Consider the following 72,089-nt stretch of genomic DNA (forward strand, 5'->3'; position numbering starts at 1 on the left):
GGAGGAAAGCATTGGTGGATAGCGAGTATTCGATCTATGGATTATATTTTGATAGGCGCCACGCCTATATTTTGTCATGTCTATTGAGGCATCGATTTATTATTATTATTTTGTATGCGCCCATGCGCACGGTTATGTTATTTCTATTTGGACATTGTATTGGGCGTGCAAGACTCTTTGGGCACCATCCATTAGCTTTATTCCTATTTTTGTAAAAGCAAACTCAAAAGCTAAAAGCTTGATATATTTTTGTAAATTGGGCTATTATTGAGCATGAAGAAGAAATATACATAAAATACATGCTTTGTGAAGCGCTCACACAAGGCATGGGGGGAGATTGCACCGAATTGGTCTCTTGCTCTTGTCGTTCATGTTTTTTTTAACCTTGTAACTTGTACAAAAAGTAGAGTTCATTGTTCTTGGGGACGTTTCGGCACTCACTAAGTAAGTATACAGCGTCCGATCTGTGCACCAGTGGTATCAGAGCGGAGTTGAGATCAAGAGCTTCCAATCGCTACCCATCTCGTGCGAAGGCACAGCTCCTGGAACGATCGGGCTCTACGGTCAATCTCGTCGCGAACTGTCGATACAGGCAGACTTCTGGCGATCAAGAACCCCTGTTTCTGTCATTGGATCGCGAAGGACCGGGCTATACAGGCGGAGGACCACTCCATCTCCTTCATCAAGTCGTGGACAACCAGAAAGATAAGTCATCAAATCTATATTTTTAAGCTTTAACCTTTAAAGCTTAGAGACTATACAAGAAGCTTTAAGCTTCAGAATTCAATCGTGAGGTATCGAAAGACCTCCGAAAATCACGCGCGACGGTTCAAAACGGCCTCCCCTCCCCACGTTCTGCACCGTTTTTCTTCCATAAGCCCCCCCTAAGCTTAAACAATTAAGCTTAAGTCACCTAAAGCCTCCCAATCAACCAAGTTACTACTAACTCCAGGCCACACAACAGAGAAGTCAAGTTCTGCAAGTAATTTCTGATCAAGTTCTACAGTTGCCTGATTTTTAATAGACCATTCTTTCTAGTACTGGCCGAAGGTATTCTAGATATCTAGTTAAATTTAAGAGCCATGCTGTAGAGGAAGCACAATGGATGCACGCTAGAGACTTAAATGCTTTCCCCACTCTGTTAGCTCCACATTGAGCTAATAGCAATTGAGTTCAATTGCTATCCCACCCCGGGGGTATGATGCCAGGAGGCATATTCCACGGTGGATTCCATGCCACGGTAGATTCCGTGAGGTTTTCCTGTGGATTTCGTAAACTTTGATGACCGGGGCTCATACACAAAGTGGATTCTTTTTGCGAGAAGTTGATGGGGACGCCTGTCCTTTCCAGGCATTTCATTAATTTAGTGTGTACATGGGTGATTCCATAGCGGGTGATTCCGCAAAATGCATATTAAATTAATAAACGCTTATGAGTTTAGAGTGCGCACTCGTAATAAATTAAGGTTAGGATTTATTTCTAACCAGTTGATTTATTTATGTAGCTGAAGACTGCTAGGTATTCACTTTTGTCGGTTTAATTGTATTATTTTACTAACGATTGTGAATGCTTCAGTTGATGTGTAGAGATAGCAGTAGTGGCGGAGGAAAGCATTGGTGGATAGCGAGTATTCGATCTATGGATTATATTTTGATAGGCGCCACGCCTACATTTTGTCATGTCTATTGAGGCATCGATTATTTATTATTATTTTGTATGCGCCCATGCGCACGGTTATGTTATTTCTATTTGGACATTATATTGGGCGTGCCAGACTCTTTGGGCACCGTCCATTAGCTTTATTCCTATTTTTGTAAAAGCAAACTCAAAAGCTAAATGCTTGATATATTTTTGTAAATTTGGCTATTATTGAGCATGAAGAAGAAATATACATAAAATACATGCTTTGTGAAGCGCTCACACAAGGCATGGGGGGAGATTGCATCCAATTGGTCTCTTGCTCTTGTTGTTCATGTTTTTTTAAACCTTGTAACTTGTGCAAAAAGTAGAGTTCATTGTTCTTGGGGACCTTCCGGCATTCACTACGCGAGCATACAGCGTCCGATATGCGCATCAGTGGTATCAGATCGGAGCTAAGATCAAGAGCTTCCAATCGCTACCCATCTCGTGCGAAGGAGGAGCTCCTGGAACGATCGGACTCTACGGTCAATCTCGTCGCGAATCGTCGATACAGGCAGACTTCTAGCGATCAAGAACCCCTGTTTCTGTCATTGGATCGCAAAGGACCGGGCTATACAGGCGGAGGACCACGCCTTCATCTCCTTCATCAAGTCGTGGACAACCAGAAAGATAAGTCATCAAATCTATATTTTTAAGCTTTAACCTTTAAAGCTTAGAGACTATACAAGAAGCTTTAAGCTTCAGAATTCAATCGTGAGGTATCGAAAGACCTCCGAAAATCACGCGCGACGGTTCAAAACGGCCCCCCCTCCCCACGTTCTGCGCCGTTTTTCTTCCATAAGCCCCCCCTAAGCTTAAACAATTAAGCTAAGTCACCTAAAGCCTCCCAATCAACCAAGTTACTACTAACTCCAGGCCACACACCACAGAAGTCAAGTTCTGCAAGTAATTTTTGATCAAGTTCTACAGTTGCCTGATTTTCAATAGACCATTCTTTCTAGTACTGGCCGAAGGTATTCTAGATATCTAGTTAAATTTAAGAGCCATGCTGTAGAGGAAGCACAATGGATGCACGCTAGAGACTTAAATGCTTTCCCCACTCTGTTAGCTCCACATTGAGCTAATAGCAATTGAGTTCAATTGCTATCCCACCCCGGGGGTATGATGCCAGGAGGCATATTCCACGGTGAATTCCGTGCCACGGTAGATTCCGTGAGGTTTTCCTGTGAATTTCGTAAACTTTGATGACCGGGGCTCATACACAAAGTGGATTCTTTTTTGCGAGAAGTTGATGGGGACGCCTGTCCTTTCCAGGCATTTCATTAATTTAGTGTGTACATGGGTGATTCCATAGCAGGTGATTCCGCAAAATGCATATTAAATTAATAAACGCTTATGAGTTTAGAGTGCGCACTCGTAATAAATTAAGGTTAGGATTTATTTCTAACCAGTTGATTTATTTATGTAGCTGAAGACTGCTAGGTATTCACTTTTGTCGGTTTAATTGTATTATTTTACTAACGATTGTGAATGCTTCAGTTGATGTGTAGAGATAGCAGTAGTGGCGGAGGAAAGCATTGGTGGATAGCGAGTATTCGATCTATGGATTATATTTTGATAGGCGCCACGCCTACATTTTGTCATGTCTATTGAGGCATCGATTATTTATTATTATTTTGTATGCGCCCATGCGCACGGTTATGTTATTTCTATTTGGACATTATATTGGGCGTGCCAGACTCTTTGGGCATCGTCCATTAGCTTTATTCCTATTTTTGTAAAAGTAAACTCAAAAGCTAAATGCTTGATATATTTTTGTAAATTGGGCTATTATTGAGCATGAAGAAGAAATATACATAAAATACATGCTTTGTGAAGCGCTCACACAAGGCATGGGGGGAGATTGCATCCAATTGGTCTCTTGCTCTTGTTGTTCATGTTTTTTTTAACCTTGTAACTTGTGCAAAAAGTAGAGTTCATTGTTCTTGGGGACCTTCCGGCATTCACTACGCGAGCATACAGCGTCCGATCTGCGCATCAGTGGTATCAGAGCGGAGCTAAGATCAAGAGCTTCCAATCGCTACCCATCTCGTGCGAAGGAGGAGCTCCTGGAACGATCGGACTCTACGGTCAATCTCGTCGCGAATCGTCGATACAGGAAGACTTCTAGCGATCAAGAACCCCTGTTTCTGTCATTGGATCGCAAAGGACCGGGCTATACAGGCGGAGGACCACGCCTTCATCTCCTTCATCAAGTCGTGGACAACCAAAAAGATAAGTCATCAAATCTATATTTTTAAGCTTTAACCTTTAAAGCTTAGAGACTATACAAGAAGCTTTAAGCTTCAAAATTCAATCGTGAGGTATCGAAAGACCTCCGAAAATCATGCGCGACGGTTCAAAACGGCCTCCCCTCCCCACGTTCTGCGCCGTTTTTCTTCCATAAGCCCCCCCTAAGCTTAAACAATTAAGCTAAGTCACCTAAAGCCTCCCAATCAACCAAGTTACTACTAACTCCAGGCTACACAACAGAAAAGTCAAGTTCTGCAAGTAATTTCTGATCAAGTTCTACAGTTGCCTGATTTTTAATAGACCATTCTTTCTAGTATTGACCGAAGGTATTCTAGATATCTAGTTAAATTTAAGAGCCATGCTGTAGAGGAAGCACAATGGATGCATGCTAGAGACTTAAATGCTTTCCCCACTCTGTTAGCTCCACATTGAGCTAATAGCAATTGAGTTCAATTGCTATCCCACCCGGGGGGTATGATGCCAGGAGGCATATTCCACGGTGGATTCCGTGCCACGGTAGATTCCGTGAGGTTTTCCTGTGGATTTCGTAAACTTTGATGACCGGGGCTCATACACAAAGTGGATTCTTTTTGCGAGAAGTTGATGGGGACGCCTGTCCTTTCCAGGCATTTCATTAATTTAGTGTGTACATGGGTGTTTCCATAGCGGGTGATTCCGCAAAATGCATATTAAATTAATAAACGCTTATGAGTTTAGAGTGCGCACTCGTAATAAATTAAGGTTAGGATTTATTTCTAACCAGTTGATTTATTTATGTAGCTGAAGACTGCTAGGTATTCACTTTTGTCGGTTTAATTGTATTATTTTACTAACGATTGTGAATGCTTCAGTTGATGTGTAGAGATAGCAGTAGTGGCGGAGGAAAGCATTGGTGGATAGCGAGTATTCAATCTATGGATTATATTTTGATAAGCGCCATGCCTATAATTTGTCATGTCTATTGAGGCATCGATTATTTATTATTATTTTGTATGCGCCCATGCGCACGATTATGCTATTTCTATTTGGACATTGTATTGGGCATGCCAGACTCTTTGGGCACCGTCCATTAGCTTTATTCCTATTTTTGTAAAAGCAAACTCAGAAGGTAAAAGCTTGAGATATTTTTGTAAATTGGGCTATTATTGAGCATGAAGAAGAAATATACATAAAATACATGCTTTGTGAAGCGCTCACACAAGGCATGGGGGGAGATTGCACCCAATTGGTCTCTTGCTCTCGTCGTTTATGTTTTTTTTAACCTTGTAACTTGTGCAAAAAGTAGAGTTCATTGTTCTTGGGGACCTTCCGGCATTTACTACGCGAGTATACAACGTCCAATCTGCGCACTAGTGGTATCAAAGCGGAGCTGAGATTAAGAGCTTCCAATTGCTACCCATCTCGTGTGAAGGCGGAGCTCCTGGAACGATCGGGCTCTACAGTCAATCTCGTCGCGAACTGTCGATACAGGCAGACTTCTCGCGATCAAGAACCCCTGTTTCTATCATTGGATCGCGAAGGACCGGGCTATACAGGCGGAGGACCAGTCCTTCATCTCCTTCATCAAGTCGTGGACAACCAGAAAGATAAGTCATCAAATCTATATTTTTAAGCTTTAACCTTTAAAGCTTAGAGACTATACAAGAAGCTTTAAGCTTCAGAATTCAATCGTGAGGTATCGAAAGACCTCCAAAAATCACGCGCGACGGTTCAAAACGGTCCCCCCCTCCCCACGTTCTGCGCCGTTTTTCTTCCATAAGCCCCCCCTAAGCTTAAATAATTAAGCTAAGTCACCTAAAGCCTCCCAATCAACCAAGTTACTACTAACTCCAGGCCACACACCACAGAAGTCAAGTTCTGCAAGTAATTTCTGATCAAGTTCTACAGTTGCCTGATTTTAATAGACCATTCTTTCTAGTACTGGCCGAAGGTATTCTAGATATCTAGTTAAATTTAAGAACCATCCTGTAGAGGAAGCACAATGGATGCACGCTAGAGACTTAAATGCTTTCCCCACTCTGTTAGCTCCACATTGAGCTAATAGCAATTGAGTTCAATTGCTATCCCACCCCGAGGGTATGATGCCAGGAGGCATATTCCACGGAGGATTCCGTGCCACGGTGGATTCCGTGAAGTTTTACGGTGGATTCCGTAAACTTTGATGACCGGGGCTCATACAGCCACGCCTATATTTTGTCATGTCTATTGAGGCATCGATTATTTATTATTATTTTGTATGCACCCATGCGCACGGTTATGTTATTTCTATTTGGACATTGTATTGGGCATGCCAGACTCTTTGGGCACCGTCAATTAGCTTTATTCCTATTTTTGTAAAAGCAAACTCAAAAGCTAAATGCTTGATATATTTTTGTAAATTGGGCTATTATTGAGCATGAAGAAGAAATATACATAAAATACATGCTTTGTGAAGCGCTCGCACAAGGCATGGGGGGAGATTGCACCCAATTGGTCTTTTGCTCTTGTCGTTCATGTTTTTTTAAAGCTTGTAACTTGTGCAAAAAGTAGAGTTCATTGTTCTTGGGGACCTTCCGGCACTCACTACGCAAGCATACAGCGTCCGATCTGCGCACCATTATCTAGAAGTCACTAATAATCTACATGTTCGATTTTGCAAGTAAGAGGTGGCATCCTTCCCTTTGGAGCTTATTTCTTTGCTTATGTTCATCTTAGTCCTTTTGAAGCTTTGAGATAATCCTTGCTTCTTGGCTAGTTGTTGTCATTCCCATGTTCCTATACAATGCAACTAATTGGAAAAAATTAGTTACGTATGTTGTTACATTGTTAAGTTTTAATCCTTTATTGAAACATGCTCTCTCTCTCTCTCTCTCTCTCTGTCTCTCTCTCTCTCCCTCCCTCTCTCTCTCTTCCTTGTTTATCTATCAACATGATTTTCACTCAATATTGATAGGGCTATAGTCAATATGAAATAATAATAAGAATGCTAGCTAAGGACGATTAGGGTTAATCAAATACATGTTTACTTATTAGCATGTCTTTGCCAAGTTGTCAAGAGATCACTCTACCCCATATAGACATATTTGTCTTACTGTGTTAAAGTTAGATATAGTTTCACAAAGTATTGCTTATGTTACAACCTTGAAGGTAAACACTAAACTGCTCTTAACTTGTGAGAGATACATATTTATACCAATTGAACTCCTAGTATAAAGAAGACGAGTCACATGCTAGTTGCATCACTCATTTACTTTTTACATCCTACTTGGACTAAGTTGTTTCTTGTACCATGATAATATACATTTCTTTTATATATACTTATTCTTCATGTGTATGATTCAATCAAAGCAAATGAAATTCTTAATGTTGAAACACACACCACACATGCACACACACGTTTTGTATTTGAGAGGGATTAACATTCTACCTACATTTTGCACATTATATCTACGATTGTAGAAAATTTGATGTGACTTTGTTCTCACAAAGGGCATTAGCAAATGCACATTGATATTAAGCAACTCGGTGGGAATAACTTTGTTCAAAGAAATCTAGGGTTAGAAACAATTGGGATTTAAACTATGATAGTGGCCTAACATTCCTTGATGATATTAAACTTGAATATACAAGGGCCCTTCTTATTGCTTACCTAATAATCTAACAACACTCCTACATGATGTCCAAGATAAAGCAATAAAGGCTAAAGCAAGGTCAAATGGATAAGGGAATGTCAACTTGTTGGGGGTGGGACTTGGGGTGGATATTGGAGAGAGAAAGAGATAATAATTTTAGAATATGCTATTTCATGTTTTTTCAAGTTTGGGATGTAGTCTATGTTTGCCATGTAGGGTTGGAGCGAGGTTCGATATTTCTCTCAAATATAATGTATTATAGGGCAAAGGGGCCAATAAAGTGGTGCCTCCCAAAAGTAAAATGTGCCCCGCCCCGAATGAGTGACAATTTTACAAAAAAGATGCGGCTTTTTTAGATATTTAACATTATGGCATAGATCCTTTTAAATTATGTATGAGCTTAATGTGAGTCAAACAATCGAGCCATGTAAAATTTTTTGTATTTTGAATTTTGTAAAACCTTAAAACAATGCATCCTTGAGTGCCACTTTATTGGCTCCTTGCTGTCACTTTTTTTTGAACCCTTCATTTACAACTAAGACTACTTGGTAAAAACATCAAAATGTCCCATAGCTTTTTTTTGAGCTCCATACAATATAAATAGTTTAATCATTAAAAATATTTATAGAATTTATTTGAAAAAAAATTATAACAGAAAATTGTTAGATGACACTCCATTGGCCCCTTTACCACTCTAGTGTATAGAAATATAGATTGGCTATATTACCAAAAGAACTTAAATATATCTGTTCTGCGTTTATTTACTAAAAATTAATAAAATTCGAAGTTTTAATATTCTACTTTAGAGTATGATGTATTTTTTTTTGAAAATTTTGCGAGTGATTCTACAGGGGACCTCGTGAGACAATTACTAGAAGAGAGGATAATCTGTTGTTAGTTTGTTACAAACACAAGATAGTATATACCCACTCTTATAATTAATGACTTGCAGAAGCTTTCACGATCGAGTATGGCTCGGGATGGAGAAGAAGCCGCCATCGCCATGCGCGATTGGAGCTCGAAGGTGGAGGATTTGCTGGACAGCGGACACCGAGAGGGGGCCAGAAAACTGCTAGAGGACATCGTCTCTCACATGCAGCAGCAGAGCGAGGTCAAAGACCTCACCCTGGCCTCTGCCCTCTCAGACCTCGCTGCGCTCTACCGGCAGGACGGCCTCTCCATCAAAGCAGACTCCCTCGCCGCATCTGCCTTCCTCCTCAAAGACAGAGCCCAATCAGCAGTGAGGCAAGTCATCCTTCCTTGGTAGAGCATCAATAAATATATTGGAAAATTATACAAATAGGTAAATTATCAAGATTACATATTTAGTCAGGATATCTGCATCTTCAAGATGAATGTATATATAGGTAAATACATAAGATTACGCCTTTAGTCAGGATATCTGCATCTTTAGTATATCTGCTCTTCTCAGATTTGCTCTTCGTAGAGCATCAGTAAATAAATTGGAAAACTATACAAATAGATAAATAATCAAGTTTACCCTCTAGTCAGGATATCTGCATTCTTCTCATATTTGCTTTCGGTAGAGCATCAAGGAATATATTGGAAAAACATATAAACCAATCAAGATTACATCTTTAGTCAGGATATCTGCATCTTCAGGATGTTCTTCTTTTGACTGAACAGGATATCCGCATTTTCAGCCAGTCCCTCCCAAGTAGACCCAGCACACTTCAACCAAGAAGCATCTGCTGCTGAGGAGCGGCCCACTCCTGCAGATGATCCGTGTTCTTTAGGCTCTAATGGTGAAGAAGGTCTGTCTCTATCTTCCTTTTTACAAATTGGATGTGTTGACCATTCTGTGTCACAAGACTGATGCTTGGCCATGTTAAAATCCCTTAAGTACTTAATCATGCAAAGGGCAGCAGAATGATAACAACAAAGAAAGGCATAGGGAAGTTCCAATCAGTCCTTTTCAAAGACTGACAAATTCTGTGTGATCTCATCAGAAAGTGCTATACGTTAGTTTCTGCTGTCCCCTCCTTCTTCAGGCTCCATGTCATAAGTCTCTATCCATCATCTATATCTATGGCACATTAAGAGTTGTCTAGTGGGGTCTATAGCCCTTGGTTTCTATAACTGGGAATTTGACCCATGAGAGTGCTCTTGCTCTTGCAAAGAACCTGCGTTTCATACCCACATGAAACACATTGAGGTCCAGTGTAATTATGTTTGAGAGCACATCTTGGATGGCAAGTTGGAGTTGGTCTATTGTCCTAGGAAGGACAATGCTGCGCATATCTTCATGAAGGTCCTTCAATTGCCTTCAATGTTCCATCATATGCATCTCCTTGGTCTTGAGTCACTTCCAAGATTGTGAGAGGGGTGTTAACAATATGTGTGGTTTGTTGTCATCTCCTAGTTGTGAGTGGTGTTAGAGTTTGGGGGACATGGAGGACCTTTGATGTGCCTTCTGTGTGTGCATGTATTAGATGTTGTCATTTATTGCTGTTCTCAGCCCTGATTCAAGGGCACATTTCATCTCTTGGGCTTGCGACAACCTGGGTGGCATCATTCTTAGTTGGGCGGTCAGTTTGGAGTCTCAATGAGCCTATGCAGTAGCAGGTTGGTCAGTTTTATGATTGGCAGCAGGTTGATTAATTTCAGATGCAGAAAGTCGGCTTGTTTTGCAGCCCCTTGTCTATATTAGGCTGCCACTTCTATGCATCCTTGATCATCAGCAGACTTTTGCCTCAGGCTATCATTGTTGCTTGCATTCTCATCATCATCTATCATCAAGTCTGGCGCCCTCACCAACATGGCATCCACACATGCAGGGGCTGACTGTTCGCAACCTTGTATTGCGTGCAGATCAGAGTGTTTATTCAGCTTCATTTGCATTCTTCTTCCCTCATACTCTCTCGTCTCTGTGTTTCTTTGCTTCTGTTGCTCACTCTTGAGTCTCACACACTCTTGCCTCTGCTTCTCGAATCTCTCGCTCATGCTTGCAGTATTCGGCACTCAAATTCTTGCTATAGACTTGATGGAGATGATCTTGATTGTTGCTGAAGGCCGAGACATGTTGCTTATGATGATCTGATCCATGTTGATTCATGATGACGGTCCACGTTCATTCTGATGACTTGATGATGAATACATTCTATAAATAGGCTCATGTTTTTAAAACTATCGAAAACTTATTAATGTGTCAAACCATTTAATTAACAGCCTACTTTTAATGATTCACTTGATGTTTGCATGGTAGTGAAACAACCACCGCCAAGTGCATGCGATTTGCTGCAATGTGATTGTACACAAGTTGTTGCCATCATGACCTACTATCTGCCATGCCATCGTGATTAGGTGGAGTACATTCTTCTTGGCTAGTGTTGCAGCTGCCCTTAGCTCTATTGTACCCATCCCAATCTGTGAACATGCAACCAGCTTCTTGGAGGTGGCCACATGGCTCTAGCCATGGAATGCGGTACTTCAACTTCTCAACATTTGCTTCTCTCCCAAAGTGTTCTTGTTCTTGAGTACATGTTAGTGCCACTATTAGTATCCCCATTATCAAATTACCAGCCATAGCACTCAATCATGTTGAGTAACTCTTGTGTCTGCACTCATTGAAGCAATTGTAAAACTTGAGAAATTCATCCATGTGACATCCATGAACAAATGCCACAAAGAATCCTCTAAAGCACATTGGAAACAACCCAATTGGGAAACTAGCTCTGCATTCTACTAAGGTTTCAGGTTCTGCTGCTCATCCGGTCTCTTGTGTTTCAGGTTCTTCTGCTCATCTGGTCTCCTGTTCTTCTTCATAGATCTTCTTTCAGGTGTCATTCTTGGATTCTAGGGTGGATATTCTTCTAGGTGTCATTCTAGGGACAAATGAATAATTAATTATTTTTCAGAAATTAAATTTCAAAAAATAATTAATTAATGCTGTAAATTGCATTTAAAAAGTTACCATTTGGCAAACTTTCCCATACAAGTTGGGAGAATGCTGATTGGGGCTGGTAGAGGTTGGTCCCAGCCATTCAAAGGCTGAGGGAGGAAGGCGGAGCTTGGTGGATTAGCTCTAAGATAGGTGATAGTTGATCGCGCAGTGTGGTAGAATAGGGATAGTAGTTTTCCTTCTATGCCTTATTGAGAGGTGGCGATAGAAAAGGAGGGCTTGCTAGTTGTATTATGATTTTACCTCTCTTTCTAAGCTATTGGCATCATTAGAATTGCCATTAGAGCTACTGTTCAAAAGATTCTCTCTTCAGCTGATTTCCTCTCTCACCTACAGATAGTCCCTCATAAATTCTCAGCAATCTCTAGCTTTAGGTGAATAGCAATTGAAGAAATTGATGCTGAAACTCTAATTCACAAAAGCAATTAGGGTTTCTTAGCCACCTTGGGATTCATGCCTATTAACTGAAGACTTCATACTCGGTGTAGTAGTTGTAGATGGAGAATTCATGACGATTGATTGGAGGGGTGAGCCCAGTCTCCATTAACTGTGGCCCACACGCAAAAGTTCAAAGACCTAGCAGTGCTCGGATTGAAGGTCAATCAAGGGGAAAATTGATTGTCACGGGGACATGTATATTTAATGCTTTGCTTAGCATTTGACTTAGGCATAAATCATATGTGCACATGTGAGATGCACATGTGATGTGCAAATTTTTAAAGTCACAATGATGGGACAAGGACCCTAAGTTTGCAATGGATGTGAAAGGCAAAAGTTGTAACAAGTTATACTAGTCAGTGTAGTAGTTGTAGATGGAGAATTCACGATGATTGATTGGAGGGGTGAGCCCATTCTCCATTAATTGTGGCCCCACATGTAAGAGTTCAAAGACCTAGGAGCACTCGGATTGAAGGTCAATCAAGGGGAAAAATGATTGTCACGGGGACATGTATATTTAATGCTTTGCTTAGCATTTGTCTTAGGCATAAATCATATGTGCGCATGTGAGATGCATGTCATGTGCAATTTTGTTAAGTCACAATGATGGGACAAGGACCCTAAGTTTGCAGTGGATGTGAAAGGCAATAGTTGTAACAAGTTATACTAGTCAGGTACTAGTGGGTGGCTAGTGTTAGATTTGGCCTAGGGCATTTAATCGGTCAATACATGTTAGTGCCGTGACATTAGGAACTAGGCATTCATTAGTTATATAATTCTAGTTCATGGACGGATTAACGCTCAGGATCACTTGGGAGTCAAAATGGCCTAGCCAATTCAATTGTGGATGGGCAATTTGAAATTTCTGGGTAGGTACAAAAGGTCTGAATTAATTTTCAAAATTATTAGTTTTGAAAAGTAATTAAAATGGCTGAAAGATCCAATCAGAAGGGTGCCACTTGGCAAAACCTTCCCATGCATGTGAGGAAAGGCTGTTGGAGGCTGGCTGAGGGTCATTCCAGCCATTGTGAGCTTGGGGAAGGTTGAAGGAGAGTGGGGAGATGCTATTGAATTGATTTGCAGCCATCAGGGAAGTCATCAACCGCAGGCGACACCATCAGAGAGGCCCAAAAGAGCAGATGACAGCTTTGCAGGCTGTGGAACAGCGGATGACCAGTTCCTAGGCCGGAAATGGCAAATGCCAATAATATTTGAGTTGTAGACAGGAGGCGATTGCTAATCGGGGCAGGTCTTTGCTAATAAATTCTGAATTCTTTCTTTGTCCATCATTCTCTATCATCCTTCAGCCATTCTCAGCAAATCTTAGCTACTCACAGCAGATTCAGCCATGAAAGGTGGACAGTAGAGACATTTGCTGCTTTAAACTTTAATTTATAGCAGAAATCAGGGTTTATCAGCCACCTCGGTCCCATGTTAGAAAATTGAAGGCCTAGTACTGCAACAAGCAGCTGAAATTTGGGGATTTTCAGAGATTTCAAGAGGTTAGCCCATCCCAATTGATTTCAAGGTTAATTTTGACTAGCCAAGAGTCAATTCTAGGCCAACCCTTTGTCAAATCAAGGGCAAAGTGGTTTGAAGGCTTGCTAGTCATTTATGATAGCAAGAAGCATTGGATTTTGAAGGAGATTGGAGCAATCTTAGTGAAATTCTTCCAATTGCAATAGAAGTCAAAGAAATACCACAAGGGGATGCTAGTTTTGGGGCCACTCGAGAGTCTACTATCCAATATTAATTGGTAACACTTGTATTTTTCAGTTCATATGAATTTATTGCTTGCTGTAATTGGTGAGTAGTCAGGTCATTCACCACCCTTTTGGAGTAGGAATGCTGGTTTTATGGCTCCATTGCCGGCATACCATCAACTCCCTCGAACCCATGGTAATTGATTATAAGTTGGAAGCATTGCACACATGCTGAATTTGTGATTAGCTTAGTGCTATGGCAAGCATGTCTTCATATAGTGAGATGGGATCAAGCAATGATGATGCCTCTTAGTATAAAAGCTCACAAGGTGAAGGGGGACATGCATTGCCTGATCTTGGACAAGGCATTCAACATAGGCAACAAGCTGATCATGTTGGTTTATACCAAAATGTGGGTCCTTCTAGGCCTCTTGATACTGACGACTAGTAAGAAGAAGAATATGATGACCAATCCAAGGATTGGTTGAGAACATCAGCTGATATCTTTGCTCCATTGGCAAAAGATTCTTAGTTTGCTTAATTTTTGAACTCTTTAGAGAAGGACAACAAAGGCAAGAAGAGGAAGTCTTCTAGAGCTTCAGGACAACGAGATGTACCGAAAGAAGAACCCATGTAGCTTCATGATGTTCCAAATGTAGTCAATCAGCCAAAGCAATTGGTGCCAATGGGCCAATTGATGCAAATGCAAGGCCAGCTTGAAAGTGCCAATCCAATGGGCTATGGACAGCAAGGCATGCATGCTAATGTGGGTTACTCGTGGTAATTTGGAGGTGGATCAATTTTCCAAGCAATGGTTGGTAATGCTTCAGCTATGGGAATGTATGGACCAAATGCACATGATATATAGACACCTATGCAGGGTATGTAAGGTCCAATATATCTGTATGGCAAGTGGAATGCAAAATCCAATGTATAGCAATGTTGGCATGATGCTTGCATATATGCAACCCATTGTGTTTAGGACTCATAGAATTCATGCTAGTCATGCAAATGCTCTACCTAGTGTTGGTCGTGAGGAAAAATGCAGCTAGTAATGCATGCAATGTATGGGAAAATGTATCTTGGTATGGCTGATAGTATGTAAATTTCCATGTACAATCACATTGCAATGGCCATAGAAACATGAAACGGGGAACGGGGATGGAAACGCCAAACCTAGGGAACGGGGACGTGGGAACATGAACGACATTTAAAAAATTAAAATTCATGAAAAAAATTTAATATTTCACTCATAATCTATGTGGACTCTGGAGTGTTAAAACTTAAAACCAAGGTATATAATCCACAAGGACAAATCATTTTAAGTTTTAACTTTAAGATATCATGCATCATTCTAAAGCTACTCATTAGAAATTGAATTGCAACTTACAAGGCTCAAGAGGTAAACTATTCAATTATAAATAATAAAATGCATAATACATATGCCATAAATGATAAAACAATGAACAATGAACTAAACTTTAAACTTTAAAGTCTAAGCTGAAAGAACATGTCTATGGTTCCATTGCCAAAAAACTTAAAAGATTACAAATATGAAATTGAAGTCCAATCTTTGAAAGAACATGCTCATTGCCCCAAAAAAGACTATAAATATAAAGTCTAATCTCTAGATTGAAGCAAAGTGCGGCATGCCAAAATAGCCCAAAGGGCAACTGCAAGATTGCAAGACTCAAGTACAAATATAATATCGGCATGGCACAATTGTCAACAGCCCAAGTGTCACACTGTCATCAATGATCATAATATCATATACAATATACATGTGTCATGTATCATGAGACTCATGATACGCAAACTAAATCAAAGATTACGATCATGATCTGAGGCTGCTCTAGCTACTCCTGAAGTGCCAACCTCATCATGTGTACCATGAATTACTGCATCTTTCTCAACATCAGCATGTGTCTTCTCTTCTTGCTGCATCTTCCACTCTGTGAATGGATCAGGCTTTGTTGTCATACTGTTACATAACATCCTCAAATTAGCACTAACGAATATTAGATCGTTTACCCTCTCCACACCAAGACGGTTCCTCTTCTTTGAAGCAATGTGAGCGTATGTACTCCACAATTGCTCCAAATAAGAGGAGCTAAGTGGCTGACTTAAAATACGGATGGCTAGTTGCTGCAAATTAGGACCATCCGAATCATAGTCCTCCCACCACAAAGCTGCCCCAATCTTACAGCGATCCTCCTGTGCATCCCCATAACCAAAAAAACCCCGAAAGGTCCTATAACGTGAAAGCTGATCTCTAATCTTTCGTCTAGTGCCATGATCAGGCACTAGACCAGACAATATAAGTCTCCATGCATCCATAACCTCAGTGTCATTCTCCTGGCCCTTGCCCTAGAACTCAAGATCCACAACAAATGCAGCTGCATGCATGGGTGAGCTATAGGAGTTCCACCTCGTCACAACTAAATGGAGTATCTCCTCATACGCCTCATTATTTGGTGCCAACTCCTGCAACTTTTCATTTAGCCTATCCATAGCCTCAAATACCTTGCCAATGCAAGGTTGCAACCGCTGGTGGTTGGGATTGGTGCAGCGCAATAGGGAATGGGGGGCGCTGCGGACTGGTCACGGGGGTAGGAACAACGGGCAGACGATCTCGAGCGGGAGTAGCATGCAGGAGCCGGGCGAAATGCGTAGTCGCAGATGATCCGGGCAGGAGCATCGGCTGGCCAAAGGTAAGTGGTGCCATGTGGCGTTCCCTGTCTCGTTTTAGACAGGGAATGTTCCACCAGTTCGGAACGTCTCCCATGACGGCTTTGTGCCGGGGACGGTGATTCCACGTGCCGGGGGCCGTTCCGGCCGTTTCCTGTCACTATGGCAATGGCCCAAAGTATGCAAACAGGAATGTCTCCTAATGCATTTAGTGCTTCTAGCATGTCAGGCATACATGAGGGGCTAGTTAACTTGATGCAAGCTTTCATGCTAGCTAAGATAGAATTTCAGCAATGTGAAAGTACGAAGTATCTCTAGGCTCCAGAGGACAAAGGCCTAGAATGTAGTGGAAGTTTCGAGGCAAGTAAAGTTAGAGGTAAAGTATCCATGTGCTACTTGGTGAAATTTTAGGATTGTTTCACCTATGATTGATGCAAATGGATGGAGGAGGGTGACTTGGTAGATGATCCTTAGTGTTGCATTTTACCTTGACGTGTTTTAGCTATAGCCAACTTTGGATTGGGCTCATTCAGGTTCGACAAGGTCTAGAGTATTACTTGGTGCTCTAGGGGAAGGTTGCACTTCCACTTCCCTAGTGGTGGACAACTCAATTATGTAGTGAATCTTGGATGTACCGAGTTTGCATCTAGGATATTGTATGCTGATATTACTTATGCCATTGGGATCACTATTTAGTGTACTACTCACTATGAGTTGGAATATAGATTGGTATGGTTTGCACCTAGGCTCCGAAACTTTGCATTTGCAAGGTTAATGACATGTATAGGATACATGGAATGTACATTTGCAAGGCATGTATGAGATGCATGGATGGTATGCAATGTACATTTGTAGGTGATCCAACAAAAATAAATTTGTTGGAGTTACATGTGAATTGCAGCTGCTGATAAAGGCTTTACATGAGTCATGTGGTACATCATTGCTATGAGGCATTGTTTATGCTTAGTTTATGCATTACTTTGCCTTGATGGTTAGAACAATGTTGGGTTTTGGCATGTGGATGCACTTGACAGTTTTGACCATAGTTATGTTTCATGTTTGTAAATCATTGATTGGAATTTCAGACATGTAGAGGGCATGAGCATGTTAAGCAATAGGTACACATGTTGTTTGACTAAGATGCCATTATGTATTTCTAGTAGTGGCAATAGATGCTTTTGACAAGATTGCAGTGCAATCAGGGACTATTGCAAGGATTTCAAGAGGGAGGTCTTTCATGGGGATATATTTTTGATGCTTTGCTTAGCATTTGATTTAGTTATTAATTAAATGTGTAAATGTGAGTTGCATGTGTTGTTGCAAGTCAATTAAGTCACAATGACAAGCCAAGGACCTTGAGATGTTAGTGGTGGTTGTCAAAGACAAAAGTTATTATAAGTTTTATTGATCAGGTTACTAGGCAATGCTTGGTGTTAGTTTTGGCCTAGGCATTTAATTGATCAGTAAGTGTTAGTGGTGACACTAGGAACTAGGCATTGATTGATAAATTAATGCTAGTTCAAAGTCAATTCATGCATAGGACCATTGGAGTCAAAATGGTCAGCCCAATTTGGTTGTGGGTGGGCATTGCTAATCTTTGGGTAGGGATAAAGGGTTAAATTAATTTTCAGAATGAGTGATTTTGGAAAATTCATGAAATGGTTCAAAAATGCATTTAGAAGGTTGCCACTTGGTAAAACTTGCCCATGCAAGTGAGGGAACGACTATTAGAGATTGGTGGAGCCTCATTCTAGCATTGTGATGGTTGGGAGAGGAAGAGAGAGAGAGAGAGCTGTTGTTGCAATTTTCTAGCTATTGGTGATCAGCCCAGTCATTGGAGGTTGTCAAAGAGCGAGTGCAACTGAATAGGAGGCCATTGCAGTTAGGTGACAGCACCTGTAGCTGTTTACAGGCAGCTGACAGCAAGTTTAGGGCCCACAAGGGTGGGTGATTGCATGTGGGGATCCTGTTGGTGGTGGACTGTAGTCATTCAGCCATTTCCAGCATAGTAGCAACAAATTTGAGCACTTTCTTGCAATAGAAATTAGAGATTTCTCTCTCCCCAGCATTTTCTCTCCTTTACAAAGAAATCCCTTAGTAGATTTGAGCCATTTTCAGGTCCTGGTGGACAGTATTTGTGTTTTTGTTGCTGTAAACTCTAATTTACAGCAGAAATTAAGGTTTACCAACCACCTTGGGTCTCGTGCCAAAAAATTGAAGGCTTAATACTTGAAGTTAGCAGCTGGAATTCAAGTTTTTGCTAGAGATTTCAAGAAGCCAGCCATTCCAATTGGATTTGGGGCTAGATCTGACCAGCCAAGGGTCAATTAGAAGCCATTTCCCTGTTAGATCAAGGGGAAAATTGATAAGAACGCTTGCTGGTCATTTTTTGACAGCAAGAGGTATTGGACATTAAAGGAGATTGGAGCCAAATGGCAGAATACTTCATCCAATATTAATAGAAGCCAAATAAATATTGCGAGGGGTGCCAATTTTGGGGCCAACCAAGTATCAAACATCCAAGATTAAGTGGTCATTTTAGTTTATGTGAATTTTGTGCTTGTTGTAATTGGTGCTTAATCAGGTTATTTACCACCCTATCTGAGAAGGAGAGCTAGTTTCAACTAGCATGTTACAACTCATAGAAATAGTATGTATTGCGGATGCTTTGTTGCATGGGAACTCTTTGAGCTTCAAGGGGGGATAAGTGATCAAAGCAAACTTCCAAGATTGATAAAAGGGGAGAGATATGTAAGCATGCTTAAAAAGGGACAAAAAACAGCAAGGAAGGATATGGAAGAATGCTGCTTAACATTAACAATTGATGGCTGCAAATAGATGCTTCATTTGTGAGCAATAGTGGCATATGGCAAGGAGTTGTCCTAATAGACAGCAAGCTGAAAAGGTTGAATGCAAAGAGGATGCAAACGGTGAAAGACCCAAAATATTAGCCGGTTTAGTCCTCGATGTGGTTAGTGATCACCCCAATGTAGATGCTACTGAGCTTTGTAGAGCATGGGGAAAAGCCAGAGATTAGTATGCTTTGATATTCTTTGATCCATAGCACTAACAAAGTTTTAGCAGCATGAGAGAGAGAGAGAGAGAGAGAGAGAGAGAGAGAGAGAGAGAGAGAGAGAGAGAGAGAGAGAGAGAGCTCCATGCCTCTCCTGCTCGAGAGAATATTACCAAACTCGAGGATGCAGAAGGCCACCTTATCCTGGATCCGCAGACTATTGTGCATATGTGCAGGAATTATTTCCGCGACCTTCTTGGTTCCACTTCTCCACCTTCAGCCCAAATTACTCAGGCTCGTTCGGTTTTTTATGACCTAGTCCGCAATCAGGCTCCGCAGGACATGCAAGCTACTATGGAGTCAGATATTTGTGAGGCAGAGGTTATGGACGTTTTGTTACACTTGCCCAAGGATAAAAGTCCGGGTTGGGATGGTCTCACCAATGAGTTCTTTGAGGCTTTTGCTACCGAACTGGCGAAACCATTGAAGGCTTTGTTTCAGTAAGTGTGGGAAACGGGGATCATGCCTTCCTCATGGAAAGAAGAACTTATTAAACTGCTTCCAAAGGTTCCTTCGCCGTCTAAGTTGAAACAGTGGCGCCCATTTTCTTTGATGGGTTCTATGTACAAAATCTTTTCCAAAGTAATGGCGAATCGGCTCCATAAGCATCTCCCTGCCATTGTGCACCCTCTCCAGTATGGTTTCATTAAGGGCCGAAACATTCTGCACAATGTATTAAATGCGCAACTGGCAATTGATTATGCAAGGCATTCTAATCAGGAGGTCGTACTGATTCAACTGGACCTGGAAAAGGCTTTTGACTATCTGGACTGGTCTTTCGTTGCTGAACCTATGTCTACTATGGGCTTTGGTGCTCGGATGTCTCGTCTAATCTACACCATCAGTGCTGCGGCGTCTTCGCGAGTCATGCTGAATGGAGGTGTTAGTGAGCCATTTGTCCTTGCCCGCTCTGTCAGACAGGGGTGCCCTTTGAGCCCTCTTTTCTTTGCCCTTGCGACTCATCCAGTTCTTTCGATGTTATCTCATATGGTGGCTTCTACTCAGTTGGCTGGATTGTCGCTTCCTACTGGACAGCAATTCATTAGTCAATCCTTGGCTGATGATAGCTTTATGATTTTGTGTGCGGACAAGGATAACCTTCGAAAAGCATTGGATGTTTGGGCTCTCTTTGGTCAGGCGTTCGGCCTTCGCATCAATGCGTTCAAATCAACCATTCTCAGCTGCACGGAGTCGGATTTGCAGTCCTTGGACTGGCAGGGTATGGTTGTTCCTCGTGGCTCCATTGTCAGGCATCTTGGGTACCCTTTGGGTGTTGATATTCCCCCAAAGCAGCTTCTGCAGTGGATTTCTCAGAAAATGGTGGCTAAGTTTCTGTATTGGAAGTCTCAAGCCTGGCCCTTCCATGTTCGCCTCAAAGTAGCCCAGACAATTATGTTGCCAATGCTCACATATTTCTTGCCATTGCTGCCGTGGACTACTACGACTCTGAATGCTCTTACTCAGTCTATTCGTTTCATGCTATGGAAGGACTCATTGCTTGTAGGTATTTCCTGGATTTCTTGGTTGCATGCGTGCACCCCCAAACGCATGGGTGGAGGAGCTATTTTAGATACCCAAACTCACATGCTGGCACTCCGTTGGTCTCTTTTCCGCGCCATGTGCTCGGATCATCATCCGTGGGTCGTTATAGCCCGTTATTTCCTTGAGGACCATGGGCTTCTGCATGGCAATACCCAAATCCAGAGTTCTTGGTGGCATGTTCTTAATGCTGATTCGCGGTTCTCCAGTTCTTCTTCATCACTGCTTACTCATTTGGTATGTTCCTAGAAACTGGTCCTCCAGAAGGCTCAGTGGCATCCAACGGAGGATCACTTAGCTACTAACTCTTTTCAATTGGAATTGCTGGCAGTCTCGCGTTCACTTTCATGGGAAGGTAAACACGACCTTAGATCACAATTCAACCGGATGGCATGTTTGGGCTTATCTTCAGTCGCGGATGCCACCCTTGCCAGTCGCAATGTGCTAATATTGTTTCGTACAGCTAGGAGGCTTTTCAGGATCCCTCGTGGATATAGGCATTTATGGGAACAGCTTTTGACGGTGCTCTAGAGCAGACAACCCTTTCCTGCCCTTGCTTCGGATCATCCTTGGCAGGATTGGGACTTAGAAGGCCGGCTGAATTTAAGCAAAGCTTCTGCTAACCAGGTGTATCATCTTCTGATTAAAGATCATCAATGGCTGGTTACTACAGCGAATGCTTTATGGGGATTGCGTAAATCTCGGTCATGGTGGAGGGCAACTGTGATAGAGGGCTGGTTGAACAAGACACCCTTCAAATATAAAGTCTTTCTTTGGAGAGTGATGATTGGTGATCTTCCGCTTGCTTAAGCTCTTTCCAAGCGACAAATCTCCAATGGCAACTGTTTCTTTTGCACCACTACTGTGGAATCTGCCTCGCACCGATTTATTTCTTGCCCCATCGCTAAGAAAGTCTGGTTATTTTTGTCGGCTGTTTGGCGAGGGGTGGTTGGTTTCACACTACGCTCCTTTGATTGGGTTTTTGGGCAGCCCAAATACCCCACTCCGGCACAACCACATATGAAGCTCATGTATCACTTTCTTCGATATTGGGGCTGTTGGAATAACTGGACCATTCGGAATGCTTTTCTTTTTGATTCCGCCTATAATGTTCAGCGGCATATTGCTAGGCTTAAGGGCCTCTTGTATTGGCAGTTAGATCTTCTCCAGCACTCGGACATGCTCTCTAGGGAGGACTTACGTCCCTGGCATATGGCAATTTCCTCCGTGTCTTTGCCATGACTTTGTAACTTGTAGTACTGGAACCTCTTCACATGATGGCTTAGATTGTCATCATGTATCTTGTAATCAAGTAATCTTGTATTTTTTTCGTAACTAATACAATTACCTTTTACGAAAAAAAAGAAAAAAAGAGAGAATTCTTTGTGAGTACACAACAAAGCTGAGTAGATTGGTGTGGTAGATGTTGATAGGGACTCATTATATAGGCCTAGGGTTTCCCCCAAACCTTTGACCCTTATTAAAAGCTGGAGGTCTAAAAGGTATTCACACCTTTGGCACACATACTTACACACCTTAGGTGTGTTCAGACATGGGAGCGTGTATAATACTAATAAACCCCTCCCTTTGGGTCATGGGTGGTGTTGAACCCATGACAAAGTCTTACCTCAAAGAGGTGTTGAGAAACCCTTCGCGCACAGTTTGCGTTTTTGTGTTTCTGCATTTTGCGTTTAGGGTTTACAGCCCCAAAAAGGGGCGCCATCCTAGACTGATTGTGCCTATTTATAGGCCACTCTCTCATTTATTCACCACGGCTGATTCATTCAGTCCGTCACCTCTTCTCTCCAGCCTCTCCACTATCCTCACACCCCTTTAGGAGGACATTGCGGTTCGTGGTTCGTGGCTGTCTTCATCATCTTCCTTGTGCTACGGCACCCTTATTTCCTTGTATCACATTCACTCCATGATTCAGATCTTCATCATTCCATTCATCAGAGTTTCTTCTTTCTTCTCTTCTCTTCTCTATGTATGCCGAGTTCACTTCGAGTTCCTCCCCGCCAACCCTACTGTCTCGTTGGTACGTCATCTTTTGACAAGAGGTAGTGTCTTGTCCCATACCATGATTCTAGAAAAGGAGATACGTAAGTGAGAGAGGTGCAATGCGAGGATGACAAGGTCTATTGAGAAGCTTAGGGACTCCAAGTAAGATATGGTTTAGAGATGCGTGTACTTGGCTCAAATGTTGAACAAAAGCTAGTGTGGCTTAAAGGCATTGGGCACATGACCAGAGGTCAAATATATGGGTGTGGCTTTTGGGATCAAACTTAGAGGTCATGCGTAAAGTGGTTGCAAACCCCCTTGAAATAAAACTCCTAATAGAATCATAAAAGGAAAGTACCAAGTCTTTTGGATAAAAATTCGGGTAGAGTACTCCACACAATAGATGTGTTTGGAAAGGTCTTAACACATGCATTGACATGATTAGTGTCTAATTCCAAAACACATTATTTATTTATTTATTCATGGTTTTAATTCAAAACGACTGTTGATAGAGTTCATCATTTCCAAGAGACAGTGAAACCAGCCTTCCTCCTTGGATAGGGTGGTAAATAACTTGATTAAGCACTAATTATAGCAATTAACAAATTTACAAAACTGAAATGTACACTTTACCATACAATATTGGAAAGTGGATACCTTGTTGGGCGCCCCTTGCAATATTTCTCTAACTTTTATTGCAAATGGATGATGGAGTATCACAGAGATCCTCTGACATTCTCCACTAATCCAAGTGTCTCTTGTTGTCAAAACTAACCAGCAAGCCTCCAAACCAATTTATCCCTTGGTTTGCCCAGGGCCTTCATCCTACTCCTTGAAAGACAAATTCAACCCCAAATCTGATATTGACTGGCTGTTCTCTTGAATCTTTTTGAAATTCCTCAATTTCAGCTTCAAGTCCTAGCCCCTCAATTGTGAGTGTGTATCTTGAGATGGTTGTCAAAACCCTAATTTTTGTTGTAAATTAGGGTTTACAACAAAGATTTATTGAAATCTATTTCTCTAATGGCGCAAACTACTGGAAAATGTTGAGATAACTTGAGAGATGACTAGGATATGAGAGAGAATGTTATAGAGAGAAATTTCAGAGTGTCATCACGAGAAACACTAAAAAGCTATTGCTGCCTTGCTCAAACAGCCATGGAAGCTGTCATCTACAACTTAGGACTACCAGAAAGACCGCTGCCCCCTCTTGTATGCTCTCATCTGCACCAAAAGGATCTTGGGCTGCTGTCACCTGCTCTTGTGGAGCTCCAAACTGCTGTCACATGTTGTAGGCTGATCTTTGGTGGCTGTAAATCACATCAATAGCCTCTCATTGCTTTCTAACAGCTTTCTTTTCTCTCACAATGGCTAGAATAGACATCCACCAGCTTCTAATAACGTTTTTTTCACTTGCATGGGCAAGTTTTGCCAAGTGGTAGCCTTCTAATCCCATTTTCAGCATTATCCAGCTTATTAAATTATTTTTAAAATATTAGTTTTGAAAATTAATTTAATAATTATTATAGTGCTTAAAAAATTAATTTCACTAGCCAACAATTGAATTGGCTACGTCAATTTGTCTTCCAAGTATCCTTGAGTAGTTATTAATCCTTAGACTGATATTAATTAATTAAATAATGCCTAGTCTCTAATGTCACTGCTGACATTAGTGGCCAATAAATTGGTCTAGGTTCAAATTTGACACGGAGTACCATCTAGTACTTGTTAGGTATAACTTAATACAACTTTTGCCTTTGACACAGAAGAAAGTGTCCACAAATCCTCTATGTGGCTTGAAGATACGATCCATCATCCGATTAAAAGTGGCAAGAGCATTCATAAGTCCAAAAGGCATAACAAGAAACTCATACAATCCAAAAGATGCCCTAAAAGCTATCTTAGACACATCTTCTGGTCTAATATGTATCTGATAATACTCACTTTTTAAATCTATACGGCTAAATATGGGTGTCCCTTGTAATCTATCCATAACATCATCGATCCAAGGAATCGAAAAGTGATTCTTTATTGTGATCTTGTTCAGAGCACGATAATCAATGCACATATGCCATGAACCATGCTTTTTCTGCAATAAAAGCACTAGAGAACAAAAAGGAGATGAGCTGGGCTAAATCAACCCTTTCAAGGGGTAGGGCTGTAATGAGGACATGTATTTTTGAAACCTCACTTAACATGTGGATTAATTTTAATCACATGATTAAGTAAATGTTGCACATGTGAGGTGCAACTGGGATTAAAGTAAATTTACGAGCTCGGGACCCGAAGAAATCACAGGATGTCAAAGGCAAAAGTTGCTATAAGTTATGCCGCACAGATACTTGGTGGTATCTAGTGCCAGTTGTTGGCCTAGGTCATTTATTTGGCCATAAGTGTCAGTTGGTGACACTAGAGAAGTGGCGTTTAATGGTATGTAATACCAATTTGATGGTTAAAGATGACGCAGAGACACTTCGGAATGGAAGTTGCCTAGCCAGTTTAATTATTGGCCAGTCAGATTATTTTTCAGGGCACCGAAATAATTATTAGATTAATTTTCAGTATTTAAAGACTGAAAATTAATATTTAATTATGAAAAATGTTGGCAAAACCATTTGGGAAGGTTGCTACTAGTCAAAAATGCCCATGCAAGTCTGAAAAACGTCTTTAGAGGCTGGAGAGAGGCATTTTTAGTGTATTCAGCCTACAAGAGAGAGAGAGGAGATGCTACTGGTCTGATTTGCAGCCATTGGAGGACCTTTTGAAGCAGCCAAGGGCAGGAGAAGACCAATCAACAGTAGGTGGCAGCATCTACAGGCTGTTGAGACAGGGCAGCAGTAGTAAATGATTGATTTTTTTCAGTTCTTTGTATCTACAAGTTGTTGTGGCAGGGCAGCAACTGCATTTGACTGATTTTCAGTCATTCTTTGTGACAAAACTCTGAATTTTCTCTCTACAGCTTTCTCTCTCATCTCCCAGCCATTTCACAGCCTTGCTCCGAAGATCTTAGCATTTGGACCCTTGGAGGCTGAGAAATTGCACATTTCTCTGCTGTAAACCTTAATTTACAGCAGAAATTAGGGTTTAGCAGTAGCCTTGGGAAGCGGGCCAGAAATTGGAAGCTCCAAGACTTGGATTCAACAAGGATGAAGATGAATTTTAGCTAAATTCAGGTGGAGGACTAGCCAGCCATTGAATTTGGGGCATTTCCATCGTCTATGAAGTGGAAGAAGGCCAATCAAGTGCCCAAATCAAGGGGCAAAATAGGTTGAAGACTTGCTGGTCACTTTGGACAGCAAGGGGAGTTAGGATTGTGAAGGGGATCAGGAGAATCCCATTGTAAATCAACTTTTTCTTCAATAAAGCTAAAGAAAAGGGGTGCCAATTTTGGGGCCAATAGGGTGTGCATTGTCCAAGCGCAGTAGGTAAATTTGTATTTTCAGATTTGCATTTATTGTTTGCTGTTTTATTTAAGTTGTAAGCAGGGATTTACCACCCTATCCGAGGAGGAAGGCTGGTTACACTCTCCCTCAAGATTCTTCTTATTCTTTAGCTTCTTCAGCAATAGCAAGTGAACATGGCAGAGCTGCAAGGCCAGCGTTGGTGTCAACTAGTTGAGGTGGTAGTGATTGCAGGTACCTTCCTACTCTAATGCCACTGTTGGGTTCAATAGCATGAGAGAGAGAGAGAGAGAGAGAGAGAGAGAGAGAGAGAGATTGCTTCACCTCTTTGTCTCTTGCCTTGTTGCTCGATAGATATGGAATTTCATTTCCCGAGTGTGGTCCTCCGCGACTTAGCACCGCATACCAGCTCGTTCGTAGATTATGGGAAATATGTACTCTATGTCTTCTTTGCATTCAGATTGTTCCTGCCTTTTCCATTTTCTTAGATGGACTACCTTGTGGCATATATGGCGTACTCGGAATGCCTTTATTTTTGATTCAGCATCGGGCATCCATGGGCATGTGGCCCGTGTGCATGGTTTAGTGCTATGGCAAATCTCTTCTATGATATCAGCTGACTTGGTTCTTTTAGATATTGTTGTTCCCTGGCTGGCTATTGTTCGCTCTACTCCAATTGTCCTTTCGGTGTGATTTATAAGTGCTACTCATGTAATAGGTTGTTCAATAGCCTGCTGGCTTCATTATAGTTGTTTCCTTCCTGTTTCATTGGCTTGAAGGCCTGACGTAAATATCTCCACAGAGAGAGAGAGTTTATGACGGTTATTTCTATGCTGACCTGATGGTCTGATGTAAATATTTACTACTTAATTCAATTATCTTCATGAAAAAAAAAGAGAGAGAGAGAGAATTCTTTGCAAGTACACAACAAAGCTGAACAGATTGATGTGATCTTGATGAAAGTACAATGGTTTGGGCCTTGTTATATAGGCCTAGGGTTTCCCCCAAACCTTTGACCCCTGTTAAATGTTGGGAGGTGTAGAAGGTGTTCACACCTTTGACACACACACTTACTCACCTAAGGTGTGTTCACACACCTCACACACGGGAGCGTGTATAATACTAACACTCTGTACATTGTCATCTTCATTTGAGCATTTATTATATTGCGTGTATTGCTTGTCGTATGTTTGTGTTTCTCTGTGTTTGCCCCACTCCCTCAATTGGTGACATCTTTGACATTGGTGGATTGTTGCTCTTTGGCACTCTCCCTTAGTTTGCTCCCTCAAGAGACAAGCTGTTGGACATCTTTGACATTGGTGGATTGCTGCTCTTTGGCATTTTCCCTTAGTTTGCTCCCACAAGAGACAAGCTGTTGGACAGCCGTCACTTGAGCATTCCTATTGTATTTCATTCATTATTATTCATTGATCCTCTAAGTTTAAGGGTTTTGGTTATTGTTAGTCATTGCATACTCTTGTTTTTTCTCTTTGTAGATGCTACAATTTCCTCACACGTGCTACTAGGTAAATTTGATTTTTAAAAAATCGAAAAGCAAAACATCCTATACAGGTAAAGGTTTACTTTTCACTTCATCTCAAGTCATCACCATTCCCACTTTTTCCTAGTTGGCATCTAGGTTCCATCACATCTCCTATTGTGGGGTGGGTTACTAGATCCATTGTATCAAGTAGATTCAGGTGCATTTCTTAATATAGGTTCAGCTCCATAATCCATTATCTGAGGTAGGTGTGGGCCCTGATGTAGGTTTTAGGCTAACTTTACCTCAGGACTTCCCCTAGGAGACTAGTATTTTGAGTGATGGTGCTTTCGTGCTGGGAATCCCATGCATGCACATTGCACCACACTTCCATGCAACTCAAATGCAGGAATCCCCATCGATACTCATGTTGCCACACCCTCCTATGCTTTGGCTAGTCAGGAGTCAGACAGCTCGCATGCCTTTATTGATTCAGCCTTATTGCACTTATCCTGCAGCCTTTACCGTTGCACATCCTATTCTTGATACTGCTCATTCTACCCTTCTTGTTGGATACACAAGGCAGGACTGATGTCCTCTGCAAAGGCAGGCTGCCCCTTTTGTAGGCTGGTAGCTACTGCTGTGAACTTGTAGGCTGGCCTTATGATAGAGAAACATCTACCGAACTCATCACCTTTTCCAAGCTGCTTTAAATGTTTTTGCTGCTGTACATGCTGCACACACTCCTTTAGTAGCCTTTATGCCTATATTGAACAGCTCTGGTTTATATTAATAGCCTCAGTCGGGGGTTTAAAAGTTCAGTCAGTCAAATGAGAAAACTTGAATACAGCTGAAATGCCTGGCTCATATTCTGAATCAATCAAATATTGCTCTACTAAGGTGCTTTGTATGCTGGTATCTTGCTTCATGAGCTAATCTGGCAAGATCTCCACTAGAGCGACTGCCTCTGAAGCAATTACTATATTTTACCTTTCATGCTTTGGAACATTTTGCATTGCTTTCAAGAATTCTTCTGGTTACTGCCATCTGTTGATGTATGGTGTTCACATATTCAGGGGCAGGCTCATTTGTTGTATATGATGGCAGATTGGGAGAGGCTTCTTTCTGATGACATGGCAAAGCTCAAGTGCCTTCCGTCTCCTGACATAAAAACTTCAGCAAACTGTCTGCAGGGAACCACTCCAACTTCAATTAAGCGAGGGAGGGGGGCATTCACATTTGGAGAGAGAGGCATGTACAGTGACAGGCTGAGCATGGAATCGAGGAGTGATGACCGGTTATCCAATGAGCCTGAGGATGAAGAAGAAACGACTGCAGGTCACTTTCACTTCATTTCCACTTCAGTGCTGAGTAAATCTCTCTTGATGCTATTTTGGCTGTCCAATCAGCTGTTGAGTAACCAGACTGTGATGCAGTTTGAGGTCAATTTGGACAAGTAAATAATTTTAACAAACGGTTATGCTTAGAGCTGCGCTCTACATTATATGGAGTTTACAGGCACATTAGTTTGCATCATGAACAACATAATGATTGTTTGCTGATAACTCCTTTCATAATGTTTCAGTTCCTTATGGTGTGAGACATGTACTTGTGATAACTTTCCCCCCTCACATTATTACCAAAGATTTGGAAGATCTTTTTCAACCTTTTGCATTAGAAGGAGTTGCCATTCGCTGGGTTAATGACACCACTGCTTTGGCAGTCTTTCGAAGTCCAGATGTTGGTATGTGAATTAATGAAGCCTGGACAAACTTAAATAATCTTTACCTTATTCTGATCCTGATGCTGCTGTGATGTCAAGGACTATTGGTTTTTCTGTTCCAAAATTCACCAAATAATTGGTGAATTTTGCCCATGTATTACGTTTATGGTTGCAGCTAGAGAAGCATTGCGATGTACAAAGAACCCATTGTACAAAGTCCGCCAATTGGGTGAGGATGACAATTTGTGCAATCTAGTCAGTAAACGAGGTGAGATGTTTGTTCATGTATCAGTTATACTGCATTGGTTTAGCTTAGGCAAGATGACCATTGGCAAACTTGAACTAGGCAGATTATGGCAAGACCTGGAAAGAAAATAGATAAGCTGTGCAGGCGTGTGTACATTTGCCTTGTTGTGTTTGTGGATATGCATGTGTACAAAATCCTCTACCTTGCCCCTCAAAAAGTCCCAAGAAGAATGGGTTGATGAGAAGGATATTGATATTCACTTTGTTTAGCTTTGGCAATCCATCAAGCATAAGCACAGCCTTCCTTTGAGGACTATGCATGGTTGATGGAATTGCATATATGTGGAAGAACATTTTGACCACAACTTAGAGATTGTTCTACATTGCAAGTTGTACCTTCAATTCTAATATGTTGGGATGCAACCTGAAGTGATTGTAAGAAATCATTTTGGGCAGATCTTGAGCCGCCTGTTCCACGGCCTGCTACATCATCACATGCAGCACACAGAATGATTATGGGTGCTCTTCGGAAACAGGGTATTCTTTCTGGAGTGTCATCGAAAAGCGGTTATGAGAAGAGTCAAAAGCAAGAAGCTGAGAGAAAGCAGCGGCTACTTTCTCGACAAAAGCTCCGAGATGAGGCATGGGGGCCTGATTGATCTTGATTTTGACATGGCAATGAAGGTTTGCTCTGGTATTTGCTTTGTACCAGTGAAATTATTAGGGTGGCTACAACTACATGGGTTGGAAATGACTAACATGGGTATTTGCTTTGTACCAGTGAAATTATTAGGGTGGCTACAACTACATGGGTTGGAAATGACTAACATGGGTGTATCGAGCATCCCATTTTTCTTAGCAAATGATGATTGATCCTGTCAGTTGGAGACACCCCAACATGTCTTCTAATCAGCATATCGTTTCTGATCAGGATTATTTGTATGGTGATTTTGCTGCCAAAACCCCTGATTTCTGGTTTTCCAATGGAAGGAGCAAAACATATGCCATGAAGTTTAGAAATGGCGCAAAAAGATTTGACACAAGAATGGGAGGAAACACTTTCTCTTCTTTCTTTCACTCAAGCATCTTATCAGCTCTAACCATGATTGTTGCCATAGAGTTTTCTGATGGTTAATGTACTGTGAAACAAGTTTTGTGCCTTCAAGAAACCAGAGTGATGGACAACAAGAGTACCCATCTTCAGGAGAACCTAGTTCCCAACTAGTTGTTTACATCTTTACCCTTAACCACGTATTCCGATTTCAATTGTATTATCATTAGCTGACAATTCCAGCCTCTGTTTGGTATTCTTGTAATGTTCCTTGTAACCCACGCAAACGTTCAAATCAAAGTAGTCTTTGATTGGTTCTAGCTACGCGACATTGTGAGCAAACTTTCATTTGAGATGATAGCTAAAGTGTAAGGGTTTTCTTTTTAATGATGTTTGTATCATGCAAAAAATATTTCAGAAGTGAGTGCGCTAATTAATCATAGAATGTTCACATACAGACCTTGAGAGTTATGCTACCAAAAGATGATTACAATGACCATATTGTCTCACCATGAAAGCACCAGATACTATTAGACCATGAAGGATGACTACAAGTCACAATAGTACTAGAAACTAATGAAGCACAAAATTAGAGTAAGCATAGACTCTCTGCACCTTTGTAACTACATGAGCCCCAAACATTATTAGTGGTTGGGAGGGAAAATTAATGGTAGATGTAAGTTCTGACATACAATTCTTGCAAAGATTGTCAATGCAAGCCTTTGGATATTAGCTTGAGAGCACTACAAGCATTAGGACATTTAGATAAAGTAGACTTGATGCGTACCATCACATATATGTGGTTAAGTATTGGTGTAATATTTGTCATGATGGTAGCGTTAGACAAATTTTTAAGGGGTAATATGATTTTGTGATGATGCTTGCAAGTCCTTGCATGTACTAAAGTTTACTTTGTATGTAAACTTAATTGAAAGCACTAGATAGACAAGAGAGGAATGATACAATTAGTGGTAGCAAATCATGACATGAAAATCACACTATTATTCAACCTTACACTTTACAATGTTGTTGCCCCTTTTTATACACCTTTGTCTTGAGTGAGATATCTTTGTAATATTTGTCATGATGGTAGCGTTTGAGACAAAATTTTAAGGGGTAATATGATTTTGTGATGATGCTTGCAAGTGCTTGCTTTGTAAGTAAACTTAATTGAAAGCACTAGATAGACAAGAGAGGAATGATGCAATTAGTGGTAGCAAATCATGGCATGAAACCCACACTGTCATTCAACTTTACACTTTACAATGTTGACGCCCCTTTTTATACACCTTTGTCTTGAGCGAGATATCTTTGTAGTTAAGGAAAAACCTTTGTGGAGTAATTTTGTTGGACTCAAAAAGCTTTTGGGAAAATCATGTGGTAGAGTAAACACTAAAACATAATATCTAAAGAGATCTAAATAATTCCGAACAAAACTTATACCTAGAAAGGTGAAATCTTGTAAAGTAACTTAGTGCATCCATGTTAAAATATTTTGAAAATGAAAAAACATCAATTGAGTTTGTTCCCATACTATTAGCACAAGTTGTGTATGTTAAGCTCCAATGTATACACCTATCACTCACATCTTCAATGTATACACCTATTGCTTACGTCCTCAATATCATTGAAGTCATTTCAAAAATCCAAATGGCATATCACCATCCCATGGCAAAGATTATACCATAAAAAGAAGAAGATTATATGCATTAGCACGATGGCCCCAATTCTTGACAAAGGTGGACTTATACCATTAGATATAAAGCTAGCCGTGACATCTTGATAGCGACATGGCAATGACTTAACAAGGTTGAACTTATCCTTGTTATCAATCTATTTGTGGACTTCAATGTTAGTACGCTAAGGAAGTGTATGGATTTTTGTTGGTGCTATATAGAAGATGTATGGGCGATGCACATGAAGAATCCAACTTAGGTTTGATTGAAATATTGTTTTAGGAAATCATGGCATCACAATATGATTACTTTTGATTGTTTTATTTTCTAACGTTAAAATTGAGCCAATTGAAAGCACCACATATTTTTAGCACTTGAGGATGAACAAGCCAAGTCATGGACTCCTCTCAAGCCAAAATCATGGCCATGTGCCAAATTGCATTCCTTTGGCATGCCTCATAAGAATGATGTTTAAAGATCTTAAATCTTCATCCATGTGGTATATTGCATCACTTTGGCATGTTTCATAAGAATCAAGCTTAAAAGTGTATAAATTATGGCCATGTGGTAGATTACATCACTTTGGCATGTGTCATAAGAATGAAGTTTAAAGGTCTAAAAATCTTCATCCGTGACTTGGTGCAATTTAACACATGGAAGAAGTGAACTTTTAATGGCTAGAATGCCCTTATATAATTTACAAAGGATTTCCCTATACTAAACCTTTGAGATTCACCTAGAAAAGATTAAAGCTCTCGTGTACTTGAGTACTCAAGTAGCTCATGTCAAGCCATGTTGGGGGCAAAACTTGGTTGTGGAGGTCAAGATGATGTGATCTCACAAAAAATGTATCTTCATGTTTCCCTTGCTAAGATCTATCTTACCATGGCCTTAGTGCAAGTCTTGTAGGATAAAGGCCAGTTTGTGCTGTTTAGGCAATTTTCTTTTCAAAGCAAAAGATTTAGGGGAGACTATTTCATGGAAAGTCGACCTACACAAGAGTAGTTGAAACAAAGTACAAGGGAATAAATAGGTTAGAAAATATATATTTGATGGCCACCTTTGAGACAATTTTCATATGAAGTAGGACATTTTTTAGTTCTCCTAATCTAAAGCATCTAAATACTTCTTCATTGGGCTAAACTTCATGAAAATTTCTTTGATAATAAACCATGAATTTCCATTAATATCGTTGTTATTTGATTAATCGCTCCAAATAGCATTGTTTTGATCCACTTTCATGCAAAAGGTCCCATCGAATTTTGGTATCATATGCACATGTTATCTTGAATATGGACAAACAAAACATGAGCCACACAAGTGGGTTGCACAAGGCTATTGTCAAAGCTCATCAGGTGAAGGTAATGGTCATGTGCTAATAAGTGTCCTTAATGTAGCATGTTCCCTAAGGCATCATAATATAACCAAATCTATTGGTACCAAGCCAAATGCTTAGTGAGTAGAAGCTGTACAATAAGCCATATCAAGTCAAACCTAATGAGAGGCTACTAGTGATCATAAATGGCAATAGTCCAAATTACAACTAATTGTCACCAACACCAAATCTAAGGCATGAATGCAAAAAATTTGGCACGAACATCAAACTAAAGCACACAACATGAAAAATTGGCACTAACACCAAATTTGAAGTGCACAATGTCAAAATCAAAAAGCTGCCACTCGAGTTTCAAGGGTCCTCCTATGACCTTATATAATTGTGCTCAAACCTATGTAGACATTATTAATTCACAAGGGTTTAATGTTCATAATAGGAATATGCAATTTGAGATGGTCAAATTTATACTTAAATTTCCAAATTTGAGTTGTTTTAGTTTGGCAAATGAAATGTATATCCCATACCTTTTTGTGCTAGGATATGCTATTCCAAAACTTAATTCTACTTCACATATGCATAGCATTGGATTATGCAAGTCCAAAGCTTAACAAACCTCTTAATTTTCCCTTTCAAATTTATTAAATTTGATGGCTTGATATGTCCTTAGGATTTTTCTATTGAATGCATGCAAGCATAAATTACCATTGGGCTTTGTCCATGCACTATTCTTCATTACTCTTCACTTTTGTTGTTGGTCTTCCTTCCCTTCACTTCTTCCACTATTGCCATGTGCTTCTTTTGTTGTTGCCATGGGTGTGCCATCAAGTGATTTTTTGTAGTGTTGGTAGCAGCATATTGGTGGCCATGAAGGACGAGGTACTTCTTTGTGAAGGTGTATAGCTCATCTCAAGTGAGGGACTAGAACTTTAGGACTAGTCATGCAAAGTAGACACGATCATGTTGGAGTTGATGATTGGGATAGGGATGGAGATAATTGAGTCGCTATGGCCCTTGAAGGTTGTAGGATTTCTACAATGTCCTCTTGGATTCGTACCTACAATGATAATCATGCCATGCACTCCCTAGAGGGTGTGAGTACTTCACTATGGAGTATGCGGTGTGCATGTTGGTGTAACCAAGGGTTGGGTCAAGCCCTGGGAGTTTGGGGTGTTTTCCCACACTTGAGAACTAGATTAGTGCATCATTCTTGGCGTAGTGGAGTGCCTAGGGTGATAGGTTTATGACTAGAGCCATGGTGTCTTGGCCTTGAAGTGCCTTGGGATGGTGAAGTGGGGAGAGAGGCTAGGGTACACCCTAGGTGCCTTGTACATGATCATGCTCTGTGTGTGTGTGTGTGTGTGTGTGTTCTTTGTCTCTACTGTAGCTTGCCTTTTCTTTTGTTTTCTCTTTCATTTTTACATTTTATTTTTATTTTTGCATTCTCTTCTCCTTGCATTTTCAATATTTTTTAATTTATTTTTAAGTATTTTCTTTGTTTTCTTTGATTATTGTTTTACTTGTGATTGTAATTACATAAACATAGGGAGCTTTATCATTCATGGACTAGGTGTAGTGTGCATTAGAGGTGACCTCCTCCTAATATATATTCCTTCACTGCAATGTCGAGGATGAGGGATGATTCTAGATAGAAGGGGTGAGTGCGCATGGTGAGCATGCTATCCAACATGTCCTCTTGTACAAAAAGATGGTAGCAAAATTTCCTTGAGGTGAAGTCACACCATTGTCATCCAACCCATCTTCATATGAGTTGATTGGCTGGTGGAGAAGCTCCACTAACAACCTCAAATAGTTGCATGTTGTGATGAAGGTTAGATATAGGCAATTGGTAAAAGTATTCACAAATTGTTGAAAGGAGGACACTAAGTCTTGTGGTTGAAACAAATAGTCCTATCCTTTGAGAGGGCACAAAGCATTTGTGCTCCTCTTGCTTAAATCGATCATGCCGATAGGGATAAGGGTAGTAAGTAAGATCAGCCCATTAGCAAGGATTTTCATAGAAAATGATAGGCAAGGTGATCTTGTTAGTCTCCAAAATAGGATATTACCGCATTGTGGCTGCTCTATTCATACATCCTTGGGCTTTTGGTTAAGGCATCTAATCGGCCCTTAATGATGATAGCTTTGTTGGAAGGTCTCAACATCCTATTGGAAAGCCCACTTATGCATTATATTTTTCATTGTTCTAATGAGTAGGTCTATGGTTTGTAGGGGGAGTTGGTTTCAAAAGTCACTCTTATCATCTACTTTGAACTTAAAGGTGATGGGTATGCTGGCTCTGTGCCTTTCATCATAGTGTTAAATGGTTTCTTTTAGCACTTCCTCTTCTTTTGGTACATGTGAGGCTTTTGGCTTTCATCATAGTTTCAAATGGTTTCTTTTACCACTTCCTCTTCTTCTAATACTTGTGAGGCTTATGGCATGTTGAAAGGGGGGTCCACTACCTTTTGTGTAGGTGCCCTTAGCACACTAATAATTTTTTCATATGCATCACCAACTCTATGTCATCTCACTCTTATGATGCCTATTGAGGTTTTTCTTCTTCATAATTTGGAAGGGAAGGGGCCAATCCAAATGTCATGCAATTTAAATCATCATCATCATAGCATTTTTCATGAAAATGGGTATTTAGCCTCCCTCTTACTAACTCGTATTTCTTTGAATTTAGCTCGAAAATCAACTTGGATGAGGGTGGCATTTGGAGACTTATTGCAACTTCAAGTAGTCAACATAGGTTATTGGAATCTGGGTCATAGAAGTGTGAGTTTTTCCACTTGGGCTTTGACCATTGAATCATCTTGATGGATTGCCTTTAGGTTTTGCACTCGAGCTTATACTCCTTCTAGCTCACTATTCTTCTCTTCTATCTCCTTGCATTTTTCCTCTTCTACTTGCTCTTCTCTTTAGATACCTTCTCCTTTCCTCAACCTCCTTGCACTTTTCTTCAAGTTTTTTGATTTTCTCCCTCGACTCCTCATCTTTTGCTTCAACATCCTTGACTTGTTCTTGCAATTGCCTAGTCTTTTCTTTTAATTCCTCTTTTTTTGCATGGGTCTCCTTGCTTCTTTCCTCCATCTCCCTGGTCTTAATCTCAAGAAATTTATCCTTATTGGGGGTTAAATGCCACATGTGCCTAGCCACCTACACTACAGGTGGCGGCTACCCATCATCCTTATTCTTACTATGACAATAGAATAAGGAAAGGTAGGTCACAAATTGTGACCATCAGTGTTCCCACACAATGGTGTCTCTCTTCTTTTCTTGAACCTCCATAGCTCTTGTTTCCCTCTTGCTATTGCTCATGCTTCCGCTCATGCTCAACCTTTCAACTAGTATCAGAGTAGGCATTGTAGGAGCTTCATCAGTCTTTGCTTCAACTTGAGAAGAGAGCTTCAATTCAAGCTTTCATGGCTGCCCCAATCCTTTACTCTCGAGGTATGTTTTGACTTCCCCCTTCATCAATGCTTATTCCCAACATTTTTCCTAGCTTCCAAAGGCAACTTAGAGCATTGGTTATATTAGAAAAAACATGGTTGAGCAAGAAGAGAGAAATAGGTGGTGCTAGAAAGAAGAAGAGTAAGTAAGAACTTATGTTGGCACGACAGAGAATTGATTGATGTTGATGATTACAAGTACATTGTTTTATAGCTTTTTAGCTTAGACACACATCTCCCTATGTGCTTATAGGATACAATGCTTTGTCACGTGCTTGTAGCACAACCTCTAGCACCATACACATTAACACTGCCCCTCTTGGTGCTAGCTTATTCCCCAGATAATTGAACTTAAGGATGTACATCATCTCCCCCCCCCCCCCCAACAAAAAAAAAACTTGCAAGGCCTCTAGCTCATGCAGTGTCAAACAAAGTGTAGGCAATTCACTATTTAGAAGAGAGTTTCAAGACATTCTTCAGAGTTTGTTTCCTTTACAAAATTTGCTTTTTGGCTCCAACATTCTTTCTCTGTGTGTCCAAACTTGTTGCAATTTTCACACCTTGGTTTTCCTTTGTTCCAATAGACTTGCTCTTTATGTCCATTTTTCCCATATATCCTGCAAATAATTTTTGAAGAGGAACCTTTACTATAAAGTGTAGTAACTATAGGGCTCGATGTAGAGTCTTGGGCTTTCTCCTTAAGTTTACCTCCTTACTCATATAAAGTGGCTTCAAATGCATTGAGTTTTCTATTAGGCACATTCCTTAGTATTGCTACCACCTACTCATAACCTTTGTTAGGTTTATCCACACTATTGAGTAGCATGGAAATGGCTTCATCTTCTTCAATATCTTTGCCAATGAAAGAGAGTTGCACCTTTAGACTTTTGAATTTATTGATGATGAGTGATGTTAGGGAGTCAAAGTTATTTAGGCCCAATTTAAAAAAGACCATCAAAAGATTTATTTTTGGATTTTGTGCTTGTGAACCAAAGATTTTATTGAGCTCTTCCCATGCTTCTTTTTCCCCTTTTATGCCCAAAATGCGGTGGAGCACATCATTTGAATGGCCTCGTGTGATGATTTCGAGTGCTTACTATTTTTTCTCCTTCATTGTGGATCATTAGGATCATCCAATTCTTCAACCAACTCCCAGAAGTCCTTGCACATAAGATAGTACATGGTTTTCACCTTCCATATATGAAACTTGTCACCATTAAATTTTGCCATCGTTTCTATTTTCAACATTTTTATAGTGGGGAGGCCTTACCAATCACTCACACTGCAATGTCTAACTCCAATTACAATGAGTATTTTATGAGTTACAAGGAATTTTGGTAAATTGTATTGATGAGTTCTTGCATACAATATGAACTTTTGGTTACTTACGAGTGTGAGCTACCCTTAAGAAAAAACAGGTTTGAGAGTCAAGTGTAGTGCAAGTGTAAACAATCCTTGCAGAAACCAATTTATAGGTTACAAAATGTGAATGGGGATCAAGAATAACTAGTTTGAAATTGGCTGAGTGTGAATAAGACGTATCTCAAACCAGTTCAAGTGTGAAAGGGTTTGAAATTGGAGAGGGGCTTATTGTTGAGCACTCATGGAAGAGGATTTGCTCAGTCATTGTCTCACAATTTGGTACAGGTCTATCCTAACACCTTATGGATAGCTTATGTTGAGTTCCAAAATGCCTATGTGATGCTTATGAGATGGTATTTTGATGCCTAGATGTTGGTTTGATGCTTGGACAAGCTTCTTGGATTGTTTAGAGCTCGAATAGCTCCACATTTGAAGGTTTCTTTGCCATATCAAAATTTGGACAGCAAGTATTGCATGAAAGAAAAGATTCTGTGCTCACATGATAGCACTATGACTATCAGAATAGAGGACATGAACCTTTGTAATGCCAAGCTCTCCCACTAGACGTGAAAGCCATAAAGCCTCCTTGCATGCCTCAATGGTGGCAGCCACATACTCTGCCTTTGTAGTAAGCAATGTAACACACTTCAACAGCTTGGATATCCAAGAGACTGATCGCCATGTGAAGGTGAATACATACTTTGAAGTAGACTTCTTGTAGTCAGAATAACTAGCGTAGTCTGCATTTGTAAAGCCAACAATAGATGCCTTCTACTTACCAGAGCAGATGCACAAATCCTTTGTGCCCTTAAGGTATATCATGATACCCTTCACTGCTTTCCAATGCTTTTTGCCAGGATGTGACATGTATTTGCTAATCACTCCCACCACCGCAAATGCTATGTTAGAACATATAGCAACCATAGCGTACATCAAGCTAGCAATAGCTGAAGCATATGGAATCTTGGCCATTTCAGCATTTGCATCATCAAATGTAGGGCTATCCTCTGCACTGAGTTTCACGTATGGAGGCCATGGTACAATCACTTCCCCCCCTCCATGTTGAAGTGCTACAAAATCTTGGAGACATATTCATGCTGTGACAGATAGAGAAGACCCTTTGATCTATCTGTGAGTATGCACATCCCAAGAATATGATTTGCCTCACCAAGATCCTTCATGTCAAAACTACTGTGTAGGCTTTGTTTCAAGGTGTCCAAAGCAAGGACATCCCTACCTGCAATCATCATGTCATCCGCATACAAAACCAAAAGAATAAGGCTACCATCTATTGCCTTCTTAGTGTATAAACAGTGATCCAATTGACTTGTGTTGAACCCTTGAGACTGCATGAATGTATTAAACTTATGATACCATTCTCATGACACCTATTTGAGTCCATACAAACTCCTATTGAGTTTACATACAATCTTTTCTTTCCCCTTTGTAACAAAACCCTCAGGTTGCTATATATAGATGTCCTCATGAAGATCACCATGTAAGAAGGCAGTCTTTACATCCATCTATATAAGTTCCATATCTTCAGACCAACCAAGCCCAAGATGGTCCACAAAGTAGTCATTTTGACTACATGAGAAGATTTCATTAAAATCAATCCCATGTTCGTGCTTATATCCCTTTGCAACAAGCCCTCATTTGTACTTTGGCAAGGAACCAGAAGTGACTTTCATCTTATAAACCCATTTGCATGGTAGTACTTTCTTCCCTTTAGGAAAATGCACCAAATCCCAGGTTCCATTCTTATCCATGGTGCTCAAAGTTGTAAGGCCCCCATTATGAGGAGAAGCCAAATGTGAGCCCGGACATTGGTTGAGTCCTGACTTGTATATCAGATGAGGTCTATGTGACCGGATGGCAAAAAGGTGACTGTTGTGGGTCTAATCTTTGGGTTAGACGAAGTGGTTAAGCTGGTAGCAACTCGAGGCGCATTGCATTGAGTTGCGGTGTAAGGGAGTTAAAAGAGGCCCCTATTGTGGGGTCCAGGGGCAGTGCTCCCGGCCCGATGGTAAAGGGAATATTCCCTGGAATATTCCCTGGCCGACTAGTGGAGGCTCATATGGTAGGTCGGTCAACAGGCTGACCTAACGACCTTCGCGGGCTATAAAAGCTAAACCCCTTCGCAGCCATCACTCACTCATCTTTCATCCAGTCAGAGTTGTTGTTCCAGCTAGCCTTAAGCTCTTCACCTATCTTCTGTCTAGATCGCCATCTAAGCTTCACATAGTGGAAGCGCACGGGTGGACAGAGCCATCTTTGTATCAGTTGTTTGAAGTTAGAGAATTTACTGACTCTCCTCTTATCTATTGTGTACTCTCTATCTCTTTCTCAGATTTTGTTCGCTGCGCCGTGTAATATTTTACATGGTATCAGAGCCCAGGGGGCTCTAGAGATCGGAGAGCGTGCAAGAGGCAAAGGCTTCAATAGAAAAGAGAAACTATGTTGACTTCCGGAAGCAGTGCAAGAGGTGGTGTTGCTGTACCGGCTATTCAAACACTGAGGATTCGTCAACCAACCTTCAGCGAAGGCAAGTTAGATGGTACAAACTACACCTTGTGGAAGTTCAAAATTACAACTATCCTTGATTCTTATGAACTTCTGGAGACTGTGCTGGGGACTGACGCAGAACCACAGCCTACCCCCGACCCATCAAATCCTAGTGTGATGATTCCTCCGAATGCAGATCTTCTACGAGCTTGGAAACGAAGGAATGCAGATGCATTGTGTGCCTTAGTTACAAGCTGTTCTGACAGTGTTTTGACTCTAATTTAGCATACAACCAAAGCGTTAGAGGCTTGGAATGTACTAAGGAGTCAGTATGAAACACGAAACCAAACAAGGATTCAAAACTTGGAGAATCAACTAGCAGCGGAGAAGTTTGCTGAAGGAGAGACGGTTGAAGCATTCATCACTCGGATTAAGAATCTGCGCGACCAGATGGCTGGCGCTGGGATACAAAAGACTAGCAAAGAGCTAACTCAGCGGGGTCTTCGGATTTGTCCACAAAAGTTTGATGGACTAGTAACTGCCCTTAATACTCAGGTGAGACCTCAAGCTTTGACTTTTGAAGAGTTTTGTGCATTATTAATGGAGGAGGAGTTGAGGCTGAAAGCCCGAGAAGGAAGCAACAATGGAGATGCTGCATTCTCTGCCAATGCAAAAGGCAAAGGTGTCTTCTCCACCAAAAATGATGGTGACAAAAAGAAGAAGGGCGGCAAGAAGAAGTTTCAAGGAGAGTGCTTCTACTGCAAGAAGAAAGGACATGCAATTGCAGATTGTCGTGTCAAGAAGGCAGATGAAAAGAATGGTACCCTTAAAAGTAAAGGGAAAGAGACAGCCAATACGGCTGAAGCAGAGTTGGAATTATTCATGGCGACCATTGAGGAAGTGTGCTCCTCGGCGCAAGAAGAATCTACCACTGACTCATGGGTGTTGGATAGTGGGGCCTCCCGTCACATGACCAACAAGAAAGGTCTATACAGTTCTATGCAGCCTCTACAAGAATCCATCACTGTGACGGTTGGAAATGATGCTAAATGCCCTGCTGCGGGCACAGGTACTATTTCTTTTGTTGCTGCAAATGGTGAAGTCAAAAAGCTTTCAAATGTGTTGTATGTTCCCGAAATCAGGAGAAATCTCTTATCAGTTGCTGCCATAACTGATCTTGGTCATGAAGTGAGGTTCAAGAAGACAGGTGCATAAATTCTTGATAGTGCTGGCACAATTGTTGGCAAAGGAGAAAGAAGGAACAACCTGTATGAGCTAAGTGCTCTTACAGCCACCACTGGAGTGGGCACAAGTAAGCTTTGGTATGAAAGGTTTGGACACATCGGATTTGCAGTATTGAAGGAGATGCAAAAGCAAGGTATGGTTGGTCACCTACCTACAATAACTGAATTGAAGGAACCATGTGAAGCTTGTATGATGGGCAAGCAACAGAGAAAGGCATTTCCACAAGAAAGCAAGAATAGAGCACAGGCTCCTCTAGAGTTGGTGCATGCTGACTTGTGTGGTAAGATGCCTACACAGGCCTTGGGGAGATCTTTTTATTTTATGTTGATTGTCGACGACTACAGTAGGAAGATGTGGGTGTACTTCCTTCGTGATAAGGCTCAAGCTTTTGGTAAGTTTAAAGAATGGCTAAAACTTGTTGAGAATGAAACAGGGAAAAGTGTGAAGAAATTTAGAACAAATGGTGGTGGTGAGTTCAACTCAAAGGAGTTTGAAGGCTTTTGCAAGAGCAAAGGGATCAAGCGTCAATTGACGACACCTCACACACCTCAGCAGAATGGTGTTGTGGAACGCAGGAATCGTACCATTGTGGAGATGGCAAGATGCATGCTAAAGTGCAAGGGATTGCCTAACCATTTTTGGGCTGAAGCTGTTAATACTGCAGTCTACATTCTAAATCGGAGCTACACAAAGGCTCTCAAGGGAAAAACACCTCATGAGGCTTACACTGGTAAGAAACCATCTGTTTCACATTTTAGAATTTTTGGATGTGAATGTTATGCACATGTTCCAGATGAGAAGAGAAACAAGTTACAACCAAAAAGCAGAAAATGTATCTTCTTGGGTTATAGTGATGAGCAGAAGGCTTACAAGTTATATGACCAAGAGGCAAAAAAGATCATCGCGAGTCGTGATGTGGTGTTCAAGGAGGAGCCGCATACAGTGGAGGAGGAGAAGGCAAGTTCTTCCACTTTATCATCAAGCGAAGAAGTAGTCCATTATGAACCTGTCCCGAGAGCTATCCCTATCCTTAAGGAGGAGGAAGCATCATCTTCAGATGATGAGGAAAAAGTTCACCAACCTGACATCACCCCACCGGAAAAGCCATTGCTGCGCTGGGTGAAGCAGCTCTATGAACACAATAATCCTATGCCTGCATCTGTTGAGGAGAAGGTAGACGGACCAAGGAGGTCTTAGAGAATAGAGGAGCAAAGGAGGGCTTTTGCTCACATAGTCAATATGGCCTTGATGGTTGAGATTATGAAAGAAGTAAAGGAGCCAACTGACTTAGAAGAAGCACTTGCAGATCCATCATGGAAGGATGCTATGCAGGCGGAGTATGACAGCATAATGAAGAATGACACTTGGGAGCTAGTGGATCGACTAGCAAAGCGGAAGGTTATTCGCACCAAGTGGATCTGGAAGGTAAAGTACAAGGCTGATGGTACCTTAGAAAAGTACAAAGCTAGACTGGTTGCCCAAGGATTTTCACAAGTTGAAGGGTTTGATTTTCAAGAGTCATTTGCCCCAACTGCCAGAATGACCACTATTCACACAGTACTTGCAGTGGCTGCCCACAAGAAGTGGCCAGTGTATCAAATGGATGTTAAGTCAGCATTCTTAAATGGTGACCTCAAGGAGGAGGTGTACGTGGCTCAGCCACCAGGGTTTGAGGCCCCCCATTCTGAGAGCGAAGTGTGTAAACTGAAGAAGGCATTGTATGGGCTGAAACAAGCCCCCAGAGCATGGTACCAGTAGATAGATAGGTTCTTTTTAAACCTAAACTTCAAAAGATGTGCCTCAGATGCTAACTTGTATGTTTACAGGGATGGTAAAAAGTCTGTAGTGATTGTCCTATATGTGGATGACCTTCTTATTACAGGTGACTATGAAGATATGATCAACCAAACTCGAAAGGCTTTGAGCTCTGAGTTTGAAATGACAGACTTAGGCTTGCTACACTATTGTTTGGGGATTGAAGTCTGGCAAGAGCCAGGAAAGATCTTCATCTCTCAGAAGAAGTATGCATGGGAGATCTTGAAGGCATTTGGCATGACTGAGTGCAAGGAGATAGCTACACCTATGGAGGTGAATGCAAAGTTATCCGTCGAGGATACACCAGCATTAGCAGACATTGGGAGGTATAGGAGATTGGTCGGCAGTCTGATCTACTTGTGTAACTCCAGACCAGATATCAGTTTTGCTGTTGGTGTTTTGAGCAGGTTCTCAAACAAACCTCATGAGAGTCATTGGAAGGCTGGGATGCGGGTGCTCAGATACTTGAAGAAAACTCTTGACTATGGTATCACATACAGTTTCAGAACTTCTCTTGTGGGGAATTGTGACTCAGATTGGGCAGGAGACATTGATTCCAAGAAGTCAGTTTCTGGTTATTGTTTCTCTTTGGGTTCAGGAATTTTCTCTTGGATTAGTAAGAAGCAACCAACAGTGGCATTGTTTTCTACCGAAGTAGAGTACAAGGCAGCTTGTTTTGTTGCATGTGAGGCCGTATGGTTGAGAAGGATTCTATGGCATATGGGAGTGCAGGATGAAGAACCAACTGTGCTGAGATGTGACAATCAGAGTTGCATCGCCATTGCCAAAAATCCAGTGTTTCATGCACGCACCAAACATATAGAGATCCAGTATCACTATGTGCGTGATTTGATGGAGGATGGGATAGTGGAACTGGTCTACTGTCCAACAGAGGAGAATGGAGCAGATATCTTCACCAAAGCACTTACGAAGGATCTGCTTCAAGTTCATCTTCAGAGACTCGGCATTGGGCCGAGGAGATAGTTCACCTATGGGTGGACATTGAGGGGGGGTGTTAGATATGATCAATGCCCCACCCTCATTAGATGCTACCAATGATCCATGGTGCTCAAAGTTGTAAGGCCCCCATTATGAGGAGAAGCCAAATGTGAGCCCAGACATTGGTTGAGTCCTTACTTGTATATCAGATGAGGTCTATGTGACCGGATGGCAAAAAGGTGACTGTTGTGGGTCTAATCTTTGGGTTAGACGGAGTGGTTAAACTGGTAGCAACTCGAGGCGCATTGCATCGAGTTGCGGTGTAAGGGAGTTAAAAGGGGCCCCTATTGTGGGGTCCGGGGGCAGCGCCCCCGGCCCGATGGTAAAGGGAATATTCCCTGGAATATTCCCTGGCCGACTAGTGGAGGCTCATATGGTAGGTCCGACCTAATGACCTTTGCGGGCTATAAAAGCTAAACCCCTTCGCAGCCATCACTCACTCATCTTTCATCCAGTCAGAGTTGTTGTTCCAGCTAGCCTTAAGCTCTTCACCTATCTTCTGTCTAGATCGCCATCTAAGCTTCACATAGTGGAAACGCACGGGTGGACAGAGCCATCTTTGTATCAGTTGTTTGAAGTTAGAGAATTTACTGACTCTCCTCTTATCTGTTGTGTACTCTCTATCTCTTTCTCAGATTCTGTTCACTGCGCCGTGTAATATTTTACATCCATTGCTTCCTTGAGGCATGATAGTTCACCATAGTTTGTCACCATGACATTATCAATAGCATACTGAGCACTAAGAACAAACCTATTTGACTATCTTGAAGTTTAGGTCGACCTATGGACCAAAGGTTCAGGGTTTGTGACCTGTTGGGCATGCAAATCTGCATTTACAACTTGTTGTCCAAAATTTTTAGCATGCTATCCTACCAGTTCTAGCGATCCTAACTGCATGTTTTCATGCTGAAACTATGGTATATCATTGCCAACTCCTTCCTGATCATTTTTAGCATCATTCCTTGCATTTTTAGGGTCATTTACATAAGGTATTTGTTGCTGTCCAACGGGCATTTTTTGCTGTCCTACATGTACCTCTTTGTGGAATACAACCCTTCTGACCTCCTCTACCTTTTTAGGTTGTTTATGCATGCGGTCTTCCCAAAAGATAACATCATTGTTGCATAAAAAATTCAATTTCTAGGGATCCCATAATATATATCCCATTTCACCCTAATCACCATCCTAGGAAAATGCATTTACAAAACTTTGGCTCAAGTTTGCTGTGTTCTTCCTTGCAAATGTGGACAAATGCCTCGTAGAGCCAAACACTCTCAAATGAGCATATGTAGGTGGCTTGCCTGACTACACTTCCTGAGGGACTCTGCCCCCCAAAACACCCATTCGATGACTAATTTATCAAGTGTTGTTGTCATAACAATCTCTACCCAAAATCCATGAGGTAATGCAGCATGATATAGCATGGTATGGACCTTGTCTTGAATTATCTTGTTCATATGCTCTGCAATGTCATTTTGGAGTGGATTATGAGGGGCAATGAGCTCCCTCTTTATCCCTCTATCGTCACAAAAGTGCTAAAAAACTTTAGACACATATTCCCCACCATTGTCAAAGTGAAGAAATTTTAATGTCTTACCAGTCATATTTTCAACAAATTCTAGGAATATCTTGAATTTATCCAAGGCCTCATCCTTACAACAACAAATAGGATACACCCATACTTTGCATGTAGCATCATCAACAAAAGTGATAAAGTACTTCTTTCCCCCTAGAGACAACCCATGCATTTGACATACATTTGAATGTACTAACTATAAGGGAGAAGATTTCAATAAAAGAAACTTTTTATGTGATATCCGAGCATGTTTACCATAGACACAATGATCATAGTGGTCAAAATCAGTATACCTCAAACACGACAAATAACCCAAATGAGAAAGCACTTTCATTCTAGTTTGACTCATATGTCCCAACCGGCCATGCCACAAAGAAATACTTGGTTGCTCGGTTATGGTGACTACATGGTCATGTACACTAGATAGATGAAATGGATATAGAGTATCACTCTTAGAGCCTCTAGCAATGATTCTAGATCCCTTACATATCTTCCATTTTCCATCCCCAAAATTAGTGTGATAGCCTTCATCATCTAGTTGCCTTGTGGTTATATCAAGCTCTTCTTGAGTTGGGGTACATGCCTCACATGATGCAAGATAAACAATGAACCATGCCGAAATTTTAATTGCGTACTACCAATCCTTACAATATCACATGCATAGTTGTCCTCCAAGCAGGCAACACCATGTTCGCCACCATTGTAGTTAGAGAACCACTGGTGTTACATGGAATGAAGCACCTGAATCAAGAATCCAAGTGCACATGTCATCATTAGAATTTGCAATAAGAGATTTTACACCAAAAGAAAAAGTAAAGAGAACATCACTACTATTATCACTCTCAGTATTGGATACATTTACTTACTCTATCTTGACATTGCTTTTCTTTGCGGGTTGGCTATCCTTTTTCTCATCCTTGTTATCATCAGTCTTTTTACCCTTGCAATTCTCTTTCTTCCACTTATAGATGTCATGCTTAAAGTGTCCTTTATTGCCATAATGATGGCACTGTACATCTTTCCCATGAGACTCGATGCATCCTTCATTTTCAGATTTTCCATTTTGCTAGGATCTGCCTCTAGTATGCAATGCACTGGAAGACTTGCTGGCTGCATTAATCTGTCTATTCAGCTCTTCCATAAGCAAAGAGCTCTCAACATTGAAGTACATTAGCATGGCATTGGAGTTACTCATGGCTATCTTGAATGTATCCTAGCTTTCAAGAAAAGTGCATAGCAGGAAAGTGGCTTTGAACTCATCATCAATGTTAAACTTCAAAGCAACCAGCTAGTTGAAAATCGAGTTAAACTCATTGAGATGTACAGACATGGTTGTACTTTCCTTCATGCAAAGGTCCATCAATTTCTTCAGCCAATAAACCTTGCTAGCCACATTCTTCTGAGCATACAACTCCTCAAGTCTAGTCCACATATAGTATAGGCAGAATCCAACTTCTCTATGTTGTACAACAAAGAGTTTGAAATTGAAAGCTCTATCGTAGAGTGTGAAAGCTCATCTAGATCTTCCCAATCCTCTCCATCTATGTTTGCTAGTTGTATCCCCTTTGTCTTAATGGGCTTCACCTGTTTCTTTTGCACCAAGACATTGTAGCACTACTTCTGCCATATGGCAAAGTTATGTGAACCCTCAAGCTTCTTGATGTGAAAAAGGTTGCTACTATCACTACTACTTGCTAGCCATGATTATAGCCCAAATATGACTCAGATGTCACCAAATACAAGCCCAATCTATCATGCAAATAACCAAGATGAAAGACAAGTACCAACCAACAATATTTTTGAAATCTTCATCTTAGTACCACCTACTGATCATGTGCAAGCATAGCTAGGCATATGGGCTCAAAACCATACATTAATACATTACCAAATAGTATTTGATAGCATTATAGATAACCTTGTTGCATGCAAGACCTATTTTTCACAGTATAAAACATGAAAATATCTACAAAAGTTGATATATTTCAGCTTGAAATTGAGGCACACATGTGCAGTCACTATTCCAACAAATGCCAATGATTCAGTACCAAATTAGTACCCAAATACATCAATAGGAAGCATAAATTTATACGAAATGCTCTCCTAGATATTGTACTTGCAAGCTACAATTTTACTATAGCCAATGACAATGTTGGAAAGTCCAAATCCAAGCTCAAAACATCTTCATAATCATCTTCGAGTGTATAACATCCATGGTAGACATAACATAATCCCTGTGAAATGCATTCAGCCTTGTGTATTCCAACAATCATATCTCTATCCAAATTAAGAAAATAGAGACCCAAATTAGTGCCCAAATGATGGCCAATCAATGGGCAAACATCCCCAAGGTATCCAGCATCAAATAGACATGAATAGGCATCACATAAGCATCATAACTAAGCATGAAGCATCAAAACACAATGATGCCCTATATTTCCAACCTATAAACATGTAAATTCAAGCCCTTGGCTGAGAGAGTGTAGCTCAAAGCTCAATGGCAAGTCAAAGATCAAGGCCAAGAACCAATGGCAAGCATCTAGGAGTTGCCAATAAAGTGTGTGAGTGGCCAATGGTTGCCAAGGAGAAGGACATGTTGATCATGACCTATGTAGAGCCACTTGTAAAAATGGTGCAATCTATGTGCTACTATCCTAGAGGGTTGAGGGAAATAATGAGCACCAATGAGGGTTAAGAGAGCTCAAAGGGGTCCTAAAGAACCCTCTCACAAATCCTCAATAGGCATACATCAACATAGATGAGAGTAGGCTCTAATTTGAACCTTCATAGGCACCATGGCTACCAATCTTGTAGGTATTGAACTATCTCCTGAAGCAATGCCGGGGAGCTCCTCCAGATGTCCAGCTCTACTACTATTTCAAACTGAAGGATTTGAGACATAGCTTCCTCTATGCTTTAATGGAGATGCAGTAGGCTGAGAGAGAAGAGAGCAGACACAACATGTGTGGGTACAATGGATTGTACCTCTTGAGGTTTTTTTAGATAGTATATCAAATAGAGTACAATACCCATAAAGGATATGTTCACACTTGTGTAGGGTGCAAGCACAATGACCCTTTATTCCCAACAAGCATCACCATCTTAGGAATATTTCCTTGAAAGGAGCATTTGATAGCATTATGGATAACCTAGTTGCATGTAAGACTTGTTGGCCACAGTATACAACATGAAAATATATGCAAAAGTTGATATGTTTCAGCCCAAAATTGAGGCACACATGTGCAATCACTATCCTAGCATATGCCAATGATTTAGTTGCAAATTAGTACCCAAAGACATCAGTAGGAAGCATAAATCTATACCAAATGCTGTCCTAGATATTGTACTTGCAACTACAATTTTACTATAGCCAATGACAATGTTGGAAAGTCCAAATCCAAGCTCAAAACATATCCCATAATCACCTTTGAGTGCATAACATCGACGGTAGACATCAGTGCATAACATCCATGGAAACAATTTTGGCTCTATGTGCATGGGTGAGGCTTAGGATCTTGTTCATTCAGATATTTGTGGTGCCATCATGTCCTATGAGTCATTAGGTAGTGCTAAGTATTTTGTCACATTTATTTCTTATTATTTACATAAGATTTGGGTCTATCCCATTAAGCAAAAATTAGAGATGCTATCTATATTTTAGCACTTTCTTGCTATGGTTAAAAACCATCTGGGCATAGGTTGAAATGCCTATGATTTGACAATGGGGGTGAATATGTCTCTAAGGCATTTGATTAGCTTTGTGATGAGAGGGGTATTCAATGTTAGTTGACCACCCAATATACCCCACCCTAGAATGGAGTTGTAGAGTGCATGAATATGACTATTCAAGAAAGAGTCCATACTATGCTTAGCTAGCAGGCTTACCATAGTACTTTTGGGCATTGACACAATTACTATTGCCATTCATCTCATTAATAGATCTCCATGCATTGCTCTTGGTTGTATATTCCCAAAGAAAAGCACAATAAAATGGATTCAAAGTCTATTAAATGCATCTTTCTTAGATATGGTGATGCAAGTGAGATGGGCTATTGCTTTTGGGATCCACAAGCTCAAAAGTTTATTCATAGCCATGATGTTATATTCCAGGAGAAAAAGATGCACATGAGGCTAGCGCAGGTGATTGAGGTACACAATGTGATCTTTTAAGAGGAGCCTCCTATTACAATACAGTCATCCCCAGTTAGCCTACTGCAATTGTTGATGATGTAGTTGCCCATGATTTGCATGTTGTACAATATCATGATATTGGACAAAGAGAACAAGCCATATAGGCTCCACATCCCATCTTGAGACACTCCATTAGAGCCTCATATCCTCTTGATTGTTTTGAGCCCTCTATACATTACGTCACAGTGGCAAATGTTTAGTGAGCCTTTCACTTATAAGGAGGTTATGCATAAAGGTGATAGTCACTCTTGGGAGAGAGCTATGTAGTTGAATATAATTTACTGCAAAAAAATTACACATGGAATTTGGTTACTTTGCGCAATGGGAAACATGCATTGCCATACAAGTGGGTGTATAAGTTGAAGAGTACCCATGGTTGCCCTAAGCCAATATATAAGGCTAGATTGGTTGCGAAGGGTTTTAAGTAGGAGAAGGGAGTTAATTTTGATAAGACATTCTCTCTTGCGATCAAGATGACTATCCTATGCTTGGTATTGGCCTTGGTTGTACGAATGGATTTGGACTTATACAAATGGATGTGAAAACGACTTTTCTTCATGGAAACTTGCATGGGGTCATTTATATGTAGCACCCTAAGGACTTTGAGAAAAAGGACAAGAAATAATTAGCGCACAAGTTCAGGAAGAGTCTTTATGGACTTAAATAGGTATCTAGAGAATCACATCATAAATTTGATGCCTTTATGCATTCACAAGGTTACTTCGGTAGTGATATAGATATGTGTCTTTATAAGAAGAAGGCCCATGATGAAAGCCTTATAATTTTGGTGCTATATGTTGATGCTATGCTAATTGTTGGGAGTGATCATGATGAGCTTGATGCTTTGAAGACTTGGCTCAAGAAGAGCTTTGAGATGAAGTACGTGGAGCATGCCTCTCATATGTTTGGTATATGCATTATGCACAATTGCTCTAAGGGTCTTCTCTACTTGTCACACAAGGAACATAAAGTCCTTGAGTAGTTCCATATGCAAGGTGGTAAGCCTATTGGTTGCATCTTACCTTCTCATGTGAAGGTTAGTCATGTAGGTTGTTATCTAGATGATGAGAAGGCCAAGATGGCCAAGATCCCATATGCATCCACCACGGTGGTGGGAAGTGTGATGTATTTAATGATAGCCACTAGGCTTGACATAGCATTTGCAGTGGGAGTTATGGCTCATTATATGGTGACTCTTGGTAGGCGACATTGGGATGCCATGAAGGGTATCACAAGATACCTTATGGCCACTCCATATGTGTGTATTTGCTATGGTGGCTAGGATACTAGAGTTGTGGCCTACATGGACTCTACTTATGTAGGATATGAGATAGTAGGAAGTCCATATTTGGCTATGTCTTCATCTTTGCTAGAGGTGATGTTTCTTGGATGTCCAAGGTGTAGAAATTCATGGTCTTGTCTATTACTGTGGTCGAGGACATTGCAATCACTAAGGCTTGCAAGGAGGCCCTATGGTAAGTGTTAACCCCAATGTAAGACATAGAAAAATGAAGCAAAAGAAAATTAAAAAAAATTCAAAAATGCAGAGCAGAGTGAAAAAAGGTGGCCCAATAGAAGGATAAGAGGAGAAAAGGCCAAAAGCGCAAGGGAAAGCACATTTTAAAATGTAAATATGCCCCCAAATTTTTGTAAAAGAGTACCAAGCTTCCTCCTGTGTAAGTTGTAAAGAGTAGACATGCGTAGGTGAAGGCATAGTGTAAATAGAAGGGAATAGGAAAAGACAAACTTGGCAAGATGGCCAATCATGTAAAAAAGGGGATGGGTGCCCAAAGGGATGAGGGCATGTATTAAAGCCAAAAAGTGAAGAAAGAAGCTCATTCTTGGTGTGTGGAAAAAGTGGGTCTCTTCTTCTTCTTCTTCTTCTTGCTTGCTTGCTTGTATTTGTGCTTGAGAGAGGGAGTGTAAGAGTGTGAGAGGGAGTGAGTGTGTGAGGGTGAGGGACCATGGTGGAGAAGCTCTCTATCTTCCCCTCTCTTATTCTCTTCTCTTCTCTTCTCTTCTCTCGCTCATGCGACTATGGAGCATGGAGCTTGAAGTTGGAGGGTTCAGCTTCCATCTTGGATCATGGAGCTACCGGTGTTCTTGAAAGAGGAGGGTACTCAATTGGGCATTGAGGTAAGCTCACTACATTTGTAGGCTTGAGACTATGTACGTCTATGTGAGAGGTAGCCATTAGCATTCAGCTTGAAACACTTGAGCAATAAGCAGTCTGTGGGTCTTGGCGATCGAGTGAAAGCTCCCACATTTTGGTTCCGCTATTGGGGCCAACGGATTTGAGCCTTGAGTGCTTGCACTCTTCGAATCGAGCATTGGAGGGTTTTCCCCAAACTGGTGATTGAGGTAGGTAGGTAGAAAGGACATTTGATCTTCATTGCATGGATGAGTTGGTTTGATTAGCATTAGCATTTTCTTGTGATCTGTAGAGATTTATAGGCATTTAGGTAGGAAAAAATAGGGGAAGAGAAAGAAAACCACTGTTACAGACCATACAACCTAAATAGAAGCAGAGAAAGACCAAGGAAGCCCAAGTCGGAAATGGAAGATAGCCTAGGCCAAGCCCCCTCTTATGATCATTTGTGTGTCTTTGGATGTGAGGCATTCTACCATATGCCCAAGGATAAATGCAATAAGCTAGATCCTAAAAGTGTCAAATGCATTTTCATTGGCTATGGAGATGCAGGAGAGATGGGTTACCATCTATGGGATTCGCAGGCGCAAAAAGTGATCCACAGCCATGATGTCATCTTTCATGAGGAAAAAATGTATATGCAGCTTGAGAAAGTGGTTGAGGTACATAGAGTTATCTTTTAGGAGGAGCCACCTGCTCCCATTCAGCCTGCTCCACGACTAGCTAGATAGCATGCAACATCACTTGATACTCATGGCCCAGATGCTAGACATGCTTATGTTAGACAGGATGTCGGTCAGGCAATAGAGCCTGGATTGAGGCATTCTACTAGAGATAGACGACCTCTTGACAATTTTGCGCCCTTTATGGATTATGTACTAGTTACAAATGCATGAGAGCCTCTCACTTATGATGAGGCTATGCACAGGGGTGATTGTCACTCTTGGGAGAGGGCTATGCAGTTTGAGCTTGACTCATAGCATAAGAATCAGACTTGGGATTTGATTTCCTTGACTTAGGGTAAGAAGGCTTTGCCATGCAAGTGGGTGTATAAGCTGAAAAGTACCCTTGGACACCCCAAGCCGGCATACAAGGCTCGATTGGTTGCTAAGGGTTTTAAGCAGGAGCATGGTGTTGACTTTGATGATGTCTTTTCTCCTGTAGTCAAGATGACCACCCTACGCTTAGTCTTAGCCTTGGTTGCACAGCTTGACTTGGACTTGTGCCAGATGGATGTCAAGATGGCTTTTCTACATGGGGACTTGCATGATGAGATTTACATGGAGCAGCCTAAGGGCTTTGTAGACCCTGGCAGGGAACACCTAGTGTGCAAACTAAAGAAGAGTCTATATGGCTTGAAGTAGGAACCCTGGCAGGGAACACCTAGTGGCAGGCAACACCTAGTGTGCAAACTAAAGAAGAGTCTATATGGCTTGAAGCAGGAACCTAGGGAATGGTACCATACATTTGATGCATTCATGCAGTCACATGGCTATAGTTGTAGTGCTATGGATTCGTGCTTATACACAAAGAAAGCCTATGACGGTTCTTTACTGATTTTGGTACTCTATGTGGATGACATGCTTTTAGCAAGGACATCTCATGAGGAACTAGATGCTCTTAAGGCTCAGCTCAAGAAGAGCTTTGAGATGAAAGATCTGGGACATGCCTCTCATATACTTGGTATGCGCATTACGCGCGATTGATCTCAGGGACTACTCTATCTATCCTAGAGGGAGTACATTCATAAAGTCCTTGAGCGCTTCCACATGCAGGATGTTAAGCCTATTGGCTGTCCATTACCTTCTCATGTGAAGGTTTCACAGGCCGATTGCCCACAGACAGATGAGTAGAGGGCCGAGATGGCCAAGATTCCCTATGCATCACCGTGGGCAGTCTTAAGTTTGCAATTCACTGTTACAGCTCAATGGAGAGCTCAATAGGCAAGCACTTGTGTCTAGATCCCATCAATGACCTTCTAAGATGGTTTTTCAAGAATTAGAGAGCTTCAATAGGCCTTCATTATGTTCTGCCCAGCCACAATAGCCTGCATTGATAGCATGCGCAAACACACAGGTAGGGGCTATTACAATAGCAATAGATCTTGGTTGTTTTAATGCTTGATGTGCACCCTATTGCACCCAATTCAGATCTCCAAGTGCTCTAGACAACCCATAAACAACCACTTGACCAATGGGAACCACAATGAACCAATGCATACCTTTCCAATGAACAATGGGGGCAGCCTACTTGTCTTCAGGGAACCCTGGATCTTCACTTTCTTCAAGTCTTCTTCACAGCATCTTTCTCCTGGAAATAGTATTGAATTGTTGTATACAGAGTATATACAACATATGCTTTACATTGGAAAGGGTTTGGAGCTATTGGACATGTTTGGAAGACTTCATTAGAGCATAGGTATGCTCAGGGAGACATGTACATTGGTTGTCATCCTTATGGGCTGAAGTTTGTTGACAAAAACACTCAGATCTGGAAGCATTACCTTGGTTGGAAAATTGTCATGAATTTGTGGACAACAAGCATTGTTTACACTTGAAGCATTATATGACATTGCTTGGTTCATGTCAAGTGTATGACTTGGGATATGTCTACTGAATGCCTAGAGGATTAAGACAAGGTCAGTCTGGGTGAAGATCCATTTAAGGCTCTTATGGTCTGTGACCAAAGAGAACTTGTTACCAAGCAAATAGTGCCGCCAAAGCTTGAGAGCACGCATAACTACTAGTAGCTCCAGGTCATGGGTAGCATAATTTCTTTCATGGGTTTTTAGCTTCCTCAAAGAATACGCTATAGGATGACCTTCTTGCATTAGTACACAGCCTAGTGCAAGTGAACTAGCATCCGTGACAACTTCAAATTCCTTATTCAAGTCAAGGAGTTTTAGAATTGACGCTGTCACTAAGCTATGCTTGACTTAATTGTTCAATGGGTGTCCATGCTATGGCAACTTGCTTCTTCAACAAATTTGTAAGGGGGGGTGCTGCGATTAAGGTGTAGTCCTTAATGAAGATCCTTTACCAACCCAAGGGAGCCGTCATCTGAAACTATAGTGTAATTGCTCTACCCTAATACATAGTAGTGAGGTTAGAAAGAGGGTATTCTCTATCCCTCAAAAAATAATGGAAAATGACACCTAGGCAAGAAAGACCAATAATGGAAAATGACACCTAGACAATAAAAACCAAGAAGGGTGATGCCAACGTCAAAGATGAGGACTCCACCTTAGCAAATGTCCTAAGCACTTGCCTTCATTGATTGCTTGTGCCTGTAAATCTAGACTCAATGTCTGCCAAAGGAATGTATGACTCAAGCTCTCAAAATAAAATTTGATTAATGACTTAGGTTGAATTCAAGGAGGGCACGCCAAGCTACCCCCAACTGGTACAACCTACCCTAGCCAAGGGGGTTCCAAATAATTGTGACGGGAACGTGGACCAAACCCACCACGAGAGGTCTCTCCCTAGGTTAGTTTGAATGTAGGAGGACGCTTGGATGGCAAGGGAGGCTTTGGATGTAAATTCCTTGCCTCCTGGTCCTACTCAAACGATCTACGTGACTCGAGATGGATTCTCTCTTACTAGTGAAAGGGTAGAAACTTGGATGAAATAAGATGCATCCCCACGGATTGCGGAATCCGTCCTTTTTGGACAAGAAATGTATTTAAATTATGATGATAATATAAAGTTTACTTCCAAAGAACTTGCTTGGATTGTTTTTGTGTTAGTGCCATAAGTTACACAAACGAACCCTGTTTTCTAAAAGGCTTAATTAAGGAAGCTATTTTTAAATGCCCCACATAAATATGATAGGACCTAATTAGGTAACTAAAGAACACCCACCATTGCGGGAAGCGGGTGGGCAGAACCCCCGACAGGTCCATCCTACGGCAAGGTGGTCCCAGAGAACTGGGAGGCTTCTCATAGGTTTCTACTAGCATTCGACCTTTAGGAATCATTAAGTTGGAACCCGACTCATGCCTTTTTAGGGGACCATAATGGGACTTGAAAGGTGAGAAGGATCGAAGCTTGCACCTGAGGGCTATGACAGGAGAGCAAGAGAAAAAAGAGAGAGATAAGAAATGGGAACTCTAACAGTCACAATGTGTGACCGGGCCTTCCTTTATTCAAATTGTACTAAAAGAATAAAGAATAAAGTGACGGTGACGGGCGCCTGCCACCTGCAGTGTGCTGTGACGGTGACTGTCAGTGTAGTAATACATGGGCGGCTAGGCGGAGGCGCCTTTACCCCCAACAACCTCCCACTTAAAGGTGAATCGGTCCTAGTGAGGAGTGAAAAGAAAAAAGAAAAAAGACAGTACAACATGTACACATGTACAACAGGACGAGGAAAGATGTCATCTGATCCCACGCCCATCAACCTTCTGAGGAAGGCAAAGCGCTTTGTAGAGAGGCTTTTCGTGAGCAGATCTGCAAGATTCTGGTCAGTCAAGATCTTGATAAGATCAATAGACTACGACCCCACATATGAAGTGATACCTCACCTCAATGTGTTTCGTCTTTGCATGGAAGACCGGATTCTTGGCTAACTGAATAGTACTCATAGAATCCGAATGTAGTGTAGGGATAGCATCAATACCAAGGTCAGCAAACAAACGACCCAACCAAATGGCCTCCTTGCAAGCCTCAGTGGTGGATGCAACATACTCAGCCTCTGTAGTAGAAAGGGTCGTGCATTTCTACACCCTGTAGAGCTAAGAAACAACACCTCCAACATAGGTGAATACATAGCTGGAAGTGGGCTTCCTACTATCTGCATGTCCTATATAATCAGAGTCATTGTACCCCACGACTCCTGTATCCTGGCTGCCATAGCATATGCACATATCTACAGTGCCCTTCGGGTACCTCATAATACCCTTCATGGCATCCCAATGCTTCTTGCTAGGTGTAGCCATATAGCATGCCACAACACCAACTGTAAAGGCAATATCTGGACGAGTGGTGATCATGGCATACATAAGACTGCCCACTGCGGATGCATAGGGAATCTTGACCATCTCGGCCCTCTTCTCATCTGTCTGCGGACAATCAGCTTATGATACCTTCAAATAAGAAGGCAATGGACAGCCAATAGGCTTTACGTCCTGCATGCGGAAGCCCTCAATGACTTTATGAATGTACTCCCTCTGTGACAAGTAGAGGAGTCCCTGATGCCTGTCATGTCTAATGCGCATACCAAGTATGTGAGAGGCCTGTCCCAGATCTTTCATCTCAAAGCTCTTTTTGAGCTGATCCTTAAGAGCATCTAGCTCATCATGAGCTTTCCCTGCTATCAGCATACCATCCACATAGAGTACCAAAATCAATAAAGAACCATCAGGACTTTCTTCGTGTAAAGACACGGATCCATAGCACTCATGCTGTAGCCCTGTGACTACATAAAGATATCAAACTTATGATACCACTCCCTAGGTGCCTGTTTCAAGCCATAAAGACTTTTCTTCAATTTGCACACTAGGTGTTCCTTGTGCCAGGTTCTGCAAAGCCCTTAGGCTGCTCCATATAATTCTCATCATGCAAGTCCCCATGTAAGAAAGCCATCTTGACATCTATCTGGTATAAATCCAAGTCAAGCTGAGCAAGCAAAGCCAAGACTAAGTGCAGGGTGGTCATCTTAACCACAGGAGAAAAGACCTCATCAAAGTCCACACCATGCTCCTGCTTAAAACCCTTTGCTACCAATCTAGCCTTGTATGCTGGCTTGGGGTGTCTAGGGGTACTTTTCAGCTTGTACACCCACTTGCATGGCAAAGCTTTCTTGCTCTTAGGCAAGGAAACCAAATCCCAAGTCTCATTCTTATGCAAGAAGTCTATCTCAGACTGCATAGCCCTCTCCCAGGAGTGACTGTCACCCCTGTGCATAGCCTCATCATAAGTGAAAGGCTCTCCTGCATCTATAACCAAGACATAATGCATCGAGGACTGAAATCTATCAGGTGGACATCTATCTCTAGTAGACCATCTCACAGCAAGCTCTGCTGCTTGCCCAGTTGCCTGTCCAACACCTTGACCATGAGCATCTGCAGCTGTAGGCTGTCCAACTGGTTGTGCGGGCGCTCTCAGCTCCTCCTAAAATATGACCCTGCAGATGTCAACAACTCTCTCAGGCTACCTATACATCTTGTCTTTATGGAAGACTACATCATGACTACGGATGACTTTCCGTGCCGCCTGCAAATCCCAAAGACGGTAACCCATCTCGCCTACATCCCCATAACCAAGGAAAATGCATTTGACACTCTAAGGATCCAGCTTACTTCTCTTATCCCTGGGCACATGGTAAAATGCCTCATATCCAAAGACACGGAGATCTGCATATAAGAGGGAGGTTTTCCAGTCCATACCTCCTCAGCAACCTAGAAATCCAAACCACTAGAAGGTGATCTGCTTATGATATGTATAGCTGTACTAACTGCCTCAGTCCAAAAGCTCTGTGTGGTAGGCCTACGTGGCTAAGCATACTGCGTACACATTCCTGGATGGTTCTATTCATCCACTCAGCCAAACCATTCTAGGGGAGGGTGTAGAGGGCGGTCAATTGATGCTTAATACCCCTCATCACATAACTGCTCAAAAGCACGTGAGATATACTCACCCCCATTATCTGTCCTTAGGCATTTTAGCCGATACCCAGACTAGTTCTCAACCAATGCAGGCCATCTCTAAAACACATCCAAGACATTGAATTTCATCTTAATGGGATAAGCCCAAACTTTTCGTGAAAAATCATCTATGAACATAATAAAATACTTTGTATCACCCATAGATTGACAAGGTATGGGCCCACAGACATTCGAATATACCAATGCCAAGGGCTCACTCATGCGTGGCCTACCAGACTTCTTATGCGTAGACCTAGTCTGCTTGCTATAAAAACAAGGCTCACATGAATCAAAACATACATAATCAAGGGGCAGTAAGTACTGCAAATCAGAAAGCATTTTCGAGTATGCCAAAGAGATACATGTGGGATAGAAACCACAGAAAAAACATGATCAAGGGAAGAAGTGGATACAATCAAGGGATAGAGGCCGCCAGCCTTGGCACCTCTCGCAATCACAAGTCTGCCATGAGTGATCTTCCATGCAGAGTCTCCAAAAGATACATGATAACCTGCATCATCAAGCTGTCCAGCTGACATGAGACTGTGTGTCAAAGCAGGTACATGACGTACATCCTGCGTAACAAAACTGTTGCCAGAAGGAAACTGTAGTCTAATATCACCAATACCCACAATATCAAGAGAGCTGTCATCACCCAGGTGCACAGAACCCGAAACAGTACGATATGAATGAAACCACTCTCGGCAAGGTGTCACATGAAAGGACGCACCTAAGTCCAAGAGCCAACACTGTGCATATATAGAGTGTATCTCTATCATGTGCGAAGCACTAGAAGAAGTTGCAAGGATATAATCATCATCAACACTGGAACTTGCAAGCACTATGCTGTGATCAGAAGACTTACCCTGCATTTTGTATTTCTCCTTATCTTTGCGCCTTTTATTGCACAGTTCATGGCATTGTGGCCTAATATGGCCCTTTTTCCCACAATGGTGACAAGTAACATCTACATTCCTGCCACGGGATTTGCTGCGTAACTTCCCACGAGACTTGGACTGAGATTTCTGAGGATCCCGTCCACGGCCACTACCACTGCCATGCCCATCATTCCTACCTCTAACTGTCATAGCATGCGACACACGAGAGGCATCCAAATTCTTAGGATTAACCTCCTCATGCAGAAGAGCACTCTCAACATTAGATAATTTCAAGGTAGTAGTAGAGGCACATAATGCACTGTGGAATACATCCCATGACTCATTAAGAGTACCAAGCAAGAAAAGAGGAGTGACATCCTTTGCAAAAGTGATGTCCTACGAAGTCAAGTTCTTGAGTATAGCATGGAACTAGCTCAAGTACTTCAGCCAATACATCTGACTCGCTGGACTTTTCTTGTCATAGAGATACTTGATTTTATCCCACAACTGCCATGCACTTTGTTCTTCCTCAAATACATTGTAATGAACATGTTCTGTGAGAGATAATACGATAGTGGACTTGCATAACTCATCAAGCTCAAACCATTCCTCATCTGGCATAGTTGCAGGCGATTGCCTGTGCGCTGAACCTCAAAGGTTTGATCTGCAATTTCTGCACCAACACCTGCCAAATCTGGCTCTTCCAATAAGAGTAATTCGTACCATCAAGCTTAGTGATGTTGAAAATAGCATGATTAGTGGATGAACTCGCCATAATGCAAGCTGGAAGACTGCAAACAATTCAAACTACTTGCTGTTTACTGCAGAAAATGACCAAAAAATCACCAAAATCGAGAGAAAATGGCGAGAAAAGTATAACCCAAGTTGCTGCCCACCAAGTACTAGTGAAAGTATATCATTTCAGAATATTTGAGCATGAAAAATCCATGTCAGTCCGGAGTTATATGCTTGTTGTAATAAATGACAGTAGGGTACTGTGAGAGGCAATTGCTGACCAAATCACTGCACCAAGTCAAGAAATGACAGCCAAGACATGACCAGCCATAAACGGGCATAAATCAGCACCAAACAATCATCAAGACCCTGAGCAAACACCCAAACATGTCACCAAAGCATCCGTCAAGAGTAGGCATACCCCCTGGACAGTAGGGCAAAGTATACATAACATTGGCAAGACCTAACACCAGTAGGTGTATGCTCATAAGAGTGCAAAACCCAAGCTCAGGTCAAAAGCAACTCCAAGAGGTGTATGCTCACAAGAGTGCAAAGCCCAAGCTCAGGTCAAAAGCAACTCCAAGATATCAGTGCATGAACCATGCAACATTTCAGTGTAAGAGATCCCAAAGTCTCAAGTATCTGCAAAATGCTCAAATAGCATAAACCTCCTGCTCAATGTCGGTCAAGCATAGAAGATGCTCCCACTGGCTCAAAAGGCGGATAAACGAGCTCAATAGATCAAGCAAACCAAGTCAAAGTACCAAAGATAGGTAACCAAGACAATGCCTTAATAGCATCCAAGGTCGTAATGGAAAAAAGCCAAGTCGTAACAGAAAAATCCAAGTCAATGTCCAACTACTCAAGGGAATACTCAAATGAATGTCGAGACGAGCTCAAACAACTGCCATCCACAACCAAAGCATAAAGCATTCACCAAGACATCATAACCCGTACTAGGTAGCCTAGGCATAAACCATGTCATAGATGAAATGCCATCTACAAAGAAGTGATAGTCGAACCCAAATCGAGCTCTAATCTCAGCTCAAAAGCATTCCGGAGCATAAACAATACATGTGGCATAGTCCAAATACATCATGACATCATACCGAGTAGCCGAGAGCACCCCGTGACCAATAGGCATAACCCAACTGTAGCATAAATAGCTTCAACCCTGAAGTCTCTAGCAACATATAACCTCTGTAAACTGAGCAAATTAGTGCTCAATCCAAGCTCAAATACATAGGCAAACCATAGGCATACATTCCAGTATGTATAGGCACCAACCGGGCATCAAATGCCAAGACCTGTAAGCATAAAATTGAAATAACAGGTGGTTGCCATGTTTTAGATAGATCTGGGATTGTTCAAAACAGTCAATGGCTGAGCTAAATTAGCTCCAAATGCGTCTCACATAAGTGGCATAACATCCACAAGTGATCCTGTATCAATAGACATCAGTAGAAGCATCACATAAGCCATAGGCATACAAATACATGTTGTCTCAGACCTAAAATCTGTTGCAGAATATTCTATCATCAGAATTTGGCAAATCTAACATCACCATTGCGTCTGGAGCGTGCCAAAACCCCAACTTAGACTCTTACCTTGCTTGAATCGAGTTCCAAATGCCCGAGATATTACAAAAAGAGTGATTTTTGGGCCAGATTTTGAAACATGCGCAAAAAACATGAGCTAACTGAGGGGTCTGCTATCCCACGTGTCAACAATGGAGCCCAAAGGGGGCACAAATGGGGGCCAAAGAAGGCCTACACCAAGTCTCAGCAAGCCTTGATAGGCTAGAAGCAAGATCCAGGCAAAGGAAGCTCCAAGAGGTGTGAGCTATGGCTGCCCACAACCTGTGAAAACCGTGTTTACCTAGACCTATGGATTGAGATAAATATCTGAAATAATGAAGTAATACCTCAATGTCAATGCCCTGATGGTGCCTCAATAGGCCAGGAAGAAGCTCGGGAAGTCGAGGAGTGACGGAAGCTCAAGAGAATGAGCTATGGCTGCCGAGAAGGAGACCCAATGCGAGTGGGGAGTCGATGGGAAGCTGAGAATGCCACGAGCCAAGCTCAAGGTCGGAAGCCATGCTTTGATACCAGTTGAAAGGTGAGAAGGATCGAAGCTTGCACCCGAGAGCTATGGCGGGAGAGCAAGAGCAAGAAAGAGAGAGACAAGAAATGGGAACTCCAACAGTCATAATGTGTGACCGGGCCTTTCTTTATTCAAACTATCACTAAAAGAATAAAGAATAAAGTGATACTGATAGGCGCCCACCACCTACAGTGTGCAGTGGCGGTGACTATCAGTGTAGTAATACACGGGCGGCTAGGTGGAGGTGCCTTTACCCCCAACAGGACTGTGCCCTACGGGTAGAGAGGTTGAGTGATGCATCCCTCTCATTTCCCATTCTCTTTGAACCAAGTGCGGCATGGGCTTGCTTTGGCTTGGGTATCTCTGTGTAAAGCAAGATGTCCAGAATTCGACACTAGAATGCTGTTAGGAGACCTTGGCCTCTAGGAACCCAAATTTCAAGTCGATCCTAGTGGGTTCAACCATGAACGTTCCATTGCGAAGCAGACTCGGGAAACCCTAAGCGACAAACCCTGAAACATTCCATGGGAGTGCTAGGCAATGGCGCTTAGATTCGTTTCTCAATGGACCACTAAGAACGTGCTTGGACAGCCCTTAGGGGCAAGTGTTACAGTTGGTATCAAAGCGAACCAATAAATAAAACAATCCAGATAGGGATAAATTGGAAAGGGAGAAATGATGTTTTCATTAGGAAAATAATTTTTTCTGTTTCTCATTTTTGGATTGTTGTTGCTTCCAGACTTACGAGGCATGGAGCAAGTTCCTTGTATTTCACATCATGTTCAAAATGGCTATGAACTCCTCAAGTTATCACTAACGAACCGACATGATGGGGATCCTGGATCGACTCTACAACCCTTCACTACTGTATATGGAAAGGCGTTGGACTTGGAGAGTGGGATACTGCTATATAGATGCCAATCGACTCGCCTATCTTCAAAATAACCTGAAGAGGCTAAAATGGTTGGACGACTTGAAGATTATCAAGTTATTCATCTTCCACGAGGCTCGTGTAAATTCCATCCTACACATCGGATGCTGGCAAGTAGAACAGAACCGCTACATCTATGACGAGGTGGTCAAAGTCTTGCCAGCTAATAGAATTAAAGTAATGGGGTGAAACGAACGTCATGGCTATCAAAAACGGGGACTTCCCAAACTTCCCATGACTTATTGCTTCTCCCTGAGAATCCATTCTCCCAACCCATATTACTATTCTGTCTCTGTAATCCAATAGGGAATTATTAACTTGGTGTTGATGTATCTATTGAAAAGAAAAATCATCCCAACCAATGTCTATCTATTCCCGAATAATTGTACTCGAGGCTTATGCTTCTTTATGAATAAATAAGAATTTTATGTTCATTTGAATTGTTGTACAATATCAATGAAAAATAATTTTGCACATTGATTCAAGAGGTGTAGAGAAATGTAAATGTTATCTTAACACGAAGGCTTTAATATAAAACCAGATACAATCCCAAGTGCAGAACCAGAGTCTTGTGTCCACACTAAGCCCAACGGAGGCACAAGAGAAGAAGTTTCTTCTCAAACAAATTAAACCACCAGAATTCGACAAAAAGGGGAAGACTCTTGAAGTTGATGCCGAAGTATGGATTGAATCCATGGAAGATTACTTCAGTGTAGCAGGAACAACACCTATGAACCAGGCCATGATTGCCAAGCTCAAACTTGTCAGAGAAGCTAGGCTCTGGTAGAAGCAATGGTGTAAGGACCAAGTAGTCTCTGAAAGCACAATAACTTGGGACAAGCTAAAGGAAGCCGTGCAGGGAAGATACATGCCACCTGCATACAGAACTCAAAAGATGAATGAGTTCTTCAAATTGAAACAGTTGGGCATGTCATTGGAGGCGTACTACTTGAGATTTGTCTCCTTGCTGAAATATGCTCCGACCATGAGCATTCCCCAACAAGTTTCAAAGTTCTGTGATGGGTTGAACCCACCATTGAACACTCGGTTGGAATCAATGCGTCCTTTGAATTTGCAAGATGCATTGATAAGAGCAGGACCTATTGCCCAAGAAGTCCAACCAAAGCCCATGAATAATAGACCATGGTCTTACAAGGACCGAAATCCAGGAATGTTGAAAGCTCAATTCAAGGGGGTTCAAGGACAAAGTCAAGGCCAACTGAAGAAGCCAAGAGCAAATGCAATCAGTGACTTTGTCCCCACTCAAAGAAGCGATCAAATCATGCAATGTTTCCACTGTAATGAACTTGGACACTTCAAAAGGGAATGTCCCAAACTTGGCAGAGAGCATCGCAAAGGGAAATTCAGTGGCCAAGCTAGAGCTACCCGTGGCCCCGGTCATGTAGCAATGGGAAGGGTAAAAACTTCCAATATCTCCACTAAGGGAATCAACGAAGAAGAAGACCCGTCCATGGAAGCTGAGATTGAGAGGGCATCAATTCATGCCACTCTCCATAAAAAGGGCCCAAACCGCCAATTCTCAGTGATCCAAACACCATCAGATTACCAAGGTAAGAAATTCAAAACCCTGATTGACTGTGGCAGCACTCATTCCTTCATTTCACCAGCTTGTGCTAGAAGGTTAGGAATACCCACTGTAGTTGCACCTACCTTGCTTGTTGAACTAGCAAATGGGTGAGAAATCACTTGCACTAGACAAACTGCTAAGATGGAACTCCTACTCGGAAACGAGTCCACATGTGTTAAATTCAGGGTAATGAGTCTAAGAGTCCATGAGTGCCTACTCGGGATGGATTGTCTAATCCCCAATGATGCTCACATTCATTGTGGAAAAGGACAAGTCTCCATTCGTAATCCTAAAGGCGAGCAAGTGACAACACAAGGAGAAACAAGTAAACCAAAGATCTAGTTAGCTAAGGCAACACGAATAGTTCAAGGAATAAGGAAAGGATCCTATCTACCAGATCAAGTTAAACAAATCGAAACATGTAAAGGAAACCAATGAAGAACCATCATGGTTAAATGAATATACAAATGTGTTCCCAGAAGAGTTGATTGAATTACCACCACCAAGGGAAGTGGATCATGAAATTAAGCTAACACCAGGAGCTGCACCAGTTGCAAAAAGGCCCTACAAGATGTCCATTCCTGAAGCTATTGAGTTAAAGGAACAACTCAAATAGCTATTGGACCAAGGGTACATATGGCCCAACAGTTCTCCTTGGGGAGCTCTAGTCTTGTTCCAAAAGAAGAAGGATGGTACACTTTGCCTTTGCATCGATTATAGAGGCATGAACCAAGTAACCATAAAAAATAAATATCCTATCCCAAGGATAGATGAGTTACTTGATCGATTGCAAGGAGCAAAAATCTTCTCCAAGATCTATTTGAGGTCAGGATATTATCAAATCCATGTCAAAGCAGAAGATATTCCTAAGACAGCATTCAACACAAGATATGGTCATTTCAAATTCACAATAATGTCTTTTGGATTGACTAATGCCCTTGCCACCTTTAACAAGCTAATGCAGCACATTTTCAGACCATATTTTGATGATTTTGTGCTTTCTTCTTTGGTGATACCTTGGTTTATTCCAAGGAAGAGGAGAATCATGAATCCCAAGTTCGCATCGTCCTTGAGACCATGAGAACTCATAAGCTCTATGTTAAGAAGAAAAAGTGTGCCTTCTTCAAGAGGCAAATTGAATACCTTGGATTTATTATGTAAAATGAAGGAATCTCTGTAGATCCTACAGAGAAAGGTCAAGGATGTCCAAGAGTGGCCTCCACTAAAGAAGGGCATAGCTTTCTTGGGTTTAAGATCTTGGTCTTGGTCTAGGGTTTTGTTTGGTCAATTGGTAATCATCTTTTCCATCTTAGAACTCTATCAGGTTCTAAGTTCACCCTAGGGTCTCCTCCTTCAAGATAATAGGAACTTGTATTTACTCCTCTTGCAAGTCAAGCATAAACCAAGTCTATTTACCATTCTGAAATAGTTACGAGCATCAAATGTAGCTTGGCGAATAGTCATTCTCCTCATGGGTACTACATTCGAGCTTCCTTGTGTTAGCTTCAGGATGTTTCATATTCTGAAAATGATATACCTAAGAGTATTTTGGGTCCATCGCGGTTGGCTATTGGGGTAGAGTCCAAAGGGCGTGTTGACTCTAGGTCAAAATATGGTCGTAAGGACAAATAGATCTATTTGCGGCTAAGGTCCTAGCTAGGTCGTGGCTTTGCTTATCGGCCAGGACTTCATTTACCAAACCATTCCTTTCAAATAAGCTCAACATTTCACATACGCATCTTAATCCACCTTTTTAGATACATATCCCATTATGTGGTGCAATTGAAGCTATTCATGATGCCATACAAATCTAGATGCAAGTCTTCCATGAGTTGTCGATGCGATGCGAGATCCCTATTCATAAAAATCCCTTCTAGTACATTTATGCAACTCAAAAGGCATGACCTAATTATTCAAATACAAGTGTACATGCATTCAATGTAAATGGAGTGTAATTGATCTATACGGAATATTTATATACCCCGGCAATTTATGTTGTATCTACGAAAGTTTGATCCTAATACTTGACTTGTTTCCTCTATAATCGTAGATACGTAATCTATTTCCCGACAACTCATGATTATTAAACCCTTTTTAGCTACCTTTCAAAACATGCAAACTACCCGATGCAAGGTGTGACTTTTCCCTAATGATAACCATGCATAAATTTTTGATTTCAATTTCTAGATATGGTAGTGGTACTTGGTTTTGGAGTGTCGGGTTAGCGTTCGCGCCTGATAAACCATTCGTGTTGATGAGACATCTTTGCCCGATCCTTCTCCTGTAGTTGCGGCTTTTCTAGTTACTTGGGAGAGCTTACGCTTTGGGGCCATTTTGGAGCTGGAAAGTGACCTTCACTTCTCTTGACATAATCCTTGGTACCAGATTCCCCTATGCTTTGTCTTGAATTTCACGATCTCTTGTCCACTTTAAAGGCAATTGATGGAGTGATTACAGGACTCGCGATGGGAAGAGAGGATACCCGGGCCTTCGCGCATGAGAGGAGTCATCCTTGGCCTCTTCTCTCTCTCTCTCTCTCTCTTTCTTCCTATCTTATTCTAGGTTCTCCTTCCCTCTCTTTCCTTCTCTCTTCCTCTCTTTCACTACCTCTGTTAGATATGATCAATGCCCCACCCTCATTAGGTGCTACCAATGATCCATGGTGCTCAAAGTTGTAAGGCCCCCATTATGAGGAGAAGCCAAATGTGAGCACGAACATTGGTTGAGTCCTGACTTGTATATCAGAAAAGGTCTATGTGATCGGATGGCAAAAAGGTGACCGTTGTGGGTCTAATCTTTGGGTTAGACAGAGTGGTTAAGCTGGTAGCAACTCGAGGCGCATTGCATCGAGTTGCGGGGTAAGGGAGTTAAAAGGGGCCCCTATTGTGGGGTCCGAGGGCCGTGGAAGCGGCCCCTGGCTGGGGGGTCCTAGGGGGGCCAGCGGCCCCCCCAGTGGGGGTCCGGGGCCAGCGCCCCCGGCCCGATGGTAAAGGGAATATTCCCTGGCTGACTGGTGGAGGCTCATATGGTAGGTCGGGCAGGCCGACCTAACGACCTTCGCGGGCTATAAAAGCTAAACCCCTTCACAGCCATCGATCACTCATCTTTCACCCAGTCAGAGTTGTTGTTCTAGCTAGCCTTAAGCTCTTCACCTATCTTCTGTCTAGATCGCCATCTAAGCTTCACACAGTGGAAGCGCATGGGTGGACAGAGCCATCTTTGTATCAGTTGTTTGGAGTTAAAGAATTTACTGATTCTCCTCTTATCTGTTGTGTACTCTCTATCTCTTTCTCAGATTTTGTTCGCTGCGCCGTGTAATATTTTACATGGTATCAAAGCCCAGGGGGCTCTAGAGATCGGAGAGTGTGCAAGAGGCAAAGGCTTCAACAGCAAAGAGAAACTGTCGACTTCCGGAAGCGGTTGTGGCGCATCAGGAAGCGGTGCAGGAGGTGGTGTTGATGTACCGGCTATTCAAGAACTGAGGATTTGTCCACCAACCTTCAGCGAAGGCAAGTTAGATGGTACAAACTACACCTTGTGGAAGTTCAAAATTACAACTATCCTTGATTCTTATGAGCTTCTGGAGACTGTGCTGGGGACTGATGCAGAACCACAGCCTACCCCCGACCCATCAAATCCTAGTGTGATGATTCCTCCAAATGCAGATCTTCTACGAGCTTGGAAACGAAGGAATGCAGATGCATTGTGTGCCTTAGTTACAAGCTGTTCTGAAAGTGTTTTGACTTTGATTCAGCATACAACCAAAGCGTCAGAGGCTTGGAATGTACTAAGGAGTCAATATGAAATACGAAACCAAACAAGGATTCAAAACTTGGAGAATCAACTAGCAGCGGAGAAGTTTGCTGAAGGAGAGACGGTTGAAGCATTCATCACTCGAATTAAGAATCTGTGCGACCAGATGGTTGGCGCTGGGATACAAGAGACTAGCGAAGAGCTAGCTCGAAGGTGTCTTCGAATTTGTCCACAAAATTTTGATGGACTAGTAACTGCCCTTAATACTCAGGTGAGACCTCAAGCTTTGACTTTTGAGGAGTTTTGTGCATTATTAATGGAGGAGGAGTTGAGGCTGAAAGCCCGAGAAGGAAGCAACAATGGAGATGCTGCATTCTCTGCCAATGCAAAAGGCAAAGGTGTTTCCTCCACCAAAAATGATGGTTACAAAAAGAAGAAGGGCGGCAAGAAGAAGTTTCAAGGAGAGTGCTTCTACTGCAAGAAGAAAGGACATGCAATTGCAGATTGTCGTGTCAAGAAGGTAGATGAAAAGAATGGTACCCTTAAAAGTAAAGGGAAAGAGACAGCCAATACGGCTCAAGCAGAGTTGGAATTATTCATGGCGACCATTGAGGAAGTGTGCTCCTCGACGCAAGAAGAATCTACCACTGACTCATGGGTGTTGGATAGTGGGGCCTCCCGTCACATGACCAACAAGAAAGGTCTATACAGTTCTATGCAACCTCTACAAGAATCCATCATTGTGACGGTTGGAAATGATGCTAAATGCCCTGTTGCAGGCACAGGTACTATTTCTTTTGTTGCTGCAAATGGTGAAGTCAAAAAGCTTTCAACTGTGTTGTATGTTCCCGAAATCAGGAGAAATCTCTTATCAGTTTTGCTGCCATAACTGATCTTGGTCATGAAGTGAGGTTCAAGAAGACAGGTGCAGAAATTCTTGATAGTGCTGGCACAATTGTTGGCAAAGGAGAAAGAAGGAACAACCTATATGAGCTAAGTGCTCTTGCAGCCACCGCTGGAGTGGGCACAAGTAAGCTTTGGCATGAAAGGTTTGGACACATCAGATTTGCAGTGTTGAAGGAGATGCAAAAGCAAGGTATGGTTGCTCACCTACCTACAATAACTGAATTGAAGGAACCATGTGAAGCTTGTATGATGAGCAAGCAACAGAGAAAGGCATTTCCACAAGAAAGCAAGAATAGAGCACAGGCTCCTCTAGAGTTGGCGCATGTTGACTTGTGTGGTAAGATGCCTACACAGGCCTTGGGGGGATCTTCTTATTTTATGTTGATTGTCGACGACTACAGTAGGAAGATGTGGGTGTACTTCCTTCGTGATAAGGCTCAAGCTTTTGGTAAGTTTAAAGAATGGCTAAAACTTGTTGAGAATGAAACAGGGAAAAGTGTGAAGAAATTTAGAACAGATGGTGGTGGTGAGTTCAACTCAAAGGAGTTTGAAGGCTTTTGCAAGAGCAAAGGGATCAAGCGTCAATTGACGACGCCTCACACACCTCAGCAGAACGGTGTTGTGGAATGCAGGAATCGCACCATTGTGGAGATGGAAAGATGCATGCTAAAGGGCAAGGGATTGCCTAACCATTTTTGGGCTGAAGCTGTTAATACTGCAGTCTACATTCTAAATCGAAGCTACACAAAGGCTCTCAAGGGGAAAACACCCCATGAGGCTTACACTGGTAAGAAACCATCTGTCTCACATTTCAGAATTTTTGGATGTGAATGTTATGCACATGTTCCAGATGAGAAGAGAAACAAGTTACAACCAAAAAGCAAAAAATGTATCTTCTTGGGTTAAAGTGATGAGCAGAAGGCTTACAAATTATATGACCAAGAGGCAAAGAAGATCATCGCGAGCCGTGATGTGGTGTTCAAGGAGGAGCCGCATATAGTGGAGGAGGAGAAGGCAAGTTCTTCCACTTTATCATCAAGCGAAGAAGTAGTCCACTATGAACCTGTCCCAAGAGCTGTCTCTATCCTTAAGGAGGAGGAAGCATCATCTTCAGATGATGAGGAAAAAGTTCACCAACCTGACATCACCCCACCGGAAAAGCCATTGCCGCACTGGGTGAAGCAGCTCTATGACCACAATAATCCTATGCCTGCATCTGTTGAGGAGAAGGCAGACGGACCAAGGAGGTCTCAAAGAATAGAGGAGTAAAGGAGGGCTTCTGCTCACATAGTCAATATGGCCTTGATGGTTGAGATTATGAGAGAAGTAAAGGAGCCAACTGACTTAGAAGAAGCACTTGGAGATCCATCATGGAAGGCTGCTATGCAAGCAGAGTATGACAACATAATGAAGAATGACACTTGGGAGCTAGTGGATCGA

At 41.7% G+C, this 72,089-nt stretch overlaps 1 protein-coding gene across 4 annotated transcripts; it reads left to right on the forward strand.

Moving 5' to 3' along the window:
• The first annotated feature begins 8,419 nt into the window (after positions 1 to 8,419).
• LOC148035948 (coiled-coil protein) lies at positions 8,420 to 31,194 on the forward strand. Of its 4 annotated transcripts, none has more exons than XM_087677932.1 (7): positions 8,420 to 8,789; positions 9,213 to 9,319; positions 28,897 to 29,127; positions 29,375 to 29,533; positions 29,688 to 29,780; positions 30,215 to 30,442; positions 30,540 to 31,194. In XM_087677932.1, the coding sequence occupies exons 1-6, from the start codon at positions 8,515 to 8,517 to the stop codon at positions 30,415 to 30,417; spliced, it is 1,068 nt and encodes a 355-aa protein (XP_087534058.1). In that variant the 5' UTR covers positions 8,420 to 8,514; the 3' UTR covers positions 30,418 to 30,442; positions 30,540 to 31,194. The 4 variants fall into 4 exon arrangements, with proteins under 4 accessions (XP_087534058.1, XP_087534060.1, XP_087534057.1 ...); XM_087677934.1 differs by having other exon boundaries at positions 8,422 to 8,789; positions 9,192 to 9,319; positions 28,969 to 29,127; positions 30,540 to 31,193; XM_087677931.1 differs by having other exon boundaries at positions 8,424 to 8,789; positions 9,192 to 9,319; positions 30,215 to 30,452; positions 30,540 to 31,192.
• Positions 31,195 to 72,089: the final 40,895 nt, after the last annotated feature.

The sequence above is a fragment of the Lygodium microphyllum genome, chromosome 5 (genome assembly GCF_053477565.2).
Source record: "Lygodium microphyllum isolate KBCC chromosome 5, Lygodium_microphyllum_v1.1.10, whole genome shotgun sequence".
In the NCBI taxonomy this organism is placed as follows: Eukaryota; Viridiplantae; Streptophyta; class Polypodiopsida; order Schizaeales; family Lygodiaceae; genus Lygodium; species Lygodium microphyllum.

Excerpts from the sequence above, each read along its gene's own strand:
- LOC148035948 (XM_087677931.1), top strand. The coding sequence starts at position 8,515 with ATGGCTCGGGATGGAGAAGAAGCCGCCATCGCCATGCGCGATTGGAGC. Across the intron at positions 9,320-28,896 it reads AGGCTCTAATGGTGAAGAAG|ATTGGGAGAGGCTTCTTTCT; the intron begins GTCTGTCTCTAT and ends ATATGATGGCAG. Across the intron at positions 29,128-29,374 it reads TGAAGAAGAAACGACTGCAG|TTCCTTATGGTGTGAGACAT; the intron begins GTCACTTTCACT and ends ATAATGTTTCAG.